Source organism: Lynx rufus, unplaced genomic scaffold, assembly GCF_022079265.1.
Source record: "Lynx rufus isolate CCGP_SWC_20201006 ecotype Redwood Valley unplaced genomic scaffold, mLynRuf1.p SCAF_2, whole genome shotgun sequence".
Classification (NCBI taxonomy): domain Eukaryota; kingdom Metazoa; phylum Chordata; class Mammalia; order Carnivora; family Felidae; genus Lynx; species Lynx rufus.
Window position 1 is genome coordinate 40,449,816 of NW_025814834.1, and position 72,089 is coordinate 40,521,904.

The 72,089-nt window shown below is 35.7% G+C and overlaps 1 pseudogene; it reads right to left on the bottom strand.

Moving 5' to 3' along the window:
• Positions 1-38,253: 38,253 nt before the first annotated feature.
• LOC124515042 (protein CEBPZOS-like) lies at positions 38,254-38,496 on the bottom strand (annotated as a pseudogene).
• Between the last annotated feature and the right edge of the window lie 33,593 nt (positions 38,497-72,089).

Here is a 72,089-nt window from a genome sequence, read left to right on the forward strand (position 1 = left end):
TTGCACTACTAGGCTTTTATCTCAGAAAAATGAAGACTCATGTTCACACAGAAATATGTACATTTGTAGTAGCTTTATTTGTAATAGCCAAAAAACTTGAAATTACCTAGATGTCTTTCAATGGGTGAATAGTAAATCAAGTGTAGTATAAGGGGAGTCATTTCTATATGCAGCAACTTAAATGAATCTCCCAAGAATTATGCCAAGTGCAAAAAGCAAATTCCAAAATGTTACATCTATATGGCTCTCTTTATACAACATTCTTGAAATGACAAGACTATAGAAATGGAGAACAGAATAGTGGTTTCTAGGGTTCAGAAGATTACAGGGATGGGCGTGACCTGTGTGGGGCTGTAAAAAAGGCAACATGAGAGATCTTTGTGTCAGTGGAAATGTTCTGTGTCTTTAAAACATCTCAATATCCTGGTTGTGACATGGTGCTATAGTTTGCAAGATACTACCATTGTGCAAAACTAGACAAAGTTACAGATGATCTGTCTGTATTATTTCTTATAACTGCATGTGAATCAACAGTTGTCTCAAAATAAAAAACTTCATTAAAAAACGTGGGAGAGAATTACAGTAGATAAAACTGAAAATGTACATGAAGCCAGATTATGAACCATTTTGGATGTGGTGCCTAAAAAAAGCCTAGACTTTAGATTTTTTCTTAAAGATGAGGAGGAATCATCAAAGTATTCTAAATACAGAGTATTTATAGTTTAGAAATGTACTACCTTTCTGGGTAGTGATACAATGCAGTAATAATGTAGTAATTTTAGGAAATTGTTTACGTTTATTTAGAGTGGATAAAATATCAATAGAAAGAGAAACACTTGTCTCCTGAGTATAAGAGGAAAAGTGTTTAGACTGATTGGAGGAGTAATTGGTGAGGAAGGGTATTGAGAATGTAAAATCAAAGCCGACTTTATAATTTCTAGCCTGAGTGGCTGGCTGAATAGTAATGTCATTAACTGAAATGGTTAGAACGGGCAAAGCAGCAGGTTTGTGAAGAGGAGTGTGAGCGATGAAGGTAATAGAGGTTTGGTGATAGATGTTAATTTCAGGTTTGCTAAGTTTAAGGTATGTGTGGGATATCCAAGTGAGATGTATGGTAGGCATGGAGGAGTATGGGTCTGGACTTCTGGAGAGACATTTAGTCTATAAAGGTCTTTAGCAAACATTGACATACAGGTATGCATTAAAACGATGGAGTGGAAAAATTAAAATTATAAAAAATAAAAATAAAATAAACCATGGAGTGGAAGAAAAAAGCCTTAAGAAATAAAGGAAACTTAGATGTCAGCAATATTCACAGAGTAAGTGAAGAAAGGGAAACAACGTGAGAAAATGAGGAAAATTATTAGGGATGTAAGACAGCCAAAACTGTATAGTTTCCTGGAAGACAAAGAAGGAATTGTTAAAGAAGAGAATAATCTGTAAAACCATATACTGCTTAGTTTTCAAAGTCTACCATTCAGTTTGCTATGAGGAGACAATTTGTGAGCTTTTGAGGGCAATTTGAATTTAGCCGTATGAATGAAAATCATATTACAGTGACCATGAAAGCAAGGAGTTGGAAATAAGCAAAGAGAGGAGAAGAGGAGGAAAGATAGTTGTTAGAACTGGAAGCAAGAACTAGGAAAGAATGGGAGTATAGTCGGCAGGAGAGAAGATAGGAGATATTAGGTAATCAAAGTGATTTAAAGGTATAAGAAAGGGTTTTGTTAGAGGAAACAGACACAAGATTGGGGACTAGGATGATCATCAATCACCCAGCATATTTAGCCCTGAGCTTTCAAATGACTTTTTCTGCTGAGGATTTAAATATAAAAGCAATAGACTTACAAGGTGTGGCAGGCTGTTGATGAAAGTTTTCATTGAAACTGGCAGACACATTGGGAACCAGCTGTTGGTTGTAGGTAGATCATTTTAAAGTACTTTAAAAATCTAAGGGATAATTCTAAGTTTCTGTGCTTCAGATGAGAAGAATTCCCTAAGTGTTTGATCCAAGAATACTACACATATTTCAGGTACAGAATTACCAGCTGCTGTGTAGTTTTTCTTGATGATGTATTTTGTCAGTGGATTAAAAAAGAACAGAAAAATTGGGGTGCCTGAGTGGCTTAGTTGGTTGAGTGTCCAACTCTTGATTTCAGCTCAGGTCATGATCCCAGGGTCCTGGGATCAAGCCCCATGTCTAGCACCATGCTGAGCATGAAGCCTGCTTGGAATTCATTCTCTCTCTCTCTCTCTCTCTCTCTCTCTCTCTCTCCCTCCCTCCCTCCCTCCCTCCCTCCCTCTCTTCTTCTGCCCCTCTCCCACATTCTTGCTCTCTCTCTCTCTGAAAAAAGTGCATTTATGCAGTTAGTTATTGTAATGATTAGTCAATATGTGCAAGATGATAAAGGGGAGTCCTGACATTTTACTAGATATTTCACTTAGCAAATTGGTAGAAACTTTTTACTATAATTTCATGCTATATTGTTATTATAGAGCTGAAACTTAGAGGAAACTATATCCCTAGGTATGTCACCGAACAGTTGTCTGAAGACACTTGCAGAGCTCTTCAGTGAAAGCCCGCACCTTCGCAGTGTTTCCTCCAGGGGTTCTCACTTCTGTGAACAGTCTATTGGAGCTTTCGTCTTCCTTCCCAACAGGGGCTTTGCTTCAAGAATTCCAATGGCAGCACATTGTATATTAGGTGCATTTTGACCTTAACAGTTAGGTTCTGGAATCACTTATATCTGTTTTGATTAGAGATCTCCTCTTGTTCTTTCTTTTAGGATGGATTCTTCCGTCTTGGCATTTTGTCTAGGTGTCTGTCTTCTCTGTGTTAGGAAAGGCTGTTTTGTTTCCTGCTCCTGAGAGTAATGACTGTATTAAGAAGAGGCCATTTACTGTCCAGGGCCTGGCACTTCAGAAAGTATTTCTGGTGAATGTTGTGTGCCCTCTGCTGTTGTGTTTTGGCTGCTCTTTCCCTCAGGTCAGTCGTCTGCAGAATTTCTCCTTGCCTGCAGTGGGGAGTGTTTGGACCCTTTCCACAGTGTGGTGAGTTTTAACCATGTACTTTGGTCTGCTTGATAAAGGAGGCTAGATCCTATTTCCCCAGGAACTGAAGCTTTACAGCACTCTGTGGTCAGTAGACTTGGTGTGTGGTGGTTGATGGTGGGAGGTGTGTGTGTGCTGGTCTTCGGGGGGGGGGGCCCACTGCTCCTCTGACCCTCAGGCACACTTGCCCTAGTTCGGAAGCACCTGCAGAGCCCAGAGGGTGGGGCTTGGTGTAAGCTGTTCAAGCCTCCTCTGTGGGAGCTCTGCTGTAACTGACATCCCTCTGTGCTGATGGGTGGGGGTAAGAATGGTCTCATTCCCAGAGAGGGAAGTAAGCCCTCAGAGAAGAGCAGTTTCCCCTCACTTGTCCCAGGTTTCCCTCAGATCCCTGCCTTCACCTTATCTGTATCAGAGCCATCTGCCCACCCAGAGGTGTAGTGCTCCAGTGTTTTATCTCGGGCCCGCAGCTGGGTTTCAGAATTCCAGATTTTAGGGTCCTGGCCTGTGCAGATCTTCACTGATCCTCTGGGGGAGCCTCTCCACGTGCCATGGCCGGTACTGGTTTGTCCCAGAAGGGCAGTCGCAGGAATACACAGGGTCTTGGAGATTATGGTAAAGCACAGCAAAAAGTCTGTGCCCAGGCTAGCTGCCCTCACCAGGCATCTCTGCTCCTATGCTAAATGAACAGGGCATCTCAGTGCCACCCACTGGCTCTTTTGTCCCTGGAGAGGCAGTGCCACTTCTCCCAAATTCACTCCAAGCAAGAGAACTATCTCTGCCAGGGTGACCCAGAAGATCCTCAGGCCACACTGTCCGCTCCTGGGCCTCTGCCCTCCTTCTCCACAGGAGCACCTCTGTGCCCACCAGGGGACACCCAGAGGTGGCCTGGATTTCAAAAACTTCAGACTTTGAGCTCTGCTGTTTGTACAGGCTTGCAATAATCCACCCCCTTTGTCTCCCCCATCATTGGTTTGGGGAAGTTTTTTCTTGTGCAATACCCTGTGCTCTGTTCTCTGTCTGTCTCTATCTCTCTCTCCTCTCTTCCTGGTCAGGGCTCCCTTTCCTCTGCAGTTTGTTCTCTCAGTCCTCAGATACATTTTCTGTGTGTTCAGAATGACTTGATATTTCTCTAGCTATGTACAAGGGCTGAATGAAGCAAGCATAGGGTCCTCCTCCTACTCCACCATCTTAACTTTTCTCTCTTGCATTCAAGTCCTGGTTCCATTAATTAAGTGATTTGGGGCAAATCACTGAAGCTGTCTGTGTCTTAAATTCACAATAGCTGCTACTACACATAAAAAGATACTTTGAGACTTAAATTGGGAGAGCCTCAAGTAACATTTAAGGCACTTAAAATGACATAAAAGATGTACTCCATAAATTATAGTCCTTATTTAATGTGTATACTTCTTGCTATAGTTGATAAAACTTTCTAATGTCCTAGCAAGATATTAAATAATACCAAAAAGTATCTCAAAATATAAGTATTAGCATTCAAACACCATCTACGTGTATGAAATGGAAAAAAAAATGTAAACTGTTGTGATGCTTTGTCAAGAGATCTAAATAAGCTCTCAGTAAGAGAAGAAGGTATTGTCAGCTGATATTTTTATCGATTTGAACATTTTTTTCCTTAAATTACATGGAATAATTACAACAACTGGTAACTAGAATGTCATCATTTTTTTCATCATATATTTAAAATTTGAAAATATAGAATTATTTAAAGCCCCTTGTCTTTGCATATGATTTTTTAAGCTGATCAAATCCTAAAATAAGGTGAAGTTTTTTGGTTCCCATTTCAAACCATTTCATGTGTTCCTAGGAACTCACACAGAATATCCCTACAGTACTTTGCAGCAGGAAGACAGAATTTCTAGTGTCAGGAATGACAGAATGCCATTCGGACTAGGAAACCCTTTGGGTAATTTCATTTTCATTTACTACTGAAGCAGAAAAATCAACATGTTGTGTGTCAGAGTACAATGAGAGCTACTCCTTGGCAGTTTGAATTTTAGCCATTGGTGATGGGAGAAATGTCTGAAGCTGGCTGTCAAGGTGTAACTTCACATAGATAACTCTAGTTTAAAGTAGGCAGGTAGTCTGCATTTTGATATTACCAAAAATAGAAAGGGCCCTTTAGCTTGAACCAAATGCTGTAGGGAATTATAACTCCTGTGAAATCTGATGCTCTGATGGTTGATCGTCAAGTCTGAAATGAAATAAATCTTAAAGCCTTCCCTTTGAACATCTCTACCTTCCTTTGGCTTTATAAAGATTGAAAAAAAGGAAACTGGCGAGGGAAAAGGATAGCCATACTAAAATTTCACACTAAAAGAGAGAAGTTTTCAATTAAAATTATAATTTACTGTAACATGGCAATTCTAAAACCTAGGTTGACTTTTTTTTTTAAATTTAAATGTTTATTTATTTTTGAGAGAGGGAGTCAGAGTGTGAGCAGGGGAGGGGAAGAGAGAGAGAGGCAGACACAGAATCCAAAGCAGGCTCCAGGCCGTGAACTGTCAGCAGAGCCCAACATGGGGCTCAAACCTACAGACTGTGAGATCATGACCTGAGCTGAAGTCAGACATTTAACCGACTGAGCCACCCAGGTGCCCCAGTTGACTCTTTTTTGATCTGTGAATATGGTTTTGCATATGTATTTTACTGAATGAGAAGACAATTAGGACAACTTAAAATAGATTTTCTGGATGGTAAAGTCAAACACCTTATTATTTCTATACTATTGTACATTGTGCACATTTTTTCAAATTAGGATTCATTACAAAATGACAGATGCCAACTGTAAATAAAATACTTCACAGTGGAAAATGTCATAATGTTAAAGTATTTCTCCACCATCACTGCAAATCCCTCTCCCCAGAGCTCACTGCGGTAAACATTTTGATATGTATCCTAAATAAACAAAAATTTAATAATATATGTACAGATACACATATAAACATGCAAAACATAGACTTTGTGTTGACAAAAATGCTATAAATCTGTACAGACTGTTATGTGAATTGCTATACCAGACTTAAAATTAAATTCTCTATGAATATGTGTGAAATGACGTAGTTATGTCAGGGAGTATTCCATTAATTAAACAATACTTTTAATTGTCTTTACATATTGTAACAACTTTTCTAGGGGAGAGAAACTATTGTAAATATTGCTACAGTGGACGTGGATAGTTGCTTATGTTTTTACTTAAGATAAATTGCTAGCGTTGAAATTGTTGAACACCAGGCTGCATGTTTTTTCAGGGTTTTCTTTAAATTTAAATTTCAGCTAGTGAACATACAGTAATATTAGTCTCAGATGTACAACATAGGGACTCAACACTTCATACAACACCTGGTGCTCATCACAACAAGTGTACTCATTCCCTATCACCTATTTAACCCACACCCATATGTCCTTTCTGGTAACCAGTTTGTTTTCTATAGTTAAGAGGCTGTTTCTTGATTTGCTTCTCTCTCTCTTTTCCTCCGTGAGCATTTGTTTTGTTTCTTAAATTCTACGTATGAGTGCCATCATATGATATTTGTCTTTGACTTATTTTGCTTAGCATAATAATCTCTAGCTCCATTCACGTTGTTGCAAATGGCAAGATTTCATTCTTTTTGATAGCTGAGTAATATTCCATTGATAGATATTCCATTGATGGATATTCCATTCTATCCATAGGTATAGATAGATATAGATACACAGATATATAGATGACATAGATATGGATATAAATATAGATACTCATCTTCTTTATCCATTCATCAAGTGATGGACACTTGGGCTCTCTCCATAGTTTGGCCATTGTTGATAATGCTGCTATAAACATCAGAGTGCATGTACTCCTTCAAATCTGTATTTTGGGATCCTTTGAGTAAATACCTAGTAGTGCAACTGATGGATCGTATGGGGTTCTATTTACAACTTTTCGAAGAACATCTACATGGTTTTCCAGAGTGGCAAAAGGCAGCATATTTAAATTGGAGATTTATAGTCCAAAATTATCTTGAAAAGAAATTGTGCTAGATTACTTTCTTATCAATACTTTTGTCAATGCTGTATAGTATTATCTTAACTACATTTGAACTAAAGAAAACTTTGACGTTAACTAATACATCGGCCTTTATTTATTTAAATCCGCATTTATGAAACCTATATTCTACATTTTTAGCAAGTTATGCTTGTAAAACTACATAGGTTTTATTTTAGACATTTCTTTTATCGTATAAATATATATATTAAATATTCACTATTTAGAGAGTACTCTTTGGAATAAGTGAATATATATCATAATCTCTGCTCTCAAAGGAAGAAGCCAAGAAAGTACTAAAACTTTTTATAAATTTAATAAGACTTGAAACTATTATATACACTGTATCTTTTGTTTTGCATAAAAACCCACTGCAGTATTTTTTGTCCCAATTTTCTAGGTGTGGAAACTAAGATTTGGAATGGTTAAATTATTCACGTAAAGTCACATAAATAGTTCTTTGGGAACGAGGATTCTAGCTCTGGTTGGCCTTGTGAAACCCCACAATCTAAAAGTGTATATGAATGACACACAAATAATGAGAGTGCAAAATGATATCATGTTGGAAATAATGTCAGACAGCATCGAAGAAGATAGTAACTAGAATTTAACTTCCTGAGGTTAAGTACTCTTTTTACTCAGGTTTGTCCCTTCTATCAATAGCATATACTTGATCACACAGCAGACATTTCACCATTGTTGTATGTGGAATTAATGATTAGAGGGGTGGATTCACCATAAAAAAAAAAGTGATATGTAGTTTGAATATCAAGAAAGACTTCATCAAGTAGAATGCAGAAAGCATTTGATGTGGGTCCTAGTCAAGAAGACAACATTTTTGATACTTTACTGTTGCTGGGGAAGGATCACTTATAGTAGAGAGAAAAGAATGTGTGAATGAATGTCAGCTGTTTAGTCTGAGGGTATCTGAGGAATAAGTAGTAATCTAGATTGTTTTGTGCTTAGAACACCAGCCCAGTAGAAGCATCCTCCCAAAATGAAAATTTACTTTTGAAATAAGTGATATTTTAAAAAATAAAAATATTCTGGGAAAATGGAAATCTTCTGGGGTGCCTGGGTGGCTCAGTCAGTTGAGCGTCCGACTTCAGCTCAGGTCGTGGTCTCACGGTCTGTGAGTTGAACGCCGCATTGGGCTCTGGGCTGACGGCTCAGAGCCTGGAGCCTGCTTCCGATTCTGTGTCTCCCTCTCTCTCTGCCCCTCCCCCGCTCATGCTCTGTCTCTGGGTCAAAAATAAATAAACACTAAAAAAAAATTTTTTTTAAATGGAAATCTTCTGTGCACCCTCAATTCTTCTTACCCTGGTGTTTCTCTATACATGTCTTTTCTTTTCCATTACATTTAATCATTTTGAATATACCATATTCTTTCTTATTTCATCCATATTTACTTTATTTCTCACATCAGAGTATAAGCTCCATGAGGGCTGTATTTGTCACTTGTGTTTATAAGATATTTACCAAGTGACCAGAGCAGCACCTAACCCACGGTAGAGATAGAGAAATTATTTTGGTGAATCCCCATTTAACAGATGAGGAAATTGAGACTGATAATAAATTCCTTTCGTAAGTTCTCATACGTAATACTGGCTCAGCCCCGATTTTTGTCTTGCTCCAGAAACTGAGTTCCTTAATGCTGTTTGGTACTGTTTCCTTTTCAGAAAAACTCTGAGCTGTCTTTATTCATAAGCCATAGATTGAATCCACTACCCTGCTCTAGTTGTTTAGCTTAGAATCAACGACCCATCAAAAGGATGTCATCTATGGCTTAACTGGTGCCCAGTGAGGTGTATGGCTTAAGAAATAGATCACTGTTTACTGGATAATGACTTGCCAACCAATCAGATATATTCTTTAGTGAAATTTGCAGAAAAACCTAAGTTGGAGTTGTGTTAGTGATGCAACAGAAGAAATTGAAAAAGGAAAAGGATACCTGAATTGTCACTACAATGGTCAGTTTGAATAAAGAGCAAAGCAGGAGCAGTGTGCTTGCCTCTACTGTTGTGAAGATGGGACAAGATTACTTGTTATGTGTGTCGAAGAACCATCTACTTCACTCAGAAGCCAGGCTGATCCTCTCCCGGAATGCTTTTTATTCTTCTTTACATTTATATTTGTTCTTACAATAACCTGCAATTGGCTTAGTAAAGTGTCACATATATTTGTTTTTTGTATTTCAAATGAGCTAAACAACACAAAATTCTTCTCAGATGTCAGAGATTTAAGAATATGCAAGGTTACCTTTTCCTACTATGTCTTTCGTCTTGTTCAGCGATTTAGTGAAATTAGTCCTTTACAAAAGTCTTAGAGGAGATATAAAACAGTTATGATATGTTCTCTTTATCTTGTAAATAAACTTCACTTTTCAAATTCAAATAATAATGCATTTTTGTTTTTACTTTCTGAAGTCAATTCTACCACATAAAACTTACCATTTTATGTCCATTATGCCACAAAATCCAATTCTTATTCCTCTGCCTTAAGTGGCTGAGAAAAACACAAATGGATAAGCATGTAAAAATAGATTGGTATTGCCATTGGTTTTTATTTTTGTTGAAAAAAATCTATTCTGTAATTTTTCATCATTGAAGTCATTGTGCTTGCTTTCATTTATTATTTGATTAAATCTATCAGGATTTGATTTTATACCCCTTAATCTTCATTTGAAGCACTTATCTGTTTTCTGCATTGATTTAAGAACTTTCACATTTGAGATCCTTATACATCATTAAATTGCTTACTGTTCTTCATTATGGATCCCAATACAATGATACCAATATATTTCTTCATTTGCATATCATTTTACCAGCTCCAAATAGATTCTTAACACTTTCTTCTCAAACGATCATGTAAATTTTATCTGTTAGTGTATAAATTAGGATAATTTTTATACTAAAAGATAATTTTCAAAAGCCATTATGTTCCTTTGTTTTCTTTAAGGTTAAAAGTGGTTTCAGTCTATTGTATTAAGGAAGAACTACTAAATGCATGAGGAGTTGGAAAAGGAAAAAAAATCATTGCAGCTTGTGCCTTTACTAGTATTAACAGGACGACATTCATGCATACATACCATACAAAATTATTTTCTTGATTGCCTTCTCTTTAGGCACAATGCAGGAAAACTTAATCATGTTAAAACCTGGACCAGACACTAGAGATGTGATTGCAATTGCTTTTTCCCCACCCACACTATTAAGAGTAAACAGTTGGAAGACCTTCCACTTGCAAGCCTGTCTCATGTATGGTGATTTGCATTTACATTAATGCATTGTTGATGTTCCTATGATGCTTTTCCATTATTTCTATGAGGACTTTACTAGGAATAATACACATGTACTATTGTCATTCTTTCTAAAAAAAAAAAAAAAGTTCTTCATTCTAGGGAGGCCTTGAAAACCAAGGAAGGTGCAACAAAAAAAGCATCTTTTGTTTTTCCTTGTGGAAAAATATTTACTGAGATATTTATTTGCACTTATTCTTGTATTTTTCCCTCTGTTTCAGCAGGTAATTAATGTGAGTGCCGTGTTATCTTGTGGAAGGTCTGTAGAGGCAAGCATGGAAGCTGGATTTACATGAAGTTCTTTCTCAGCCCTCCTTCCTTCTCCCTTTCTTTCTTGTTTTTTCCCCCCTCTTTCTTCCTTCTTCCAATTTAAAAATTTTTTTTTCAACGTTTATTTATTTTTTGGGACAGAGAGAGACAGAGCATGAACGGGGGAGGGGCAGAGAGAGAGGGAGACACAGAATCGGAAACATGCTCCAGGCTCTGAGCCATCAGCCCAGAGCCCGACGCGGGGCTCGAACTCACGGACCGCGAGATCGTGACCTGGCTGAAGTCGGACGCTTAACCGACTGCGCCACCCAGGCGCCCCTCTTCCAATTTTAAAGTAATTGAAGAGATAACATTAAGTGTCCATCCAGAGGGGCAAAGATAGGAGAGGAGTGACTGAGAGTTAAAAAACAAGACAGGAAGGATTTTCTGCTGTTCTGTATAAGGAAGATGAAATTTTGTCACTCTTTAATGCCACATATTGCTGATGCATCTGTTACTACCTAGAGGAGTATGGCATTGGTCCTTATTCTTCTCATAGGAAAGAATTCAGGCAAGAGATCAGAAAGCAGGAGCAAGCAGACTTTATTGAGTACAATCACAAGAAGGGTGAGTGGACAGCTTGAGAGAGGCTCGAGTGCCCAGAACAGAATTGGTCCCAGCGTTTTGCTAACTAGGGAGTGGAATATTCCTTTCTTGGGGTGGGAATCAGACTCTTTTCTTCTACATTTGGCATCCGTAAAAAAGAACTGTTAAGATGTTACTTAAATTTGTAAGTGAACTGATTCTAATATACCTGGGTTTCCTCGTATCTCTCCCATCACTATTAAAAGAATAAAACGAGAAACATGAATACTTTATTCTGAAAAACTGTATTTTTTTCTTAAAAAAAAGCATACTTAGAATACATTGTTTAATATTTAATAATAATATTTATCATGTCTACTTGAAAATAATAGTAAATTACTGGCCTTTATATTGCACATGAAATACAACCCTGTAGAGTAAGCATAAGTTACGAGTTGCAGTATTGTGTCAATGCATTTCATTTGCATGTGCTAATTAATTACTATTTTATGCCATCAACATTTGGGACTGAAGGCTTTATTAGCTAAAAGGAGTTCTTTTATAATCTGAAACTAAATAATGAACAAATTCAATGAAGGTCACATATTTTTCTTCATGTTATTATAGGTTAATTGTAAAATTAATTAGATCCATTTGTAACTTTGATATGAATAATATACATTCATTTAGAGTTGACATAAAATTTTGAAATTTTGAATGGTACTGTATATAGTAAATATTTAATAAAACTTTTTTCTAGAATATTTCAATAAATATAAATATAAAGTTCTGAAAACTCAATTTGACAATCTCTGGAGAAAGTAATATTTTCGTTACATATGTAATGATACCATTTCTCTTAGTTTTAAAACTTCCTTGTTCTTTTTTTAATACTATGTTTTTTTATAAAATATACCGCATGAATGATAATAAGAAATTCAAGCTTAGATACAAAATGGTATTTCCACTTCAATCAGGAATAAAGTACTTTTCAGAGAGAGATATATATAGTCCACGTATATTAATAAAATTGAACAATTATTAGCATTTTTTAACCTCAAAATATGTACATAAATTGAAATTAAATTGTGTTTCAATGGGGAAAGCTTCTTCCCCACTCCTGATGTTTCCTTCCCAGGAAAGTTTATTAGTCAACATTATCCCAGGCCTCTGGGGTTTCTCCTCCCCCTGAAAGAATAATCACTTATTGAGAGGCAAATTTGCAGAGAAAAACAAGACTTCCTATGCCCTCTCTGCTGTTCTCCTTTTTCTTTGCAGCTGCCTGAATACAAAGTACTCCCTCTTCAATGGGCTTGTTCACAGTAGGATCTTGCCCTCCTTTGGTATTTCCTGGGTGTGGGTGAACAAGTCTGCTTATTAGTGGCATTCACTAATACATTAGTTTTCTCTTGCTGGTGTCACAAATTATTACAAATTTAGTGGCTTAAAACCAACAAAATTTTTCAGTTTCTTTAGGGTAGAAGGTTCTCTGGTTTGGCTTGGCTGGTTTCCCTGCTCCTTGTTTCCCAAGGCCAATATGAAGGTAGTGGGCCAGTGGGCTCTTACCTGGCAGCTTGGGGAAAAAGCCTCTAGTAACCTCATTGGGGTTGTTGCCAGAATCTAGTTCCTGTAGGCCTGAGACCCCTGCTTCCTTGCTGTCAGTAAGGGACAGTCTTTGTTCAGAGGTTCCTTGTATTCCTTCTCATGCATTCTCTCTGGTCCCCATCAGTGGGTTGAATTCCTCTTAGGCTTCCAATCTTCCCAACTGTTTATTCTGCCTCATTTCTTTATTTTTATTTTTATTTTTATTTACTTATTTATTTTTAATTTACACCCAAATTAGTTAGCATATAGAGCAACAATGATTTCAGGAGTAGATTCCTTAGTGCCCCTTACCCATTTAGCCCATCCCCCCTCCCACAACCCCTCCAGTAACCCTCAGTTTGTTCTCCATATTTATGAGTCTCTTCTGTTTTGTCCCCCTCCCTGTTTTTATATTATTTTTGTTTCCCTTCCCTTATGTTCATCTGTTCTGTGTCTTAAAGCCCTCATATGAGTGAAGTCATATGATATTTATCTTTCTCTAATTTCACTTAGCATAATACCCTCCAGTTGCATCCACGTAGTTGCAAATTGCAAGATTTCAGTCTTTTTGATTGCCGAATAATACTCTATTGTAATATATATATATACACCCCATCTTCTTTATCCATTCGTCCGTCGATGGACATTGGGCTCTTTCCATACTTTGGCTATTGTTGATAGCACTGCTACAAACATTGGGGTGCATGTGTCCCTTTGAAACAGCACACCTGTATCCTGTGGATAAATGCCTAGTAGTGCAATTGCTGGGTCGTAGGGTAGTTCTATTTTTAGTTTTTGAGGAACCTCCATACTGTTTTCCAGAGTGGCTGCACGAGCTTGCATTCCCATATTCTGCCTCATTTCTAACTGGAACTGGAAAACAGTTCTCTGCTTTTTTTATGAACCCATGGGATTTAATTGAGCCCATATGGAAAATTCAGGATAATCTCTATGTTTTAAGATATATAGCTTTAACCATACCTGCAGTGTCCCTTTTGTCACAGGTTCTAGGAATGAGGGTGTGGACATTACTGTGCTCTCAGAATAGTGAACAGGAGATACATCAGGATGTCTCCATATCAATGTAAAACACATTTGAAGTTTTTGGTAATGTCAAAATTTTAAGGAAATTTGAGTGTTTTATTGGAGATCCTTTGTCATTCCATTTCCTGAGACATAAACAAGAGAAAAGAGCATGAATGCTTAAAGGTCCATTGATAGATGCATACAATCAACTTAGAAATACTGAAAAGCTATGACATGATTTAGGAGGAAAAGTCTGAGGAATATATTAATGTAAAGGAAATTTTCCTTTGTTGAGTAAGATTCTTCATTCACGTGTCAACTTCATGTGCATTTTGTTGTGCTTATCCTTTTTCTTTGTTATCTTAGAAGGTTCCCAGTTTGTTATTGAAAAGGAAAAGTCTCATAGAGTTTTAAAAATTATTGAGCATTTTATTGCATTAGGGAAGATAATCATAAAAAGTGTTTGAGGCTAACACACATTAGAAAATTATTGAAGTTATCATCCTCTCTCTTTCCCAATGGCATTTTTACTATTTTGATGATTTTATTAATTCCTTAAAATTTATGGCTAAATCAGGAGATCTAACTGAATACAAGTCATATTTATAATCCACAGGAATAAGGAAAGAGAATCTGATTCTAAATATGGGAGCATGTGCATGCACATGTGTGATCCATATATATATATGTTACTCTATTCCTTTGTGCTCTATTACTGTGTGTGTGTGTGTGTGTGTGTGTGTGTGTGTGTGTATATATATATATATAAAATTCTCTATAAAATATACCTACCACCAGAATGTGAGATGAGTTGATTGAATCCCTCCCATTGGAACAGAAATCATTCTGAAATCAATCAGAAATCAATCATTTTTCTAGAGAGAATTCATACTCACAGTTATACAAAAGTAGAAGCATATTTTGAAAAAAGACATCAGAGAATGCACTTGTACTTTTAGAACTTAGGACAGTCATTGTAACAATTTGAGTATAGCAAACAGGTACAGGAATAATTAAAATAAGTGACAGGTCATGAATTCGGTAAGTAGAGCTAAGATCAAATACACACTGTGCACAAATAATTTCTATAGATCTTTTGTTGTTTATGAATGAGTCAACATTAGGACAAATAGATCCATCAAATAATACTGAAGAACAAGAGAAGGGAGCAGTGAGAAAGGAAACATCATCTCAATAATATTCAGAAAAAAACAGAAAAATCTTGACATTTAGTCAAAAGATGAATAGAAAATTTTAGAAGACATGCTTGACATTCCTCGGGCACGCATATAGTTTATCATATCAAGTGGGATACTTTTGAGAATGAAGAGGGGCACTATTAATGATTATAGCAGAACAACATCCAGAAACTAGGCCTGTACTGGGAAAACTGAGATGTATGGTCATCCTAGCAAATAGAATATCAGAAAATGTGTGCATATGTCACATGGACAGCCAAGATGACAGAGTAAGACAAGGAGAGTAAGCAGAAAAGACAAGAAGCTGAGATTTTTCAAAAGGATGGGCTTAGGTAAGAAATAACGGCAGAGAACATTTAGTGATAACTGAGGTGTAGGAGAAGAGCACACCTTCCTCGAACCATCTTAGGGTTCCTGGCTGGCTCTGAAAATTAAACCGGCAAAGACAGATTAGCAGGAGAAAAACATACACCTTTGTTTAATATAGGATATACATGGCTTAGGAGCCTTTGTAAGGAAATGAAGACCCAAAGGAGCACTTGTGTATTTTATGTATTTTATGTATGTTTGATGAGACATGGACATCTGTGGAGGAGTATGATAGGTTGAGGAGTAGGAAGTAATTTAATTTTAGTAAACTAGGGGAAACCTAGCAAGTCCTGTTTGTTAGGATTCTTCCTTATGTCCCTTTGCTTTCAGAGATAAGGATGCTTCTTTCCCTTCGATGTAGGGAGGGCACCTCTCACAAGAGGAATTTATGGCCTGTTTTAGAAAAAAAGGCTGAGGGGAAGAAGGTCAGAGTGACCTTTCTGCATCTGTCATTTTCTCAAACTCTTTCAGCTTAAAATATTCAATATACCAAAATGCTATATTTTGGGGTAGCATGTCCTGATCCCAATCAGTAGAATTGAAATTTCTGTAGGAGAGGTTAAAAGCAAAAGTGACATAGATGAAAATTGAATCAGTGTTGTGGAGTAAAACTTGAATAACATTCCCAGAATGCTGACCAAAGGGAGCAAGTAATGAGCATGATGTGTGTTATCTGAGGAATGTGGAGATTAAACCTTAGAAGAAGATTAAACCTTAGAATTACAGGTATTCATGAGAATGAAACGGGAATGATTTGGACAAAAACTTTAAAGTACTTGAAAACTTTCTGCAACAAAGAAACAGACTTCAGTACAAAAAGTGAAAGGGCTTCTCTGGGATACAAGGAAATCAAAGAAAAGATTTTCACATCTATTCAGATTTTGTCTTTATTTGATTATTAAATGAATGGAAGAAGTGTATGGTTGTTTTTTTTTTTTTGGTGGAATTTCAAAACCAAAACACAAAACAAATTAAAAAAAAATTTAAAGTCTTGCCCAAGAAGTAAGAATACTAAGCTGGACTTCAACTTCTCAGCAATGTTCATCATCAGGTAAGAATGAAAGGAATAAAGAATAACTTTGAAGAATGAAAGTTGTATCCAGATATTAATAAAAAGATACTTTATTATTCAAACACTTAGAAAATATACTTCTGTATGACTCTTAAAATATCACTTTGATATATATCCTGGCCTCTTTAAGATGAGTCAAAAATCAGAGCTAGAGATAGGGCAAGTTTCATATTCACCATGTACAAAACACTGTGGCAGAAGCAAAAATGAAGATGAAGACATTGCTTTCAAAGAATTCTATACTTTGTCCAGGCCAAGCTGTATGCAATCAATTCAAAACAAAAATAGAACTATAATAAGTAACATAATTGTGTGACTTAGACTGAGGCAATCAATGCTTAATGTGTGCTATGAGTGGTAGGAAAGTCTGCCAAGTTAGTGGCATTTATGCTGGACCTTAAAAGAGATTGCAAGTTTAAAAATTTGGAAACTTATTCTGAAGAAAAAATATAAGAAAATGTGCGAGAAGTTTTGGGAGACTGAAGAAAAGCCCTGAAATTTTATTACGTTTGTTTGTTTGTTTGTTTGTTTGTTTAGAGAGAGAGAGAGCACAAACGGGAGGGGCAGAGAGAGGGAGAGAGAGAGAGAATCCCAAGCAGGTTCTGCACCCTCAGCACAGAGGCCAATGCAGGGCTCCAAGTCAAGTAAGATCCTACCCTGAGCTGAAACCAAGAGTCCTGAATGCTTAACTGCTTAACTGAGCCACCCAGGCACCAAACCCTGAAATTTTAAATCTCGAAGAACTAAGAGTCAGATTATGGAGGCATTGAGGGTCACAATGGGGAGCCATTGGGAAATTTCTGAAGCAGAGTGACTATTATTCATGACTTCAGAAGGTAAATCTGTTGAAAGTGTTAATGATATAACTGTCAGAAAACTGGGAGGTCCGTTAACTAGTTATCATAGATTTCTAGAGAAGAGATCGCAAGAAACTGAACTCAGTCATTCCCAATGATTTTTTTTTTTTAACTAGAATATATTGGAGAAAGATGATAAATGCAGAATTGACAAGACTTGGTGATTGGTTGTAGAGATGCAGGAGATGGATGGCTATGATATTTATATTGGGAGCAGGCTATCAATAAGATACAGAGCTAACACTTAAGCCGTCACAATACTAAGGACTTTATGAGTATCACAATTAATCATAGAGGAATTAATGATAAAGGCATTATTATTATTAGAACTATTTCACACATGAGGAAATTGAGTCAGAGAGGTTAAGAAGTTTGGCCAAGGTCAAATAGAGGTGATAGACCCGGTCTTTGAACCTAGGCATTCTAATTCCAGAGCCTGTATTTGTCACTACTTTCAATCAACAAACTATAAATTGAAAGAATTTTGAATGGCCAAGCTAATTTCGAATCAAAGTAATATCCAGAGGGATATGTGAGTTGGGTATACGTCAGGATTCATTAATGGTCTCAGAGCTCATGATGTAATATGGATGAAATTAGTATACATGTGGTATTTGGAATTATGTAAATAGATAATGCTATCTAGTAGACAACACTTTTTAGACAGAGAGTGGATATAGCATAGAAATTATGAAAATCTCTTCAGTTAATTTCCAGAGTACCTCAAGAATGGTGATTTTAGATTGCTGTTTGAATTTTCCAACTTTGTAAAATTTTTATTTTTAGAAAGGAATATGTAATAAATAGCTGTTTGCAGGAAGTTTTTCTTGTAAAGTAAATTATTTAGCATCTTACTATTGAGGATTTCTTCAGAGAGATGTGAAGAAAGAATTTATAATTTATAAGAAATATCCTACTGGTCTTTCTGTTTACTACAACTAGGAGTTATAGGTCATAATAGTTTATAAAATGTAACCTATCTGGTACATAAGCATGCCAAATTGACTACATAATCTATCATCTATCTATCTGTCTGTGTATCTATCTATCTATCTATCTATCTATCAATCAATCAACTGGAGGATCAAATTCTTGCCTCCCTGGCAGTGGTGGAAAATCATAGTATTCATACAGATGTGTGGCAAACACTCGCTGGTAATTTTCACTGGTTGAACCCCTCCACTTGGTCCTGCACTACTGAGTGGGGTTTCTTGGGTGTTGCAATTGTTGCTATAATTATTCTTTTTATTATAGTCCGCCAAACTGGAATGAAAGCACTATCTATGGCTAGGGACATCAAGCACGCCCACACTGCTCAATTATCTCAAAGCCTGATAGCTGCTCCCCTACAAAAAACAAAAAGGGGGAAATGTTGGGATTATTACTCAGGATGGTGAGATTATACACAATGCTTGGCTAGCTGAAATGTAACATGGAGATTTCTGGTAGGCTGCAGTTAAGCTTGGGAAGAGGTGGGTCTCTTGGAATGCCAGGGCTTGCATAACCTCCTTGACTGCCAAATGCTGGGCGGGCTGGGGTGGGGTAGCGGACTGTCCTTCCCAGGTGTGGGAAACTCTGTTATGTATATGTTTATACATTGTGTACAAAGTTTGGGAAAACAGTAGGACACATAGACTCTTGTGGTATATCTCTGATTGGATTATTCTCTTGTGATTGTTCACCTTTAAGTCATGCACCCTTTGTTTTTGCATGCCTGAAATGTTATACGCCCTCTGTACACAACAAGCCAACTGAGATTTGTGATTGGCCTGACACTGCAATGAATGAGAATGTGAGTGAGGCAAACTGGGGTCTTTGTCTGCAAACTTTGGCCCCCATGCCTTCTCCTCTCTTTCTTAGCCAAGTGTGGAGTAATGTTTCATCCCTCAGCACAGGGTTTGCTGGCCATTTCAGGCATCTATCTACCTCTCTTACATGCTTTCATTAGTGCCTATAATTAATAGTTTACAAAGTCACACTCATTAAATGCATTTTTATATTGATATTCATGAAAAGACACTTGCACTATTAACATGGAGTAAAGTGAGGGTGTCTGAAAAAGGAGCAGAAACATAGCACTAGATTCTTGGTTACTGGCCTGCACTTTGAGATCCATGTCTGGGAATGTTTGACTACAGTGGTGAGCTGCCTGGGGGATGGGGAATAGGAGAAAGGAAGCAACTTAGCACAGCTTTTCTTTTCCTTCCTTTACAACACTCTACTTTTTAATCCACTCTCCACCGCTATTTTAGTTCAATTAATATTAATTAGAGTTCAGCTTTAAAGTGTTAAGATATCAATTCACTTGCTCCTTAAATTAAAAAAGATTGAAGTTCTTTTGAATTTTTAAATGATAACTGTAATATTTTGTATGCATTGATGGTTTCTCCATTTCACCTATCATATTAAGGTAATTCTTCAGAGATTCTGAGTAGGGAGAATATGTCATGCAGAAGATAAAATGGGGCATGTTAACAAAAGAAAGAAAGAAAGAAAGAAAGAAAGAAAGAAAGAAAGAAAGAAAGAAAGAAAGAAAGAGAAAAAGAACATTTTAAGGCACTTCACAATATTTCTTTGTTGATAAAATATATAGTATTTTAGCAGTACAAAATATAAAAATAGAATTAAATATTTAATTAAATAGAGGAAATAAATTATACCTGAATCCAAAATAAAGGAAACTTTGTTCTGATTTAATGAAATATACGTTTAGTGGGGATTTTACTTGATCATATGTTGCAAGAAAGAATAGAATTCTCATTTTTATTATCTGATAAAATGTGTCCAGAAATTGTATGCTCTACTAGAGAATTGGGAAGCTAATGTAGGCAGTACTTTCTGCTCTAAATTTATACTTCAAATTACATTGCATTTGTAATTATAAAACTTTTTTTTTTCTCATTTAAGTTGACTTTAATTTGTGGCTATGTTGAATTAGGTAAGGACTTTCAGTGTTATTGTCCACAGAAGAGATATTTGGATGGGAGGACCAAATGTATCACAGTTGGTGAGATACTACCTGTTAAACAAAACCTATCTAAAGCAAATGATCTCTCTGATAACTGAAGCCTCTTAAAGGCAGGTGCCAGAAAATTAGCAGATCATTTTCTCCTTCTAGTAAAATCTGATGATAGATGTCCTTTGTATAGAGGTATGGAGGCTAAAATAACCTTGAACCTTAAAGCATCAAGGTGAATAAATGTTTGTGTTACAAAAGTTAAAATAGCCCTATAGTACAGCAGGTAATGTAGACAGCAACTAGGCTGATTTTGTAAGTTAGTATGAAAGGAATTCAGTTCACCACTCTTATACGCTCTCTAGTACTTTTTGTTTCCTTACAACTGACTCCTTGACCCTTTGGTAACTGGTGTCTCATTGCTGTGAGGTTCTAGGTCACTGTTAAATGTTAACTGACAAAGACTTAAAATTTAATCTTTCCATTAGAGTTTACATGCTTAACAGTCATTTTTGTAAACCAAACTCTTACGGTCCAAAGAATTGCTCATGCTGGGATTTAAATTCTGTGGGAGAAGGAGGAAGTATAAAGTCCTATAGGCCTCTGACCCTGCATTGTGTGTTAAATTAAGTTAAAGAAATAATTTTTATTTATGCCAACAACTTTATTTAACCATCAGAGTGCCAGCTTAATGTAATCTTGTGAATTAATGTCATTACATTATAGAATAAATTTTTGTTGAATACTTTTTTCTCCTGCTGTTAACTCTGCCCTTTTGTCAGTAACTTATAGTGGGTGACTATTTGTACAGAGGACTTCGCACATGAAGTGTAATTGCAGTTATTAAATAATAGATTTCCCTTGTATACTCTTCTCAGTCATTTGGAAAGGCAAAAGATTTGTTCAGAACTTTACAATACCAAGGACATATTTTAAATGCAAGAAAGGAATAAAGTCATATATATATGTATATGTATGTATATGCATATATATATATATATATATATGACTAGATTTATGCATTATAGATAAAAGGACAAAGATTATTTTGCATTCGGACATAAAACTCAATGAAAGTTTAGATTCAAGTACAGAATTTTAAGATTTATTGAAAGTGAACCTTCTCCTTACAGCTAAAATGAATATGGATTGAATTTAACCTCCTACCTAAAACATATGAGCAGCAACCACAAAAATAAGACTAATGACATGATTCCTATGATACTACAGCTTATGGCCTTGAGAGAATTTTGAGTCAGTGATACAAGAAGGGAGAACCCAGATGGAAACCGGTGAACTCCCTGAAGTGAGGAGACAGAATTGGGAGTCCAGGGAAACCAAAGCAGCTATATAGTTCACAGGAAAGAATATTAGAAAGGAGAGTGGTACACAAAGCTGTGATTCTGGAGATGGGCAAAAAGTCCATCTGGACAACTCAGTTGAGTACTGATCAGCATAATATACATGTGGGTCACTACTCGAGGATAGGGAAGATCAACCCAACAAGTTTAGAGGTAACATGCCTAGTGCCCAAAAAGGGTGAATACGGTTGGTTTCCACAGGCAAACTGGAAACGGGGCATTGTGTAGAGTATGCAGAAGTATCTTGGCTAAGTCTTTGAGAAAAATGAGCTTTAGACGGAGTGCTGTTCCAGTTTTATCCAACAAAATTTCAGAACAAGATCTCCCCACTCCCATTCAAATTGTTTCCAATCACATCCTAGAAAAAATCTCAAGTTTATAGGGAAACATAAATATTCTGCACCCAGGAAGCTAAAATTCATAATGTCTGATGTTCAATAAAAAAATTGGCAATCTGGCAAAGAAGCAAGAAAATACAACCCATGATGAGAAAAAAAAAATTAATCAACTGAAACTGACTCAGAACTGACACACGTATTAGACTTACCAGCCAAGATCATTAAAGTGTATTAACTGGATTCCATATGTTCACAAAGTTAGATAAAAACAGGGGGAAAATGTGTATATATAAACCCTAGGCAGTAATTCATGGGAAATTGATAGCACTAAACACTTGTATTAAAAAAGAAAAAAGTCTCAAATCAGTGCTTTCAGCATCCACCTTCAGAAAATAGAAAAAGAAAAGCAAATTAAACCCAGGGTGAATAGAAGAAAGAATAATAATGATCAGTGTGAAAATGTGTTAAATAGAATCAACAGAAAAACAATAGAGAAAATCAATGAAAATGAAAGGTAGTTTTTTGAAAAGGTTAAAGAATGTGTTGACCACTAGCCAGAATAATTGGGGAAGAAAAACAAGAGGATTCAAATTAATATTATTAATAAACACGTGTTTTAAATTTTAAAATTTGTTGATAGAAGCAGGCAGAAAATAAGTTTCACCACACTAGAGGAACTATAGTAAAGAAGGTTAAAAGGACACTGGAAATAAACAATAACAGAAATATATGCTTTAGCTAACAGTAAAGATTAGGGAAAGATGAAAAAAACACAAACAAACGAACACACAAACACTTGCACCTGCGGCACTGGCTGTCAGTAGAATTTTAAAATAAATATAAGGGGTCTATCCTGAGACTAATCTTTTTATTATTATTTTTTTATTATGTTTGAGAATGTCTCATAGTTTCTTAGTAGCTAATTAACTATAAAAGGAAATAGTTGAATTAGCTAATTAAAACACTTGGAAGCATTTTATAGGAGAACAAAAGTAAAAGGTACACTATGACTAATTGTCTCCCCAAAGCCACATTGTAGGCAAGAAGGCAGTGGAATGATAGCTTGATAGTGTGCTGAGAAAATAGAATTGTCTACCCAGACAATCACTCTTTTGGGAATTAAGGTATGGTAAATACAATTTCACAAAAAGATATATGGAACATGTCACACAGAGACCTTCACCCAAAGAACTACATGAAGATACTCTTTATGACAAACGAAATCGAACCCTACAGGCTATAATGTGGTGCAAGAGGCAGTGGTAAAGAATCAGTCCATGAGCATAGACACTACATGAAAACTGACTGAGGGAAAAATAGTGAGTGTGCCAGGATGGGAATGGGGACTGGTATAGACTAAATGTGGTTTTTTAGTTTATGACTGCTGCTGTAACAAATTACCACACATTTAGGGGCTGGAAACAACACAAATTTATTATATTAAAGTCCTGAAGTTCAGAAATCTGAAATGGACATCATTAGGCTAAAATCCAGGGGTGATAGGGTTGCATTCCTTCTGGAGCTTCCAGATGAGCATCTGTTTCCTTCCCCTTTCCTTCTTCCAGAGGCTGCCTGCATCATTTTGGTTCTGCCCTCCTTCTAGCAATCTTATCATTTTGATCTGTTCTTCAGTTGCCAATCTCCTTCCTGTCACTCCGCTGCCTCCCTCTTTCACATATAAGCACTCCTGTGATACATTGAGCTCACCCAGATAATACAGGATAATTTTCCCATTTCAAGATTTTCAATCACATATGCAAAGTCAAACATATGCAAAATCCCTCTTGCCATGTAAGGTAACATATTCACAGGTTCTGGGAATTAAGATGTGAACATCTTTGGGGATGGGAGAAGCATTACTCTACCTACTGTAGGAAGTATTAAAATCCAAAAAAAACCATAAGGAAGATGGGGAGGGGGAGGATAGGAGCTAAAATATTTTGAAGACCTTGCTTGTATTTCTTGAAAAGAGAATGCTAATTCATTTCATACTTTAGTGAATCAATTTTCTTGAGAAGTACACATGTTAAAAATGCAGTGTATGTCATGAAAACCAGTGGAAGGAATAAAGGGGTTTTAAAAATGGATTTATCCAGTATGTAAGGAAATAAATAAGAACACAATAAAATATAGAAAAAGATGATGAGTTTGAAAAATGTCAGCAATACAAATGTAAAAGGACAAAACCACCAGTGTGTGGACAGGTATATTCAGATAAAATTAAAAATAAAATGGTCATACCTAAAACATAAGGGTATTGGAAGTTTAAAAATAAAATTATGGTAAAAGATAGGCTCTAAAAAAGAAAAAAGAAAAAAACTGGTGTAGGTGGATTAGTGGTTCTAAGCCAGGGTCAGTTTTGCACCCCAGGAGACAATTGGCAATGTCTTGAGATATCTTTGTCACAAATTTTGTGTGTGTATGTGGGGGGGGGGGCTGTTTTAAGTACTGTAGCTTTATAATAAATCTTTAAATCAAGTAGTTTTAAGTATTCCAATTTTCTTCTTCTTCAAAGTTATTTTGGCTGAATAAACAAAAAACAAAATACTTTTAGCCAACAACTGTGGAATATACGTTCTTTTAAAATTCATATGGAACATTCACAAATTAAATCTACATTCTAAGCCATAAAACAATTACTGTTAATAAATTGAAAATAATCGAAATTACGTATAGGACATATTAGCTTATGAAAATGAAATGAACAAAAAAAGCACAATAATTGAATGGTCATGAAAAAATATTCAAGTACTTGAAAATTAGACAACTTTCTTCTAAATAATCCATGAATAAAAACAAGGAAATTAGAAATTACTATAAAGTGAATAAAACCAATCCCACAACATATCCAAATTTGTAGATTGCACCTTAGTAATGCTTGGAGGAAAATTACAGCATTATATGCTTATCATTGCACCACTAAACTTCCAATAAAACTCCCTTTGCACAACTACCTTGTGAGATTGATCATGTAGGAAAAAATCTAGGAGGGGAAACTAAAAAGATATCATTTGGAAGAAAAATTTCAAGGGAGACTGGATATTAATTAGAGGTAGGAACAAGGAGGAAAAGGCTATTACTAGGGGTCATGTACAAAATTTTTCCTAAGAATCCCATTTCTTTTTTAATTTTTTTAAGTTTTTATTTATTTTTGACAAAGAGAAATAGAGAGAATGAGAGCTGGGGAGGGGCAGAGAGAGAGGGAGACACAGAATCTGAAGCAGACTCCAGGCTCTGAGTTGTCAGCACAGAGCCCAGCATGGGGCTCGAACTCACAAACTGTGAGATCATGACCTGGGCCGAAGTCAGACACCCAACCGACCGAGCCACCCAGGCACCCCAAGAATCCCATTTCTTGCACTACCTCCCTACCCCATTGTTTATGGCTTTTTCAACTGTAAATAAAAGACACAAATTAGCATAAAGCAAAAGGTAGGTTTGGTAGTTTATGCAAACTGCAGAAAGAGTGATACTCCTTATTCCTATGAAATCATGTCTTTTTATTGATTGCAACTCACTTCCCTATTTTTCTGACAACCATGGAAACGGCAAATATGCTCAGACTAAACATAATGCAATGATATCTCCTATAAATTTAAGTTCATTCAAAGGAAAGAGCAAACAAGCAAACCTGGTGTCATATTCATATATTACATTCAGTTCCACATCCAGATTTTCTCATAGGTTTCATAATTATTTTTAGGTGTGGTTCCCCTTATTATTGTATACCATCTAAATATTCATGCCTCAGTGTACTCTAGTTTTAATGGCAAATGCAAACAGGAACAGCATTATGAGCTCCCTCTGAAAAAATAAGAAAAGGGTAAGAACATACTGTGATCTCTGATCCACATACTGTATTTCCTGGACACTGATATTAAAGATTCATCTCTCTGGAGCTGGTGTAAATTTCCTGATTTACTAATGTAACTGAACACATTCTTATGCTGTATGTATTGGTTATTTCCGTTGCGCAATTTCTTCCAAGCCCAGAGCTGAGTGGGGTGACAAATCTCTTGTAAGGATCTGGACCACTTTAGCTTCCTACTTTCTGTTGATGTGATTATGGGGATCTTGGAATTGACTTGGAGACTGACCTGTGAAGCTTCCTGTTAGAGTCTGGATTTATCTTCAAAAAACAAAACAAAACAAAACAAAACACAACAACAACAACAACAACAAAACCAACAAAAAACAAAAATCTTTTTTTTTTAACCTTCATTGGTTTTCTGTTTATTTCATCCTAAATGACCATTAGGAATTAAAGAAAAAAATGAAATAAAGTTGGGTCAGGAATCTGAATTCAGAAGTGAATATTGAAGAATCTCTCTCTTCCTATCTCCTTTAACCTCTTTTTAATAGAGTTTCTCTAGACTTTTGCATTGGAAAAAAAAAGGTGGGGGGAAGCAATAGCCTCTTCTGATAAACATAGATAATCTGTCCACTTGGACACAGTCTCCTTACTAACAATTCCAAACCGTGGGAATAATTATCCTTGTGAGGAAAAGATACACAATGAAGTACTTAGGAAGAATCAGACGAATCAGCTTCTATGCTTCCTCTAGCGCTCCGGTCATTGTCCGTTTTTGTTCTAGAACTGTAATGTAGATTTGAAATTTAGGCATTTGCAGTTTGGCAGGGTGCCTGATTGACTTGTATGGTCTTGAGTTACTTGTCATGGATAGAGCACTTGTCTTTCTTTTTCCTTTCTAACAGACTAGCTTCGATAGAATCTTAACTCATTTGAAGTAATTCATTGAAGACTGCAAGAGGTAGCCAAAAATACCCCAAAAGTTGGGTAGATTTCTTCCAAGTCCTCCTAAACTGAAAACTGAAAAAGCACAAGGTCTGAGAAATAGGCAATGATTTTGTCGTATGTATCACTGCCAGATTTAGTGTAGGATTTGGAGTCAGTTTTACTGAGCGGTTATGTTTACGTGCCTCTATAGTTCTTTCACCAGAGAGTTCACTGTTTTTTTGTTTTGTTTTTGTTTTTGTTTTTAAATTTATTTATTTTTAAGAGGCAGAAACAGAGCATGAGCAGGGGAGGGGCAGAGAAAGAGGGAGACCCAGAATCTGAAGCAGTCTCCAGGCTCTGAGCTGTCAGCACAGAGCCCCACGCGGGGCTCCAACCCACGAACTGGGAGATCATGACCTGAGCCCAAGTCAGATGCTGACCTGACTGACCCATCCAGGCACGCCAGACAGCTCACTTTTTAAGTTACTTCTACATTTGGTTCCGTATGTTAACTTTAAATCTTCGTTGAATTAATTACAATCGCCTCCACAGTTCGAGTGCCACCCGCGTTATCTGTGGATATTGACGTTCTGGCTGCTGAGGGAACCCCAGCTAGCATTCATAGCCCGGGGCATTCTGCTTGTGCCCTCAGTTTCCGTGATGAACTGAGGAGGCAGGGAGGGGGGAAACAGACATGGGAGTAGTCAAGAGGAGAGAGAAATAGAGGGCAACCGCTGTGGGAATAAATTTAAAAGTGTTCCTGCTGGAATTATGGATGTTTGAAAGACAAGCAGCCAAATGTGTTCATAAAGACACTTACTGAGGGAGCTGGCAGCTGTGTTTTGTCAAGCAGTTAGAAGCCGGAATCTTAGGATAAAGGCTGTAGAGAATAAGGGATAGAATTAGGAACTTCTGATCCTGAGGGAGCAGATGAATTTCTGCTTCACAACTTCCCCTCACTGGGAAAGAAATGGGGAAAGAGTCTTTCATTTTGACTGAGACAGGAAGTTCATGGGGCTACTCACCTTCATATGCGGTGCTGTTCAGAGGCCTTGAAAGTGAGCATGTATTTCCTTGTAGGACATTTATCCTTGTAGACATTTCAGGTGGATTTTTATGCCAGAAAGATGATCATAACCACCAACAAGCAATCAAGACTCTAGGCTTGGCTGCACATCAGTGACATGTAATACTACTTCTTAAGTAACTACTTAAGAAAAACATAGAAAATGCTTCTCACTAATTAGCCCATCACTTAACTGATGCCTGCACAGGAACTGATGGCTTGTGGCTGATTCTGCATAGGGGCAAGTATGAAGGATGAGATGAGTGCTATGATCAGGGATCTTTCGCAACAAAAAGTTAAAAAATTCTGAACTACATGTGTTTTCCTCGATGATGATAGACAGTGTGAGCATTCCATAATTGGCAGCCTACATATTTAAGGGTCTCAAGAACTCAGCATTACTATCTTGTCAAAATAAAAAGAAGACTTTTGCAAAGTCTGCTGCAAAAGTAACCTAGTGAGAGACTGAATAGACAAATAGAGTAGACTGATCCAGTGATAGATGGGAGAATGGTCAGACCATCTATAGAAATAGGACTCTGACCCACAACCAGTCCAGAAAACCAATCTCTATTCTATAGTGACCAACCCAGGAAGCCATCCTGCTGTAAATTCAGAGTTACAGAAGGTCAGACTGCTGTCTCCACCAGCAATCCAAAATCCAAAACAGTAGCCCCTATAACATTTGAATTCACATAGACAGAACTTAGTTAATAACTGGCAGCTTCTTTAATTTTTGTCCCTGCTTCTAACTTCGGACCAACTAGAATAAGCCAAAGATGTACCCTTAACCTATCACATAAAATGTTCCACTTCTAGTTAAAGAAATCTACAATTTCTGTGTACCAACAGCCTTCAATGAGGGTAGGCCTGAAGCCTTCCTTTTTCCCCACTATAAAACTTTTCTACTTCTCTGCCTCCCTTTGAGTTTCTGCCAAAATGCAAATGGTTGTGGCTGACATCTACAGCAGTCTCTTAATAAATATCCTCCTCTTGTTTTCATTTGGTAGATCTTCATTTATTTTCCCACTGCTGTATCACAGACCCCTTTATAGCAGTTTTACAAAGTGAACAAAAAAAATTTTTTTTGAAGACAGTGATGAGGATTTTGCATTCTCTCTACTTCCTTGATCTGACAGACTTACTCTTGAATTCAGCATCAAGGAACATACTTTCTATTTTGTAAAGCTCCATTTATTAACCTTGTATTTCACATCAAAACTGTAGGTGTGCTCTAATATCTAAAACTTTCATTTATCTTTTGCATTTATAGAATCTACTGTTTATCTCCATTTATTTAGTGTTTCAAATGCTTATTTTAAGGATTGTAGTTTTCAGTTTTTGGATTTTCAGTTGGTTCTTTGTCATAATTACCTGTACTTGATTCTCAGGTAAAAGATCCCTGATCTGCTTTATAGATTTGGGGTTTTATTTTGTGTATGCTCATATCTACTCTACATATTTGGGAATTTAACATTCTAATTTTAAAGCAATTTCAGATTGCTGTATTATTTTTATTTCTATGGCATAGATTCTTCCATCTTTCAAGTTTATCAAAGAACTTTATTGGTATTAGTTTCTTTATACATGTGTGATCAGGTGTTGGGAGTTTATTATGTCTTGAGGGAGCTTCCATTCTCTCTCAACTTCTTTCTCCCTTTGCTGTTTTGTGATTCCATGATTATCTCAGACAATGACCTCCAGATTTCCAAGCCATTAGTCTAGTAGCTCGACTTTCACTCCATGATGCTATTGTCCTGTAAACCCGTCAAGCCCACACAGGCAACAATCCACTTCCTAGTTCCCAGTTACTGTCTCACAGCAAGAAAACTCTGTCAGCAGTTGCTCGTTTTTCTGTATTCATTGATGAGAGGGTGAGCGGGATTCTAATTATTGGCTTCACATAGAAAAGTTGGTTCTTGGTCTTCTTTCACATGAGGTGTAATCAGTTTCATTTTTACATAGGAGTAAACTTTGTGTGTCCACTGCTTGCTTTTGGGCTCTGGATCCTTCCGTCGCACCCTTACTACCTAAGTCACAGCTTCACTCTGAGTTTCTTTTTTTCTTTTTTTAAGTTTCTTTATTTATTTTGACACACACACGCACAGAGAAAGAGAGAGAGAGAATGAGCAGAGGAGGGCATGGAGAGAAGTGGACAGATAGAGAGAAGGGGATCTGAAGCAGGCTCTGGGCCAGTATCAGAGAGCTCAATGAGGGGCTCGAACTCACAAATCCCAAGATCATGATCTGAGCCAAAGTCGGATGCTTAACTAACTGAGCCACCTAGGCGCCCCTTCACTCTGTTTCTTGTTCTGTTTCTCATTAAGAGAGATGTTTTGCTTTGTGTTAGAATGTGGCTATATATTATTTATTTTTTAAAGTTTTATTATTTGAACAAGGGTATATACATTGATATTTTTAGGTGCACCACATAGTGGTTTGACAATTCTGTACATTGTGCAATGCTCACCATGATGAGTATAGTTACCATCTGTCACCATAGAATGCTATTACAATATTATTAACCATATTCCCTATCCTGTACTTTTCATCTCTGTGACTTATTTCATTTATTTATAATTGGAAGTTTGTACCCTTTAATCTCCTTTACCTATTTTTCCCATCCTCCAATCTCCCCTTCCTTTGGCAACTACCAGGCTGTTCTCTGCATTTGTGAGTCTATTTCTGTTTTTTGTTTACTTATTTGCTTATTTGCTTTGTTTTGCTTTGTTTCATTTTTTTAGATCCCACATATAAATGAAATCATATGGTATTTTTCTTTCTCTGATTATTTCACTTAGCATGATATCCTCTAGGCCCTTCTATGTTGTTTCAAAGACCAAGATCTCATTCCTTTTTCATGGCTAAGTGATATTCCATTGTATATATAGACTGCATCTCCTTTATCCATTCATCTATTGATGGACACTTATGTTACTTCAATATCTTGCCTGTTGTAAATAATGCTGCAATGAACATAGGGTTGCACATGTCTTTTTGAATCACTGTTTTCATTTTCTGTAGTGGAATTACTAGAACATATGGTACCTCTATTTCTAATTTTTTGAGGAACCCCCATACTCTCTTCCACAGTAGTTGTATCAATTTACATTCCTAAACTGTGCACAGGGCTTTTCTTTACTCCACACACTTGAAAACACTGGTTATTTCTTGTCTTTTAGATACTAGCCATTCTGACTGGTGTGACGTGATACTTCACTGTGGTTTTGATATGCATTCTCTGATGATTAGTGATGTTGAGCATCTTAGTATTTAAAATATTTTATTTGTAATTTATTTTTATTTGTACCAGATAAAAGTGCTTATAAATTATGTGCTGTATCGATAAACGATTCATCAGCTGTTTTATTGCCTGTATCAACTGAACTGTTTTTTTCCTTCAGCTTTACTGTGACGTTCTTGATAAATAACGATGGTATATCCTAAAGATGTATTTTGACTGGAGAGTTATTTCAAAATAATGGTAAACATACATTTTCTGTGTCTTTAGGTTTACTGCTTCCTGGCTGCCCAGTATAGCTTGGATAAGATGATAAGCTTTGAAGTCTGATATAGGTTCGAGTACCAGTGGTTCCACTTAGGAGTGATCTGACATTCAACGAATTAATTAGACTTTTTCAACCTTCAGTTCCCTCACATGTAAAGTGAGAATAACAAAGTTACCCATATCATAAGATTCATGGAGTTAAATAACAAATATATAGCGCTTACTATGGTGCCTCGTATGTAGCAAACACTAGATACTACTGCTATTGGTGTAGTTGTCGTTCTCAAACGGAGACCTAAATGCCTTCATTTCTTCTTTCTTTATTGACTTAGCTAGCTAGCTAGCTAGCCAGCTATCATCTATTTAAATCAACAATTGTGTTTTTCAATTTCCCATCTACTGTTTTGTGTTTTTTGGTTATTGGTTTGGTCATTTTAATCTGGTTGTGAAATTGGTATATGCAAAACTTCACTTTATAGTTCAAAGTTTTTTTTTTCCTTTTAAAGGAAGGACTACTAATTTAATGCACAATAATTTTTGAAAACAAGAAATGAATATTTATTTATAAACCAAATTATGCTTGGTCGTAGGGGACATGGATCTTAGAAATAAATATTGATGCATACATGTCATGCTCTTAGTATTACATAGAGAACCATAGTTTAGGGAAGAGTACATACCCAAGGCCATATTCACAATCAGACTTGGTAAATACTCATTTAATAAATACTATTGCTATAGTTTTCCATAAGACTTTTATTTTATTCTGGTGAGTAATAGATGAAACATACAATTAATGAAGATAAATTATATTCCCATCGATAGAATAATCCAAGTTTAAATCTCATTTTACAATTTTGAATCTATATAAAACATAAAAATTATAGAATTACAGAGATATTTGGTTAATCAAATGCAGAGTTAGTGCGGGATTTACATTTGCATTATGATTTTATTATAAAATAGTATACTTATAATTAAATGCCATAACACCATTTATGAAGGACAAATTTTAATGCCTAAGACTCTAATAATATCCTGTTATTATAGGATCATATGCAATGCAGTAGAATCATGTTGTTAAGCAAAAAGTCTGTAAAGTAAAACACACACACACACACACACACACACACAGTCTTTTACATTGAGTCAATTGTGTTTTGCAAATAAGGACTAGAAAGGGAATCTACTGATATTATATTTTATTTCCCATCTCAAAAGCATTCACCATTTGCTGAGTTTTTCCTCTTAAACTAAATTCTGTCATTATTCTGCACAAATAATGATATGCTTTTTTACTTCATGAGAGTTCATTCAGAGGGAAGATAATGCTTTTTTCTTAAAAACAGTAAAATTATATCACTCTATGCTTTATTTATAAATCATACAAACTATTTTTTGCACTTAGATTTGTAAAAGTGGACAGAAATTCTTTAAAATATATATATTTTGTAAGTTCTGCATGTTTTGATTGTGTATACTTGTGGCTATTTAAAACTTGATTTTAATAGCTGTGTTTTTTTTAATGGTAAGATAAAGTCAAATTAATCTTAGTTTTAGTGAAACTATGACCTTTGAGTTTACAGACAACATCTGGAGGAAACAGCTGGGTAACTGATCAGGTGTTTTTTCAAGTAGAAGTGCAATGTGGTGTTCCTGTGGTACTGTTTAGAGATTTTCAATTCTCACATCATGTAACACACAGTGGTGCTATTAATTAGAAACTGATGGAAAGCCAGAAATAAATCCTTATGTCAAGTAGAATGTCTTACATGGAGGAGATTCGAAAGTCATGCAACTTTCTGAAATTGAAATGTTCAGGGTAACAGCAAGGAGAACAGACTCCCTGCTACCAAGTCAATGTTTTCCAAAAGCTAAATGTTAATTTCTCTAATACCTAGTTTGTCTTTTAAATGCATAACATCAAAATGGACTTTCCTGTTTAAAAAAAAAAAGTGTTCCAAAGAGAAACTATTAAATTGCTCGAGTTCCATTGTATGTGCCTTATAAAATAAATTCAAATATTATGCATTTCCTACTACTGCAGACTTAATAGCTACAAAATTAATGTTGTCCCCTTTCACTACAGTGCATTTGCTTTTTCTCAATGTAGTATATTACTACATCATAATTCAGAAATAAGTCATAAACTTCAATATCATCTTTGGCTGGTAGACTGGACTTTTCCTAAAATGTCTAACAGGATCTGTGGTCTTAACGCCTGCCCTAACACATTGGATAGTTACTAGTGCCAGTTTCTTATCTACTTCATCTGTGACATATCTGGCTGTGTCAAGCTTGATTTACCATTAAAAATGTACAGGTCATTGCTACTCAGTGTGTAGTATGTGAAGCAGTAGCCTGGACACCACCCGAAAGCCTGTTAAGAATGCAGGATCTTAGGTCCTACCCCGGACTTACTGAATCAGAATCTGTATTATCTCAGGGTATCCGGATGATTTGCACATTAAAGCTTGGGAAGCCTTGGAGCATTGGTGATCTGCCATGGCTGTACATTAATGTGCTTATAGAGTTAGCGTAGATAGCATCACCTGAACCCCATCACTGAAAGAGAATACTTGGATGAGGTTTGGGGGGGTGGAGGATGGGGTAAGCATCTACATTTTTTAAAAGATCCCAGGGGATTTTGACGCAAAGAGAAATTTAATTCTGATAACATCAGCATTATCTAAGTATGCCTGTGTAAATGCACGTTCCTGGATCTTTCTCCAGAGATATGTTTGGAAGTCCCCAAACTATCATCCTACAGTCCACAATAAAACAATGGCCTTATTAAAGCTGTTATAAAATTTTCTGACCTTTCACACAATTACCTAAAACAATTACAATGTTTTCTAGATGTATATGGAATAGAAATAATATAGGTAGGTAAGAATGTCTTCAGACATATTTAATTAAGGTTAGGTGCCATTTTTTTTTTTTTTTTTTTTTTACAATTCTTTCAACTTTGACTTCGCCGGCATCAATTCACCCTTGGGTAGAAAAATGCCTTTAATAATTACAGAGGTCACTCATTTTCTCATATCACACTGACTAGAGGTTTTTGTTTGTTTGTTTTTGTAAGAAGAGTAAAGAAACTTTCCCAGAAAGTCTTAATGAATATATCCTTCATACTTGTTTGTAAGCTAACCGTTGCAACCAGGTCATTTGCTACTTAGCTTAAGCCCACAGGGGATTTCAGGACTGCTACAACACATGGGAAAGGTGAAATCTACCAAAGGAAAACCAGGGTACCTGGATGAAGAGAAAGGAACTCTATCCTGGAGAAGAAGCCAGCGGATATTTATTCTAGAGGTGTTTTGTTAAATGTACTTTGAAGAATTAGACTTGGTAAATAGCTATGTATTTTCAAAATACAATACTTTGGATTCAATAAAAAGTTTACGTAACAGAAATATGCACTCTGGAAAAAAATTACAAACTTTTTAATTTGTAATAATAAATCTTTTTCTCCAGTTTTTTGAGAAATAATTAAAATGCTTTACTATTTAAATTTAAGGCATACAGCAAGATGGTTTGACTTACATACATATATTATGAAATGTTTGATTACCACAGTAGGTTCAGCTAACATCCATCTTCTCATATAGATAAGATAAAAAGAAAAGAAAGAAGAAAAGAATAAAGGGAAAAAATTCTCCTTGTGATAAGAACTCTTAGGAATTACACTCTTAACAGCTTTTCTACATATCATACAGCACTATTAGCTATAGTCATCGTGCTGTACATTACATCCCTAGTACTTAATTGTCTTATAACTGGAAGTTTGTTCCTTTAAAAAAATTTTTTTAATCTTTATTTATTTTTGAGACAGAGACAGAATGCAAGCGGGGAAGGAACAGAGAGAGAGGGAGACACAGAATCCAAAGTAGGCTCCAGGCTCTGAGCTGTTAGCACAGAGCCCCACGTGGGGCTCAAACTCAGGAACTGAGAGATCATGACCTGAGCCAAAGTCAGAAGCTTAACTGACTGAGCCATCCAGGTGCCCCAGATCAGTTGGAAGTTTGTTCCTTTTGACCACCTTCCTCCAATTCCTTCTTCCCCTAACCCTGACCTCTAGTAAACAGAAGTCTGATATCTTTTTCTCTAGATTTTTTGTTTGGTTTGGTTTGATTTGATTTCACATGTAAGTGTTAAAGTATTTGTATTTAAATGTCTAATTTATTTCACTTAACTTTCAAGGTCCATCCATGTCATTACAAATGGCAGAAATTCCTCATTTTTTATGACTGAATAATATTCCATCACACACACACACACACACACACACACACACACACACACACACATCCCACACTTCTTTATTTATTCATCCATCGATGGACACTTAGGTTATTTCTGTCTTGGCTCTTGTACATAATACTGCTATAAACATGAGGGAACACACATCTTTTTGAGTTAGCATTTTCCATTATATGTGGACATATTCACAGAAGAGGAGTTGCTGGATCATTTGGAAGTTCTAATTTTGAATTTTTGAAGATCCTTTATACTGTTTTCTATAGGTGCGAATACCAATTTGCTTGCCCACCAGCAGTGTGTAAGGGTTCTTTTTCTCTGCATCCATGTATAAACATTGTTATCATTTGTCTTTTTTATCAAGGCCATTCTAACAGGCATGAGGTGATATCTCATTGTGCTTTTAATTTGCATTTTCTTAATGACTAATTACGCTCAGCATTGTTTCATGTGCTTGTTGGTCTTTTGTATATCTTCTTTTGAAGATATATCTGTTCAGGTCCTAGTCAACTTTTGTAAGTGGTGTAAGATATGGGCCCAGTTTCATTCCTCTACATGTGAATATTGAATTATCCCAGTGCTATGTATTGAAGAGATTGTCTTTTCTCCAGTGAGTATTTTGGCTCCCTGGTCAAATAGTGGTTGACCATATATGTTTAGGTTTCTTTTGGAATTCTTGATTCTATTTCATCGGTCTATCCCTATGTGTTTTTATGCTGGTACCATACCGTTTTCATGACCACAACTTTATATAATATAATTTGAAATCAGGAAGTGTGGTACCTCCTGTTGCTTTGTTCTCTCTCAGGATTTCTGTAACTATTCAGGGTCTTTGTGGTTTTATATAAAATTTAGGGTTTTTTTTCCATCCGTATAAAATATGCCATTAGAATCTTTTTTTTTAATTTTTTTTTTTTAATTTTTGAGAGAGAGAGACACACAGAGTATGAGCAGGGAAGGGGCAGAGACAAAGGGAGACACAGAATTTGAAGCAGGCTCCAGGCTCTGAGCTGTCATCACAGAGCCCCATGCAGGGTTTGAACCCACAAATGATGGGAATATGACCTGAGCTGAAGTCAGACACTCAACCGACTGAGCCACCCAGGTGCCCCTATGCTATTAGAATCTTGATAGAGACTGCAGTCAGTCTCTAGATGGCTTTTATAATATTGCTATTTTAACAATATTAATTCTTCCAATCCCAAATTGGGATGCCTTCCCATTTACTGGTGTGTCTTCTGTTTCTTTTACCAGTATCTTATAGTATTCAGAGTAGAGACCTTGAAGCTCCTTAGAAGCTCCTGTTGAATTTGGTTTGCTAGTATTTTGCTGAGAATTTTTGCATTCATATTCATCAGGGACACTGGCCTATAGTTTTCTAGTGTCCTTATTTGGTTTTGGTGTCAGAATGATGCTGGTATCATAAAATGAGTTTGGGAGTGTTCCCTCCTTTTCAGTTTTTTAAATAATTTTGGGAAGGATTGGTGCTAATTCTTCTTTAAATGTTTGGTAAAAATCATCAGTGAAGCTGTTTTGTTTTGGGCTTTTTTTTATTGTTGTTGAGAGGGTTTAATTACTAGTTATTGGTCTATATAGATTTTCTATTTCTTCCTGATTCAGGCTTAGTGAGTTGTATATTTCTAAGACATTTTTTTCATTTTTTTTAGCTTGTACAGTTTGTTTGCATATAGTTATTCATAGCAGCCTCATGATCCTTTGAATTTCTTTGGTGTCAGTTATAATGTCCTTTTTCATTTATAACTTTGTTGGTTTGGATTCTTTCTCTTTTTTCTTGGTTAGTTTAGCTAAAGGTTTGTCAATTTTATCTTTTCAAAAAACCAACTTTTAGTTTTGTTACTTTTTTCTATTTTTTTCTGTTTTCTGTATGTTATTTATTTAAAAAAAATTAATGTTTATTTATTTTTGAAAGACAGAGTGAAAGCTCATGGGGAAGGGCAGAGAGAGAGAGACAGAATCTAAAGCAGGCTCCAGGCTCCAACGTGTCAGGACAGAGCCTGACATGGGGCTCGAACACATGAACTGTAAGATCATAACCTGAAAGTTGGATGCTTAACCAACTGAGCCACCCAGGTACCCCTATATTATTTATTTCTGCTCTAACCTTTATTATTTCCTTTCTTTTGCTAACTTTGGACTCAGTTTGTGCTTTTTTTTTTTTTTTCTAATTTCTTAAGGCATAGAGTTAGGTTGTTTATTTGGGATCTTTTTTTGCTTATTGATGTTGGTATTTATTGCTATGAACGTCCCTCATAGACCTGCTTTTTCTCGCATCCCATAAATTCTGGTATGTTGTGTTTCCTGTTCCATCTCAGAAACCTTTTTTTTCCATCTTTAATTTCCTCTTAATCCATGGGCTGTTCAGAAGAGTGTTACTTTCCATTTTTCAACTCTAGAATTTTTGTTTCTTACATTTTCCTTGTCAAACTATTTTTTTTCCTTTCATGTCCTAGTCTTTTATTTGTTAAACGATAATCTTTTATAATAAATGCCGAAGAAAAGCAACAAGCAAAAGCAGGGGATTTGCATAGTATATGGGAAATGACTAAGCCATGGCAGACCAGAAGTTCCTGTTTTGTTTTGTGGGGCCAGGAGTCTACAATATGGTGTGCTCATCTTCTCCCCCCACAATGGTGTCAAACAGCTTAGATGGGAGGCTGAATGCAATGACTTGTCCTAATTTTTGCTATTCAGCCATTTTTCTTGATCTTCTCTCTGACTCCATGCATTCCAGACCGTTCAACGGATTTGTAATAAACTTCGAGGATGAAGGGAAATTTCTGGCTCATTGTTTGCCTAAAATCTTGGATTGTATTCATCTTATTAAACAAAAAAATATGCTCCAAAAACACCCACAAGTTCAACTACTAAAACTCCTTTAAAGATCTTCTTTTCCAGTGGTTCCATAGCACGGGCCATCATATAACCAACAGGCAGGTGCGTGGTGGGAATGGAGAATTGTTTATTGTTTACAATGTTGTACCTGAGGTGCTTACATGCGGGCAAACTATTTGTTTGATTCATGCATTGTTTTCCTAATTTTGTTAGTTGCCTATCTATGTTTCCTTATAGTTCACTGAACTTCCTTAAGAGGATTATCTAAATTCTTTGTCTGAAAGTTCATAGATTTTCATGTTTGTTAGGTCTGTTATTAGACCTCTATTAGTTTCTTTGGTGGTGTCATATTTACCTGATTTTTAGTGATCCTTGATTCTTTACATTGGTATTTGTGCATTGGAGTAGTTCAGCTCCTCTTCCAGACTTTACAGGTTTGCTATGGAGAGACAGTTCTTCTTCACCAGTCAGCTCAGTTCGGGTTTCTTGGTGTGACTGCTGGTATTGTCTTTGTACAAGTGGGAATGCTATTATGGTTTATTTTGGGGGGAGGCAACTGTTTGAGTTCTGAAGATAGTGATGAGGTGGGGGCATCCCACTGGTTGAGAACAGTGGCTAAGACTGCTGACTTGGTTCCCTACCCATGTGAGTCTGTAGGATGGCTCTGCAGTTCCTTGAATTCTTTGGTCAGACTTACTAGATGATTGACACTAAATACTGTGTTAGGTAATAGATAGGGCTATGAATTAGCTTCAGTGCCCTGGCCTGCTATCCTACAGGCCCAGGGCCTGTACAGCACAACATGTGGGAGCTTGAATCAGGTGTCAGTGTGTACTGAATTCCCTGGTCAGGTGAGACCCCTGGCTTTGCTCTGCAGACAAGGAAAGCCATGGTCTGTGGTCTCAGTTCAAGTGCCACTGTACTTTGGGCTATTGAATTGACTATCCAGTGTCCTGTGTTAGATTTCCTGGTCAGAAAAGCTGAATACTGTATTCTGTGATAAGAAGGGATTAAATTAGATTTCCTGCTTGGACACAGTGAGAGAAGCAGCTCTAAAACTTTACTAGCTCTTCTTAGTTTGTTGTCTTAAGTCAACCAGCACCTCAAGTGTTTTGGCTAAATAGGGCCACTGACTTTGCCCTGGGGGCGATCGGCTCTGTTTTGCTGACTCTTGGCTCAAGTGCCACTGAGCTGCTCAGCTTCCAGGAGTTGTCACAGGCCTTCTAATCAGATAGAGTGAGAAGACTTTCACCACACAGGGCGGGGCTATGTCTCAGCCCCCTTGCCTGGGAATCAGGGGGAGATAATACTTCAGGCTACTCTTAGTTTTCCAAACAGGCTCTCTGAGTGAGGAGGACTAGGAGCTACCCTCAGCCTAGGCACTGAATTAATCCCCCTGCCTGTGCATAGCCAGGAGCCTCCATGTCAAGTACTAGCTTTGCTTTGGAGCAAATCAGTTCTGTCTGCCCACCTCTTGGCTCAAGGGCCACTGAGTTGTATAACTTCCAGGAGTTGTCACCTGCTCACCAGGTGAAATGGGCGAAAGACACTTTCTACAATGAGTGGTGCCGTGACTTAGCACCTTGCCTGGATGTGAGCAAACCAGACTCTTGGGCTGGCACAACTCTGTATTTGAGAATACAAATGAGGCAGATCTGTACTCTGCCAAGTTCCCTGGTCAGAGTATGCCCCAAATTGGTCCTGTTGGTGGGTGAAGCCACTGTTGGAATTACTACTGAGGCCCTATAGGTATAAACTTGGTCTGCCAAGATCCTAGTGCTGGTTTTTGGAAGCACTCCTATCCCCCGCACCTACCAGTAGTCAGATTCCCAATGGGTGGGAACTGAAGATTTCCTGGCAGTCACCACGGTGTAAGATCAGAGTAAGAGCCCCCCAAAATGACCCACAAAGTGTATCCTAAGATGACCCACAAAAGACTGGTTGTCACTTATGTTCTCTTTTCCCAAGGGAAGAGCTGAAGGCTCAGGAGATCTGTGTGGGTGGAGTTCTGCTGGCCTGGAGGATGGGGAATGTACTCAATGTTTAGCTGATTCTTTTACCCTTCTAATGTGGTCTGTCATGTCTCTCAGATTGAGGGGGTACTTCAAGCTCAACCCCATATTCTAGGATTCTTTCAATGGTATCCTCTTTTGAATAGACGTTACTTGTTCTTCTTGTGAGGGGGAGCAAAGTTGGGAATGACCTATGTTGCCATTTTGGTGATGTCACTCCCTAAATAATACAGGAAAATAAAATGTCTTGACTAAAGTCCTGAATGTAGTATCTATCTTTAATTGGTACATAGCCAAGTAAAAAAAAATATTTGTTTCTCAAAATTTTTTTCATTTTTATGCAATGAAAAACTGTTTTTGCTTGTTTCAGTATATATTTAAATTCTAGTCACAGACTCAATTTCACCATATGAAATTTTATAGTACGAATTCCATGTTACATTTGAGATAATCAATCATGTTTCAATGTAATCCACATTGCATAGAAGACTTTTATTATGAACATTATCGTTGTAGTATAGTAAAGTGCATTGTTAATGAAGCATGGAAAAGGAATAATTTCAACTAATAGGCATATACGTCAAATTTCAATTAGGACTATGTTGGAATCCAAAAAGAGATATGAGCATGTAAATTTAAACCTTTGACCTTCACCATAAAGAACAAGGTCTGAGAGAGAAATTAAACTATTTTGATGTAGCATACAAATTTGAATAAATTAATGTGTCCTGAACTCTGTCATGACTCTTAGACTGCATATGATTTTTTAAAATTTTATATACTTGCAGCTTATGACTTTGAACTGTTTGCTTCTATTCCACATATTAAAATATTAAGGAATAAAACAATAATGACAACACTTAGCAAGAGTTTATTGTGTGACTACTTTATTAGGCGATATACTAATATTTAGATGACTTGTCCTGAATTAGTGACCAGTGAAACATGTCAGACTCACAGATTTTTCCCCCTAAGGAAACAACAATAATTCTATGGTATTATTAAATATTCAGTGAATTTTCAAGTTTCTGTTCAAGTTTCAGTGAATTTTCAAGTTTCATATATATATATATATATATATATATATATATATATATATATATGGGGGAGAGAGAGAGAAAGACTTGTGGTTGGTTTATTTGAATTGTAATCCAAATAAAATTCATACATTGAATTTAGTTGACTTCTCCTTTAGTCTATTGGTTGCCTTTTCCATGCCTTTTCTATGGATGAACTGAGCTTTTTCCCATTAAACTTCCCTACATTATAAATTGTTTTGATTGTATACTTGTAATACATTTTAAAAATTGGCACTCTGCCCATGCATTTTTACTAATTAATCTGGAAGCTTCTTCTGACTCAAGTTTGATTGTTTTTAAGAACATTTTATGAGTATTTCAAGGTTATAGATGATTTCCAAAATGAGTGTTTTACTCAACATCTAAAGTGAATCGCTTTAAAATGTGACAATATATTCACACAATCATATATATACACACATATTTGGGGAATCATCTTCCTTAATGAAGACGCACACGTATTATTTGATAGCTCAGTGACCTCTTTCAGTGATAGTCTTCCATTTAAAAAAGCCTTGAAAATTTTCACTTTATACGCTTTCTATATTCTGCTTTATCAAAAGCATCTTCACCACACCCCCTTATGTTTAGGAAGACATTTACTTTTTGCTTAAAAGTAGATTTTCTGCCCCCATCCTTGGTCTTAAAACCTAATCTTTCTCTTCTCGAGTCATTTTTCAGACTTATACATATAAAAGGCAATTTATTACATACGAAATGAGATAAAGGGCACAAAATTTAGGAATTGAGATGGATGACATGTTGTATATTGCTCCGAGCTGAGGTCACCAAGGTCAAACAGAAGTAAGATTAAATGGTTCTGCCCTGGATTCTCAAAGCGTTTCCCAAAAAATATGTAGGAATGAGACACAGAGAAATTTTAATTCAAATGTCAACTGAGACTTAGTAATTTATCTGAAATGCTGAGATACAGAAAAAGATCAACAAAGTTAAAGTAATGCAGCATACTACAGGCAATTGATAGAACTATGTCATACCTAAACAGCACTTACCTATTAATGGTGACAGCTGTATTTGCCTGGTTAGAATTAAAAACAATATGTTATTTACAGTGTGTAGTTTTATCTAGAAGTGTGATACAGAGCAGGCTTGTGCAACATTTTAAAAACACAGAAAAATAAGAGCTATTGTATATTACAATAATATTTTGGAAGCTGTATCTTTATAATTGCTGTGAATAAACAGTGAAATGTATTGTTAAAGGACGAAAGATTTATTATTTTACCATGACCTTAGGGTCCTTTCACTAAATTTCTTCTATTTTAAAGATAAAGACAAAGCCCAAAGAACCTATGGTTTGCGTAAGCTCAGTAAACAAGTTAAATGAAGGACTGAAACTTGAAACTTGAACCTAGGTTTAATGGTGCACTGCTATTGTATGTGGGTTTATTGTTGTTTGTTTTTTTTTATTTTTTTTATTTATTTATTTTTTTTTCAACGTTTATTTATTTTTGGGACAGAGAGAGACAGAGCATGAACGGGGGAGGGGCAGAGAGAGAGGGAGACACAGAATCGGAAACAGGCTCCAGGCTCCGAGCCATCAGCCCAGAGCCTGATGCGGGGCTCGAACTCACGGACCGCAAGATCGTGACCTGGCTGAAGTCGGACGCTTAACCGACTGCGCCACCCAGGCGCCCCTGTTGTTTGTTTTTTGATAGCACTTCAGTCACTGATTTGATTTTCATTTTCTGGAAAGGTTCTTCTCTCTATATAATATTTCCATTAATTTAGTGTATAGTCTAGTTTTATAAACACCAATTAATACATCAAGTTTATGATATATACGTAAAACCAAACTTTTTAAAGGACAATTTTTGTGCTTTTCATTCTTTAAATACAGCCATTTATTTCACATACTAAAACAAATTGATGTTTTATTCTCACTTTTAGGTGAAAATCTCCCTACATACTTTACTTAGGTTTTCACACTTGGGAATGACAGGGATAATACAGTACAGATCTTCCTGTACTTACTATGGAGTTACATCATGACAAACTCATCATGAATTGAAAATATCCTAAGTTAAAAATGCATTTAATTTGCCTAACCTACCAAATGTCACAGCTTAGCCTAGACTACCTCATTAGCCTACAGTTGGACAAAATCATCTTACACAAGGTCTGTTTTATAGTGTTAAATATCTTATGATATAATTTACTGAATACTGTATTTAAAGTGAAAACAAAAAAGGGGCTCCTGGGTGACTCAGTAAGTCGAGTGACCGACTTCGGCTCAGGACATGATCTCACAGTTTGTGGGTTCAAGCCCCTTGTCGGGCTCTGTGCTGACAGCTCAGAGCCTGGAGCCTGCTTCGGATTCTGTGTCTCCCTCTCTCTCTGTTCCTCTCAACTTGTGCTCTCTCTCTCTCTCTCTTTCTCTCTCTCAAAAATAAATAAACATTAAAAAATGTTTTAAGTGAAAACAAAATGGTTATACGGTTATAGAATAGTTTCAAGTGTGTTGGTTGCTTGCCTTTGTGATGGTGTGGCTGCTCATATCACTAGCCCAGGAAAAATCAAAATTCAAAATTCGAAGCATAATTTCCACTGAACGTGTTGCTTTCACACCATCGTAAAGTCAAAAAATCATTAAGTTGGGGACTGTCTGTAATTGCCATGCTAGTAACAGGTTATTTATCTGCCCTGAGAAATTATTAATACTTGGTATTTCAACCTTAACATTTTCAAATAAGTTTTCTAGTAACTACATTCCATATTGCTTACTGAGTGATAGTATGAATTTGCACACCAGGGTCCTTGTCTGTTTCTGATTGGTTTATGTAAAAATTTTATGTTTACATGCAAAAAAAAAAGAAAGACAAGGAAAAATAGAATGATAAATTGTGTAGTATTTGTCTGGTTTCTTTGATTTTATAGTTTATTCTATTGTCTTATGTCTTACAAAGACATCTTACTGATTTACTTTAGCAATACAGAAAATATTGACATCATAATTCACTGAAAGGGCAATTTGATTTTAAATCATGCAGGCATAGGTTTCAAAATGCATGGAGTAGGTGAACTTAAGGGAATCCGATCATCAATATGGTGATTTTGTTTAAACTATTATATAACTTGAACCGATGTCTCATTTTAACTTTAGAATATGATGACTATTTCATCAAATTAATGATTTTCAGTGACTGGAAATGCATATCATAAATCCAAGGTAATTGATAACTTCTATAGAAAGGAAACTTTTAATGATGCAGGTCATTATGGGAATTTCCTGCACTCCATTATGTGACCTTTAGGACTATTAAATGTTTGTATCTTTCGGTTGTTTCTCTAATCTTACATACCATTTAAGTTGATTTCAGGAAAGGCATGTCCAATAATAAGTGAAATTTAAATTCCAAAATTAAAAGCTATGTTTCAAAATGGGAACTAAATTTATAAGGTAAGTTCATTGGTATAAAAAAAGAGATACCATATTCCATTATTCAGATGATTATGCTTATTAGTGCAAAAGTCACTTGATGTGTGTGATAAGAAGGTTTCTAGCAGATGTCTCTTTGATGTAAGATATAAAACAGCACATACCTCATTAAACAACACATCAAAAGCATAAAAATGCAACCATTAATCTATATTTCATAATTTCCCCATAATAACTCTAAGTAAAACTCATTGAACACAAATGAAAGAGCTGTAGAAGAAGGTGATATTAAAATTCACGTATGGTTCAGTCCTTGTTCTTTTGAATTCTATCAAACATCTGTTGGTCCAAATTGAATATAAAGAGTGAAAAACAATTTAATATATGAGTTATAACTTAGGAACTTTTCCAGTAGGAAAGATGACCACTTTCATGAGTTCATCAAAAATGTACATGTTATCAAAGAATGTTAGACTTGGTTAAGGTACTAAGTACCATCAAACTCAATTCTTATACTTTTAGGTCAGCAAATTGAGGCACATAGGGATTACCTAACTTGCTTTAGCTCACCCAATTAATCATACTAGAATCTTGATTAGAACTGAAGTTTTTAGACAAACATTTCAGAGTTTTTTGTAGTACTCTACCATGTTCTTAGAAGTATACTTTTTATCTCAGAGAATCTTAATTTCTTAGATTGCAAAATGACTTACTTAGAGTTGTGTGTTATTTGGCAGCATAAACAGAGGCCCAAGGCAGGTGTAATATATGACGTATAGAAGGAAGGGTCATTAATGTGGAGAGCCTCTTTATTCACTTAATGTCTACTTATTATTCCTCAGTTATGTCAGATACAATTTCCATAAACACATAAATACATCAATCTATCAATCAATCTATCTATAGCTCACTTCAACATTTACCTGATTCTAAGTCCTGTTTCCTGAAATCCTGAGACCCATTTTTGTCCCTTTCATGGCCACAGTGACCCTTCTTAAGTCATTCACCCAACAATTATCACACCAATGTAAGCTTGACAGCCTATTTTCTTGCCTCATCCAGTGTCTGTGCCTTGAGTGTGGGAATTGTATCCAATTCATTGTTGTATTTCCAACATCTAGAATTGTGTCTGCCTTATTGTAGACACACACACACACACACACACACACACACACACAAACACAAAAGAAATAATTGACCAAAAAGAAATAATTAAGCCAAGTTTTAGAAAGAAATCCCTGATTACTTCTTTTCTTTTACCAATTTTCTGTGAAGTGTGTCTCGTTTTCTAGAAAGGATAACAAGTTCCAAGATTTTAATAGGGGTTAGCCTATTTATTGTGTTATAGTGGAATAGATTGCTTTTATGTACTATGGAGATGAGCTCATTCTCTAGAAAACCCTACTTGATCATGAATAATTGTCCCATCTTTCACTGTAAACTGTAATGTAGTTTTTGGTTTCTTTTGTCCTGCTAGATCATTAATGACTATTTGGAATTTATTTGTGGCAAACTTCAGTGAAGAAATAACCAATGAACTGTAGTTTTGTTTGCTAAAAGAGTGCCCAAAGAAATATCTTTATTTTATTGAAAATGTGCAGGCTTCAATTATCTATAAATATAGTTGCTATCATGAAATTTAAATATTCATATAATATCAACATCTAACCAAAAAATTACAAGAAAGAAAGATATCAACAAAATAAATTATCTACGTTTTACATTTACCTTCAGGGTCTTGAAATCATGCTAACATATATAAACTGTAATATAACTTTACATGAAATAGAAACTCAAATACTTTTTAAAAAGTTTATCAAAAGCTCTTATGCTAATTCTTATAAAGAACTGTTTTATTGCAAACATATTGTTATGTATTATATTATATAGTGTCTTTGTCATATAACATCCTCATACAATTTATTTCTATAGGGAATACTCTGAAAAATGCAATTTTACTTACTTTTCTCCTCCCCAGCTTTATTACCTGAATTAAAGCCATTGCCAGCCTTCTATATTTGGCTGAGATGAGTAGGAACTATTACTCAACATTTAATTGCAGATATTTAGATTTTCAAATAGCCATTATAATTTTGGATACATTTTAATATAACTATCATAAAGTGAATGTGTTATCTAGAAAATAAACACAATTAGAACAAATAAATTATTAATAATTTTATTTACATTTGAGTAGATTCTTCCTCTGTTGCATTTTGTCCATTGTTCCATACTACACGGAAGTAGTTGTAAAAAACCGAAACTTCACAGAGACTTTAGGGGTATTTTGCATACATTACTCATCAAATTCTGTGTCCAAGGAGTTTGGTACTACTTTTATCTTCCTTTTACAGATGTTAAAATTGAAGCACAGAGGGATGACTGGGTGGCTCAGTGGGTTGAGCGTCCCATGATCTTGTGGTTTTTGAGTTTGAGCCCCATGTCGGGCTCTGTGCTGACAGCTCAGAGCCTGGATCCCGCTTCGGATTCTGTGTCTCCCCCTCTCTCTGCCCCTCCCATACTCATGCTCTGTTTCTCTGTCTCTTGATAATAAATAAACGTTAAGAAATTTTAATTAAAAAAAGTGAAGCACAGAGAGGTTAAATAACCAACCCAAGGTTACACAGTTTATAAATAGAGGATCCAGATTTCAAACCCAGGCTATTTCTCTTGACACTTTTGACCACATAACTAGTCTGCTTTTCTGAAGAAAAAAATATTTTCAGCTCTACCCATACAGATAGAACTTTAGTTGTTCTGAAATAGTTTCATGGTTATTGTTGTTTTGGTCCTTTTAAATGTGCTTTGAAACCAAAATCAAATAAGTAAATCTGACTTTCTTACAGCAAAAATGGAATCATAATTATGCTTCTAATACTCCTCTAATATAAGAGTACCATGTTTACTAAGTTAAAGTAACTCTTTCCAGAAGAAATGATTTAGATTCTCGGGTTCACTGAGGCAAATAACCCCTCTGAAATTTTAATCCACAGCCAGTGGCATTTTTTAATTCCCTTTTGACCAATTTAAGTGTGGAAAGAAATTTTGATAGTTTTAGTTTTTTAAAGTGGTTCATTTTAACATCCAACAGGATAATCTGCCTCACAGAGTCATCTTTATTTATTTGTTTTTTAATGTTTATTTATTTTTGAGAGAGAGAGACAGAGATAGAGACAGAGCATGAGCAGGGAAGGGGCAGAGAGGGAGACACAGAATCTAAAGCAGACTCCAGGCTTTGAGCTATCAGCATAGAGTCTGACACAGGGCTAGAACTCACAGACCACGAGATCATGACCTGAGCAGAAGTCAGACACTTAACTGACTGAGCCACCCAGGCGCCCCTAACCTTAATTTATAGTTTACTTATCTTTATCAAAAGGTAGAGTCTTGTTATCAAGATTTGGGGCCATTGCCTAAAGGTGTTGAAATTCAAAACACAAATCATCCACCTTAAAACTTCATTTAATAAAATAACAAATTTTTTTAAAGTTATAGTTTTCCTTGGATTTGTCTGCAGTTTAATGGTGAAGCCAAGAGTAGACATATACTGGAGTATATGTGATATGTTTGTATTTGGGATGGAGTAATATTTGGGGAGGTAAACAATAAAAAAAGAGAAGGTGTGGTCCAAGGATTATAAATTCAAATACCTACAAGGGACAGGCAGGAACAGAAAAGAGGGAAAAGGAATCAGATAGGGGCTGTAGCAAACCAATGAAATGTACCCATTTGAATGAAGTAGCTCCAACAAATTGTTGACCTGTAGGGAAGTGGATTCATTGTAGCCAAATCTCACAGTTCCAGAGAGATACACATCCAGATTTGTATGAAAACGTCTCCCTGTTCACACCCCAGTAACTAATCCAAACATTTTCATATTCTTCTTAAACCAATCGAAATATAACAGCTGAACAGACCTAGCCCCCAGAATAGTTTTTGCTTTCTTGAGAGATTCATGATAACACATTGCAGAAGGAAGATGATGACTTATAAAATGTGAGCACCATTAGATGTGAATTCTAAATAAAGGAGTCACCAAGATTTTTGAGCAAGGAGAGGACTGCATATTGAAAGCTGAAAGGAAATGAGAGTTTGCACCTCCATGTGAATGTTTTATTCCGAAGTAGTCCTCCTGACTAGTAGTTTGTTTTCAATGATATTTACAAATTTTTCTTAAAATCTTTTGGTATATGTTTTTTCAAATTCTTTAGGAAAAGCTTACTTATTACACATTAAAATGCACCTTATTACTTTATAATAAATAACTTGATTTGTTATCATTTTCAGTACAGTGAAAATACGAGTTATCGAACACATACCATTTAGCAAACTCTACTTGAAACTGAGATCATAATGATGAAAAATTACACTGTTTTGTTGGATCTAAGTATAGAGTAGGAAACTGAAAGGAGATAATAATTTTTAAAATGTATGTCCTCTGGTAAGTGTGGTATTAGTATGATATGCAAGGGATACAAATGATTGAAAGAAGAGAGTGAATTGTTCTGGAGAAGTGATTAAGGCTCACAGAAGCAACAATGTAATCATATTGTTTGAGTAAGACTGTATAGGATGAATAGGAGTTTTCTAAATAGACAATAGAGATAACATTCAGGAATTCCGAATATCATCATTGTAATTATAGTTCATACTCCCTAATTTGAGTTTAGTATTCTTAGTTGCTTATCATCCCTATTAAATTAAAAATTCCTTCTGTGAAGATAAACATTTTAATTTCAGAACTAATGGATAAACCCCTGAATATTGTTGAACAAAGGAAAAGAGCAAACTCAAACTAGCTCAAGGATTCAACCAACCAGTTTTTTTTCAGAGTTGTTTTAAGTTATTACTCTTTACTTGCTTGTACTGACTATTTGCATGTATAATACAAAGAGCCTTGGTCCCATATGCTTATTTGTATGCTAGGCCCAAGGCCTCTTGATACACTTTACCATCTTCTTTGAGCATTATGGATTTTAGAAGTCTTACATTATCTGCGTTTAGCCCTATACCGGGTCCTGCTCCTTGACATCCTCAGTTGTTTTGATCAAAGAATCCTCTACCTACCAACCTTATCTCCAAGAAATCAGTACTCACATATTAGAGATGGTTTCTCATGAGATAGGTATTCAGAAGGGACAAAAAAAAAACTGGTTTACAAAAGGTTTATAAGTTGATAGCATGAATATAGTTATGTTGGAGCCATACATCCCAAATTAAATCACGTTATTACAGCCTTGCTTACAATTACTACATTTCTTAGTAACAAGACCAAATGATTTTCAAGATTAAAGGTTTATGTCTTTCTTTTTCATTTTCACCTTACTCTGTTTAAGAAATTTCTTTGTTCATGTAATTAAATACAGTATTTCTCTATTCTAGGGGAATATAATTAAAGATTTCCTTTTGAAGGATTATACCAGCTATACAACAAACATAAGAAAAACAAAAAGATACCCTCTTTCAGAATGAGATACAGTATTATTTATTTCTAATATGAAATTTGGGTTTAGAAAAGAATTAAGAGGTAGACTGAAGTTTATAGGATTGCTACCTTTCTAATACTACTGACATCTTCAACATGATTTCACTATCTTAAGATAGTCTAGAATTAATTAAATTGTGTTTTGTAAGATAGGTGAGCAAAATAGTGAATGTAAAATATCAGTCTAATATGAGAACATTATGGGGCGCCTGGGTGGCTCAGTCGGTCAAGTGTCCGACTTCGGCTCAGGTCATGATCTCATGGTTTGTGAGTTTGAGCCCCACATCAGGCTCTGTGCTGACAGCTCAGAGCCTGGAACCTGCTTCAGATTCTCTATCTCCTTCTCTCCCTGCCCCTCCTCTACTTGCTGTCTGCCTCTCTCTCTCTCTCTCTCTCTCAAAAATAAATAAATGTAAAAAAATTTTTTTTCAATATGAGAACATCAGTATTTCAATTATTACCAAGACTTTCCCAACAAGGTTATGTAGAAGTCACTCCACTAGGCACTCCTTGGGTACTTAAGAGGTGGAAGGAAACCTATATGTATTGGTAACTTTCTACAAGCCACAAATGGGCTGTACAATTTACATGAGTTACTTTATCTCACCATGGGTGGGTTTCATTGTTTGCATTTTGCCTGTGGGAAAACTGAAGCTAAGAGAATTTAATTGCTGTCTATCTCAACCATTAAGCAGCAGAGCCAGGTTTAAATCCAAGTGTCTTCCGACTCAGGAGTTTATTTGTTGAAGACATGATGTCCACTTCTAATGCATATTCAAATAAATTCTGTAGAGATTAGCATGTTCACAAAAAGAAGGAGAAAAATGCAAAGTAGTATGTTAAATAAATGACCTGTGGGAATTCAGTAATTAACGCTGGATATATCAGTAGAATGGTAAGAAAGTTAGACTTGTGTGACATCTTGAAGGAAAGAAAAACAAAAGTGAATTAAATAGTGATCAGAGTAGAACAAGGGTGATAGAACTGCTAGTGAATAGAATGTGAAAATGGACAAAAGAAGTAGTATGCATGGGTTTTCATAAAACTTTGAGAGAGACATTAACCTGGAATGGGAAGAAGTTACTTTGGGGAGTAAAGGGAGAAAAGGTGGAATAACAAAGTGTAGATGTGCAATAGTGATTAGACTGTACTTGAGCTTCAGCAATCCATTTGAATTGTGAACGGAGAGAAAATAACATGAATGGTAATACTTCTGTAGAAGACATGCATTTGATTACTTTTCTAATTTCTAAACATAAGCTAACAAAATACAAACACACACAGACACACACACACACAGACACACACACACACACACACACAAACACACACAAGAGCTAGTTGATTTTCCCGAAGTGGAAAGAAAGGAAGACACATGTACATTCATCACCCTTTATACCTGTAATAGAGATTGGATGGGAGGGTATGGTGTAAACCAACAAGATATATGTGTATATATCTAGAAAAATATAAACATATACATTATATAATTATATATAAGTAAATATTTGAGAGACTGAGGAAGGAAATGGTGGTCATTTGTGGTCTCCTCTTGCTTTCCAAAAACACTACTACCACTGCAAAATAATCATAAAACAACAATAAAGATGCATTTTCACTTTTGAGTGCACTAGCCCAAGAAAAACAGTGCCTTCCTACCACTCCATGAAATTAAGGACTCTCTTCTTTAGTATTTTACGGTAAGAGTCACCACTTTGAATCATGTACTCAAGATACTTTTTTATATAATGCTAGTTAGTTTTGAAATGATTCATTCTAATTTACTGCATACATCTAAAGTTTTAAGGAAAAAATATACTTGAAACTTGTATCAGATTTATGTATACACCTGTAATTGTAGCCAACTTATGAAAGCATGATATCAATGCCCTGAAATTTTGAGAATTCCTTCATTTTCTAAGCCCAAATGGCATAAAGAAGTGAAACATTCATTTTTGAGCAAAATCTCCAACTGCAAATATTCTCAGTTTTGACATATTTTTGAGAATCACTGACTCCTCCACTCTTTCCAGCATGCAAACATTTAGTACATTTTACCCCACTTGCTTCAATCTGTTAAAAATAAAACAATTTCAACAATGCAGCTAAGAATGACCAAGCCATGATTATATAGCCATATTCTAGGAAAGCCATTATTTCTTTTTTTTTTCTTTTTAATGATTTCAGGGATAGCATTTAGTGATTCATCACTCACATGTAACACCCAGTGCTCTCCCAACAAGTGCCCTCCTTAATGCCCATCACCTATTTAGCCCCACCCACCCAACACCCCCCCCCCCACCCAACACCCTTCCAGCAACCCTCAGTTTGTTCTCTGTATTTAAGAGTCTCTTATGGTTTGTCTCCTTCTCTGTTTTTATCTTATTTTTTCTTCCCTTTCCTTACGTTCATCAGTTTTGTTTCTTAAATTCTGCATATGAGTGAAATCATATGATATTTGTCTTTCTCTGGCTTATTTCACTTAGCATAATACCCTCTAGTTCCATCCACGTTGTTGCAAATGGCAGGATTTCATTCTTTTTGATATCTGAGTAATATTCCATTGTTTATATTTATGACATCTTCATCCATTCATCAATTGATGAATAGTTGGGCTCTTTCCATACTTTGACTATTGTATATAGTGCTTCTGTAAACATTGGAGTGCATGTGCCCCTTCGAATTAGCATTTTTGTATCCTTTGGAAAAATACTTAGTAGTGTATGCTGGGCCATAGGGTAGTTCTATTTTTAATTTTTTGAGGAACCTCCATACTGTTCCAGAGTGGCTACACAAGTTTTCTTTCCTACCAGAAATGCAAAAAGGTTCCTCTTTCTCTGCATTCTTGCCGATATTTGTTGTTGCCAGAGTTGTTAATTTTAGCCATCCTTACAGGTGTGAGGTGGTAGTTCATCATGTTTGATTTGTATTTCCGTTATGTTGAGTGATGTTGAGTATCTTTTCATGAGTCTCTTAGCCATCTGGATGTCTTCTTTGGAAAACGGTCTATTCGTGTCTTTTGCCCATTTCTTCAGTGGATTATTTTGTTCTTGGGTGTTGAGTTTGATAAGTTCTTTATAGATCTTGGATACTAACCCTTTATCTGATATGACATTTGTAAATATCTTTTCCCACTCCATCAATTGCCTTTTAGTTTTGCTGATTGTTTCCTTCTCTATGCAGAAGCTTTTTATCTTGATGAGGTCCCAATAGTTCATTTTTGCTTTTGTTTCCCTGTGTCTGGAGATGTGTCAAGTAAGAAGTCAAAGAGGTTGTTGTCTGTTTTCTCCTCTAGGATTTTGATGGCTTCCTGTTTCATGTTTAGGTCTTTCATCCATTTTGAGTTCTTTTTGTATATTATGTAAGAAAGTGATCCAGGTTCATTTTTCTGCATGTCGCTGTCCAGTTTTCCCAACACCATTAACCATTGTTTCTTAAATCTGATTATTTTTCCATAATCTTATCTAGAATTGTGACTGTTCCAAATAACATTTTAAACCTGAGATTGGGTAGAATTTAAAAAGCCTGTATATCTAGTATTCTTTTTTTTTTTTTATGTTGAGTACATTTGTGTTTACTTCCCTTGATTTAAGACTAAACCAGAGGAAGAAAGTAGGATCATATACATATTAGGTTCATTTATTTGAGTAAAAAACAAAACAAAACACATGGTGATAGGCTACCAGTCGTCTGTAGGTGACAATAACAGTTTGTGTGGAAAATGATTCTACGGTAAGTAATATTTATTCTTAAAATAAACTACAAAAATGAGGCATACGTGCCCATAGGGAACTATTTTCTACATACTAAACCAAGCATTATTACCTCATTAATCTTAATTTCTTTCTTACTTAAGAAATCTCTGTGTTTCTTTTAAAGGCTGTAATGTTTTCTACCTCAATATGTTGTGTATACTTTGAGATTGAAAGGCAATAAGTGCATAGCTAACTTTGACACTTAGTAGGGAACATGCTGTCATTTTCTTTTACCTCAAACACAGGAGAGAAACAGAAATATTTATCCCATCTGGATAATAAGCAAGATTGCCACTATAAAAAGGTAATACTATAAAATTCATTGTTAGAAGGACATGGTAATAATAAGAAGTCATATTATGGTCCACTTTATGGCCATAATGTGATCATGGTAATAATATTGGAAACATCACAGCTACTAATATGGTTTCTGCTCATATGCTTATTCTGAAATTTTATGGAATCATATTTTCTTATATATACATTTATCTTACCCACTAATTTTAATCTGCTTTCCTACTCTGAGAATGGATTTAGCATAGTATTTTCCTACATTAATTTGCCTTGTTTCGTGGCTTTATTTCCTACTTTTTTTGGTAAACATCTCCAAATCCCTTACATTTGATCCTTGCTATGAGCTAATGGACAAGTGATTACAAGGCATTCAAATAGGACATTCAGTGCAGGACCTCTTTTCTTTATCACATTGTCTCTGTTTCCTCTCTATACTAGATGGCAGAACCATTCAGCATTTATCATTCCCACTCTATTCCCCAGACAGGGGCATTAGGAGGATGAATGTATCTTCCCCTTTGGATCAAATATGCAAAAGCAGTAAAGCTATAAATTAAAAGGAAAAGAAAATCCCACTCGTAAATACATCTTTTGGGCTCATACAAATAGCCAGCCAGCATTTCAAGGCTCACAAACCTGAGCACATGGTTCCCTTTGTTCCTAGCAGGACAGACTTGCTCAAATGAGAAGGAAAGTGTTAGGTGACTTGGATTTGATTAAACTAAAATTGCCAAGTAACTTTCAATGAGTCTCTGTTTTCCAGTACATGTTGGTAGGGCTGTCTGAAAGACTGACACAGATTTGTCATAAGCAGTGAAGAAACCAGAGACAAGAAATTCAACTTTTAAGCTTCTATTCCATATCAAAGAATTTAGGGAGAAGGAGGAAGAAAGCCATTTTTTGAGGTCAATTTTTTAAAGGTGCAAGAAGCTATACGAAGACTAATTTTAGATGGAGAGCACAGCCACATCCCGTGATATAGCTCTTGTAGGAGGAAATGAACAGTTTTGTTGTGGCTATTTTACTTTTTCTTAAACCACAGGCTTTGCTTCTTCTAACTTTGAGTCTGTGGCCTATTTCAAAAGCCAGGAGAGGATTTAGAGAGGTGTGAATTGTGTGTTAGTTCTATTCACTTATTTTAACCAAAGTACCTTCCATGGTCTGCCAGGGGAGGGAATGGGCTGCTTTTTCACTGGAACCTGGTCAGCATGGGAATCAGATTCAAAAGAACACATATCAAAATCTGACATGATCAAGTAAAAAAGAAAAGCCGGGCACACAATAAACATTATTCATCTGTCCAACAGTGCTGTAAGGTAGACAGATCTTTTGTCTCTGTTTTTTTTTTTTTTTTCATCTGATAAGTGATGAAAATGAGGATCAAATGATGTGCTTAATGTTATATAACTTGAAAGTGTATAGCGGGAATTCAGACTTCTGTCTGTAGGATTCTAAAATATGTTCACTCCAATACACCTAAAAATCAAGGATCTGCTTGGAAAAACTTTATTCATATAGAAAGGAAATGGTATTTATCAATTATTTTGTACTATGCACCAGCTCTGGGCTAGGTGCTGGGAATAGATAGGCAAAGAGGGTGGAGTGCCTGCCCTCAAAGATTCAAGTAATAAGCTCAAAGAGTTGATCCTTGTGACCAGCCTTCAGAATGGACTTATTATTTCTTCTTTACCTTATTCTAGACTTACAGAAAATGTGGTTTGGAGATGCTCAAAAACTGAACCAAAGTCACATGGCATAAAACCAAAAATGATGATTGAATTTTTTTCATTTAATTTTAACACCATGACAAATGAGAAACTCACTTGAACAGACATGTGAGGCATAAAAATGGTAATTAGCCATTTCTATATGATTTATCATACAATTTACACCCTCCATGTATTTTTTTTAATTTTTTAACGTTTATTCATTTTCAAGAGACAGAGACAGAGCATGAGCAGGTAAGGGACAGAGAGAGGGAGACACAGAATCCGAAGCAGGCTCCAGGCTCTATGCTGTCAACACAGAGCCCGAAGCGGGTCTCAAACTCACAACTGGGAGATCATGACCTTAGCTGAAGTCAGATGCTCAACTGACTGAGCCACCCAGGCACCCCAACACCCTCCATGTATTTTTCATATACTATTTTGCAATATCCTGTAACCCTCTTATGAGATCTTCTTTATTTTCTCCCACTCCCTTATTCCTCCATTTTCTTATTGTTGGTGTGATTTTAAGTAAAAACAAGAAAAAAGCTATTTATCTCCACATGACTAAATATTTTCTTGGTCAAGGAATTTTGTGAACTGATTTTAAAAGCATCTGAAGTTGGAAAGGTTCTAAATAGAAATTACAATCATGTGATGAGTTGTTTTCATTTGGGAAATAGTTTTTTGTTTGTTTTAATCTATTCCAATTTTCAAGTATCTAGCTGCTAATGAATTATAGAAAAAAAATAAAGAGAGAGGAGAGGGGTGGGGGGATGGGTGAAACAGGTAAAGGGGATTAAGGAGTGCATTTGTTGTGGTGAGCACGGAGTAATGTATGGAACTGTTGAATCACTATATTGTACACCCGAAACCAAGATAACTCTGCATTTTAACTATACTGGAATTAAAAAGACATAAGTATATAATAAAAAATGTATGTCATAGAAGTTTAAGAAAGCATTTTGGAATGAACTATGCTTTGACACTTTATTTTTTATGTTTATTTTTATTTTTATTTTTTTTCCAATATATGAAATTTATTGTCAAATTGGCTTCCATGACACTTTATATTTAGAGTTTGATAAACTAAACACTACAAATTGAAACCTAGATACTTATAAATAATCCTTTACTGTTTTTTCTATTATTCTGAAAAATACATATATAAAATATACCATTAGCTATTAGCACACTTTACTTTTGAAAAATATATGAATTAAATTTACTTTCATAAAGAAATATTTAAATATGCTTCGAAACATGGGTTCATTTTTTAATATTTTTTTGTTTTTAAAAGGTTTCACTAGGTAAACATGTTTATTGTAGAAAAATTAGAAAATATAGATAAGTTTAAGTAAAAAACGAAAAGGAGCTTAAAACCACACATTTTCTTTTAATAAACATTTAACCATTTCATTAACATATTTCTATTTCCTATTTTCTGTATACCTTTGGTATCTATCTATATAAAAATTATACTTTAAATTTTTAATGTACTTTATATACATTTTATGTACTTGTACATGTCTGTGTGTGCACTTAATGTTTTAAATCTTTGTGTAATAAATGTGGTCATTGAAGGGCCCTTGGATGGCTCAGTCATTTAGGCTTCTGACTTCTGTCTTGATTCTGGCTCTGGTCAAAATCTCATGGTTCCTGGGTTTGAGCCATGCATCAGGCTCTGCACTGACACCACAGAGACTGCATCACGTTCTCTCTCTCCCTCTCTTTGCCTCTCTCTCTCTCTCTTTCTTCTCAAAATAAGTAAATAAACTTAAAATAATTTTTTTAATAAAAAAATGTCACTTTCCTACTTGAGGGGTCTAGGATGATGCCAACTAGTGACATAGGCAATAATTGTCTTTCCTTTTTATGTGCCGCATTAGAAAACCATCAAGAAACAAAATTATATTTTCTACGTAAGTCATAAATAGAAATTCTTTGTGGTTATTTAAAAATTCTAGTGGAGTGTGCACCTTTATAAGCTAGAATATTCATCCGTCAGATGGCATATAGATATATATCTCTTTTGATGTCATTCAAAGATAGCTTGTGTAGATAATGTGATTCTAATTCTGCTAATAGCTAACTTTGTTGCACTGAACTTATTTTCTTCTGTACAAAGAGGAATTTATATGAACACTGGAATCTTTCTTACAGCTCCAAAATAGTACAAATTTGTGACTTAATACATTCTTTAATATGCCATCAGATTAAAATAGAATCTAGTTAAAAGTGAAAAAATTCGCTATGTATGTGGTAGTAAAAGGAATTGTAAGATGTTTGTAGAAAACCACAGTTCTTTTAAGTGTGTTCAATAACAAAAATGTTCACTTCAAGACAATTTTTGTAGTTATTTCTGTTAGTCAATTATTGCAAATTTTAATGTAACTATAATGAAGAAATTTCTCATATATAAAAATGTCTGACATATTTCTGTCTAAATTTTAATTTACTTAATTTCTTAAACTATTCTCAGTCATAAGTTCTACTTGAAATGCTAAATGTAGTCAATATCAATAAAAAGTGGTATATGTGAAAAAGATTGGGGCAATTTAAGTTGGCCAAGTGACAGTATTTATATGCTTTTTGAAATATGCACAAATGAATAATTTGCTTTCAAAAATTTCCATTATTCACTCTTAACTGTATTTTTATATTAACAAATATCACATTCATTTTAAAATATTATTACATAAAATATTTAGTTCTTTCTCTCACCCAAACAAATGCTATATTACATGATGAAGAAAAGGGTAAAAGAATTCTAAGTTAATGAATTATTAAAGTACTTAGATATATAACAGATACCCTGATTCCCATTTGCCTTTTTTAGACCTTTGCCTCTGGGGGTATAATGACTTGAAAGCATTTGCTGAGAAAAGGGGTATATTGACGGTAAGCTCAGAAAGAGATGTACATATTTCATAAAAGTTTGGCCTTTCTACAAGTTTATTAGAACATGTTGAAGATAGTATAGAAGAAACATAAAGACCAAAAGAAAGCATTTCTGAAAAGTAAATCAAATTATACAAAATGATAAAGACGTCTCTGAATATTTTTAATTATAAGACCATGCAGAAATGTGTGTGAACTGATACATACTCATTTAGAATATTATTTAGAATAAATAAAGATAGGTATACCTTTAATGTTTCTAGTTAATTATCTTCAAGATGGTATATAACATCTGTGATTGAAAAAGATACATGGTCTTCTACTTTTTTATATAGTATTATTTTCAAGAAATGCCAAATCTAAACTTTTAAATATATATTCACACATTAAGGTTCTTATTCTTTCCTTTCCTTTTTCAAGTTTACTTTTAATTTTAACAGCACAAGCAAATGCATAAATTCTTTGGACACACAACCCTTGTTACCATTCAACTTTATCTGAGGTATAAATGCATAGGACTTTGGAAAGGTTAGCTCATTTCTAGAGATTTAAGAACAGGCATAAACAAAAAGGCAGAGAGAAAAATATAAAGACAGTCCTTTGTTCTAGGGTTCTTACCCAGGGTGGTGTTTATATCCACATAATCCATATCCACATAATGCATAATCCACAGCAATCTTCTTACATAGAGGATATTACTGGAAAATGGTTTGTTTCTACATGGATTGTTTCGCTTCTCCATTCATCCAACCCTCTCTTTCATTTAATTTCTGTTTCTCCTTAAGTATAGCCTCTACCTCATTAAGCTTTAGCTTCCCGCTTCTGAGCTTCCCACATAGGTCTTGTCTCTCTAGAGTTTCTATTATTTTCTTGCTTTTATCTTGTAGCTTTTTATTTTCAAGCGTTTCCCTCATACTTTACATAGGTCAATTACTTCTTTACTCATTCTTAATATCTTGTGTTATCCCTCATTATTCTGAAATTTTACCTTATCTTTAATGGATTTTTAATTATCTTATTTATATAATATATTCTAGTATGTACCTTTTAATCTTTGAACTAAGATGCTTAATTTTTAATACTGTTTATTTTGGAATAGTTTTGGATTTAGAGGATTGTGAAACTAGTACAAAGAATTTGCAAAGACTTTGTGCCTTATTTTCCCTGTTTTTTTTAAATTTTTTTTTTAATTTTTTTTTTCCAACGTTTATTTATTTTTGGGACAGAGAGAGACAGAGCATGAACGGGGGAGGGGCAGAGAGAGAGGGAGACACAGAATCGGAAACAGGCTCCAGGCTCTGAGCCATCAGCCCAGAGCCTGACGCGGGGCTCGAACTCACGGACCGCGAGATCATGACCTGGCTGAAGTCGGACGCTTAACCGACTGCGCCACCCAGGCGCCCCTGTTTTTTTTAAATTTTTAAAAAATATTTTTATTTATTTTTGAAGGAGAGAGAGACAGAGCATGAGTGGGGGAGGAGCAGAGAGAAGGGGAGACGTAGACTTTGAAGTAGGCTCCAGGCTCTAAAGTGTCAGCACGGAGCCCGATGGGGGGCTCAAACTCACGAACTATGAGATCATGACCTGAGCCAAAGTCAGACACTTAACCAACTGAGCCACCCATGCGCCCCTGTTTACCCTATTATTGACAGCTTCCACTAGAATGGTACGGTTGTCACAATTAATGAAGTAGTATTGACACATAGTTATTAACTAAAGTCCTTTCTTTATTCAGAATTCATTAGTTTTTATCTAATATCCTTTTTCTATTCCAAGAGCACATTCAGGATAATACTTTGTCGTGTCTCCTTAGGCTCCTCTTGACTGTGACACTTAGACGATGCTTGATTTTGATAACCTTAACAGTTGTGAGTATTACTGGTGGGATAGTTTGTAGAACATCCTTCAACTAGGATTTATCTGATATTCTACTTATTATTAGACTTTGTTAAATGTTTTTGGGAGGAAGCCACGCAGGTAAATTGCTATCCTTATCACGTCATATCAAGGGTACATGATGTCAACACTGTTTATCACTACTGATGTTGACCTTGATCACCTGGCTGAGGTAGTGGTTTTTAAGTTTCTTCACTGTACAGCTACTCTTCCCCTAGCCCCATCCTGTACTGTGCACTTCAGAAGGAAGTCGTTATGCCAGTCCACACCTAAGACATGGAGAGTTTTTCTTTCCGTTCTTGAATATCTACATAAATTATTTGAAATTTAACTACATAGGATATTTATCTTTTTTCTTAAACATGTTTTTATTCAATAATTTGCATTAATATGGAAATTTATTTTTATTAATATGGATAGCAATATTGGATATTTATTATTTTATCCTTTGTATTATAATCCAATGCCACTTTTCTGTTGCTCAAATTGTTTCAGATATGGGCATTAGTAGTTCTTTCAGTTGGTTCCCGTGTCCCTTATGATACACTTCCAATACTGTTTTTTTGTTGGTGTTTCTGTTTGTTTTATTACTTGGCTCCTTTCTGGCACTGTTCGATGCTTCAAGAACATCTTGCATGTTTCCTGCCAGAGCCCTATAAAAGGTCATTTTCCCAAGGAACCTTGAATCCTTTTACTGAGAACATTAGAAACTAAAATCTAGATATTGGGTATAGTTGTTGCCAATGGTCTGCCATTACTTCTAGGTTGTCTGAGTTGAGAAAGTAAATATATATACTTGTGTGTGTGTGTGTGTGTGTGTGTGTGTGTGTATACATCTATATCTATCTATACACATATATATAGATGTATAGATCTATACATACAAATCTATTAGAGCATGATTGCTGGATCATATGGTAAGACTATGTTTAGCTTTGTAAAAAACTGTCAAGCTATCTTATTGCACTTAGGTTTGTCTACTGGTACAATGTTGAATAGTTGAATAGGAGGGGCGCAATAAGAGATCCTTGTCTTTTCCACTTTCCAAGGATCTTAGTGGGAAAGCATTAAATCTCTGCCCATTTAAGTATGCCCATTAAGTTTGTTTGTTAGCCTGGCTAGTGTTTTATGAATTTTATATGTCTCTGCGAAGGACCAGCTTTAGTGCTTGCTCTTACTTTCATTTTTCACAAACTTCTACTAGCTTTTTATTATCTTTAATTTTCTACCTTTCACTCTTTTCTTCTTGTGTCTTTTGATTATATAATGAAAGCTAAGGGATGTTTCACAAGATTATTGTTACTGACGATAATCCATATTTTACAAAGCAGATCCATGAAATGTGTTCCATCAACCCAGCAGTAAAATTCAATTTCTATATTTTTCAGCACAGCAAACTTCACATTGTGATTTTATGCATAAAATTTTATTCCTGGCCTTTACTTTTGGCTATTTTTTTTCTTTTACGCTATGTTCTACATTTCATTCAAATTATATTTTATTTGGCTGTATTTTATGTAAGAAAAAAACATATGCACAATAAATCAATGCATACATAGATAAATGCTAGAACAATGCATACATAGATAAATGCTAACTGTCGCTGACCCACTCCATATCCTTTTGGTCTTCTGAGCGCATATACAGTTGTAGTAGACAGTTCTGCATATCAAGTTTTTGTATATTACTTTTTCTTTTCTGTTCAGGCTATATGACCCAGTAGATACAATGCTTTGAAGTCTCTTGAAATCTTTCAATAAAATAGTCACATGCACTACTTAGACCCCCTGAGACATAATAGATCCTTCATGTTCTGGAGGAAGGCAGTGTCTTCTGCAGCAGAAAATCACTCTTTGTCAAAAGTAACTTCTAAACCTACATTGGACTTTAGTAGAGCTTATTTGACCAATCATGGGACAATAAGACTAGGTAAGTGGTCCTAATTATCAAGGCATGGGTATTATTAGATCTACTAAGTCACAAAGTTGGGCAGGCATGGCACTGATCCCACATACCATGGCAATGGGTTATTCGGAAACTGATTGGATTAAGTCCAGAGATACAATTAAGTTTTATGAACAGGTCACCTTTTTTCTGTTCCAACAGAACAGAAAGGTTCATATCTATGTCTTTGTGAGTAAGGGAAAATATTTCTCATAGCTATGTTTTGGGAAAAGATTAGAATCTGGCTCACAGATGGGTCAGCTCTATATATTGATGCAAGTTGAAAATGGACTGCCAGTGAACCATAGCTACATTCATGTATAGCCATAAGGATAGTTGGGGAATCTTCCCAACAGGCTAAACTGTGAGTAGTACACGTGTTTGTCCCCTTAATATCACGAGAGAAGTTATTAGACATAAGGGTATACTCAGATCTTGAGAAGTGGTAAATTGGTTTGTTGGTCAGAAGTCTGGAAGGAGTAGGAAAGATCAGAAACTAAGACATCTGGAGGTGTATTGATGGACAGATAGTGGTTAGTGGGCACACATGCAGATTCTTTTTGTTGTTGTTTTAATATATTAAAAACTTAATCAAAAGAGACACTTCATGACTAGGTTAACAAGATGACTCAGATAGGTCAGACAAACTCTGTCCTCAGCCATCCCAGTACTTGTACAATGGGGCCATGAATGGAATAGACATGGTGATAGCCAAGTAGAGTCTAAGCATGATCCCAACAACATGCCAGCCCCTTTTACTGAGAATGGTTTATCTACTGCCATTGCTCAATGCCTGATGGAAGTTGAGTTTTTAATATGGTATCACTCAGTAGCAAGTTGATTGCCTAAGTTCCTCTCACATGGAGGGAACAATGATATGTCACCCCCAGGATTTGAATTGTATTCTAGCTGTGTGTTTGTTATCTGTGCGCTTGGTGCCTTTTTGGCATCTCTATCCTAGGACTTTCAGAGTTTCTGATTTACTTACGTGGGTTCCTGCTAGAATTGTATTGGATCAAGGGATGCTTCTATTTTTTTATATTAAATATAATTTAGTGTCAAATTGGTTTCCATACAACACCCAGTGCTCATCCCAATAGGTGCCCTCCTCAATGCCCATCACCCACTTTCCTGTCTCCCCCACCCCCCCATCAACCCTCAGTTTGTTCTCCGTATCCAAGAGTCTCTTATGGTTTGCCTCCCTCCCTCTCTGTAACTTTTTTTTTCCGCCTTCCCCTCCCCCATGGTTCTCTGTTAAGTTTCTCAGGATCCACATGTGAATGAAAACATATGGTATCTGTCTTTCTCTGCCTGACTTACTTCAGTTAGCATAATACCCTCCAGTTCCATCCACATTGCTACAAATGGCCACATTTCATTCTTTCTCGTTGCCAAGTAGTATTCCATTGTATATATAAACCACATCGTCTTTATCCATTTGTCAGTTGATGGACATTTAGGCTCTTTCCATAATTTGGCTATTGTCAAAAGTGCTGCTATAAACGTTGGGGTACAAGTGCCCCTATGCATCAGCACTCCTGTATCCCTTAGGTAAATTCCTAGCAGTGCTATTGCTGGGTCATAGGGTAGACCTATTTTTTTTTTTTTTTTTGAGGAACCTCCACACTGTTTTCCAGAGAGGCTGCACCATTTTGCATTCCCACCAACAATGCAAGAGGGTTCCATTTCTCCACGTCTTCTCCAGCATCTATAGTCTCCTGATTTGTTCATTTTAGCCACTCTGACCGGCGTGAGGTGGTATCTCAATGTGGTTTTGATTTGTATTTCCCTGATGAAGTGTGACGTTGAGCATCATTTCATGTGTCTGTTGGCCATCTGAATGTCTTCTTTAGAAAGAAGACATGTCTTCTGCCCATTTCTTCACTGGATCATTTATTTTTTTCAGGTGTGGAGTTTGGTGAGTTCTTTACAGATTTTGGATACTAGCCCTTTATCTGATATGCCATTTGCAAATATCTTTTCCCATTCCATCGGTTGCCTTTTAGTTTTGTTGATTGTTTCCTTTGCAGTGCAGAAGGCTTTTATCTTGATGAGGTCCCAATAGTTCATTTTTGCTTTTAATCTCTTGCTTTTGGGGATGTGTCAAGTAAGAAATTGCTGCAGCTGAGGTCAGAGAGGTCTTTTCCTGCTTTCTCCTCTAGGGTTTTGATGGTTTCCTGTCTCACATTCAGGTCCTTCATCCATTTTGAGTTTATTTTTGTGAATGGTGTAAGAAAGTGTTCCAGGTTCATTCTTCTGCATGTTGCTGTCCAGTTCTCCCAGCACCATTTGTTAAAGAGATTGTCTTGGATAGAAGGAACATACTTAAACATCATAAAAGGCATTTACAAAAAGCCCACAGCTAATATCATCCTCAATGGGGAAAAAATGAGAAATTTCCCCCTGAGATCATGAACACGACAGGGATATCCACTCTCACTGCTGTTGTTTAACATAGTGTTGGATGTCCTAGCTTCAGCAATCAGCAGATGAAATCAAAGGCATCAAAATTGGCAAAGATGAAGTCAAACTTTCCCTTTTTGCAGATGACATGATACTCTATGTGGAAAACTCGACAGACTCCACCAAAAGTCTGCTAGAATTGATACATGAATTCAGCATAGTCGCAGCATACAAAATTAATGTACAGAAATCAGTTGCATTTTTACATACCAAGAATAAAGCAACAGAAAGAGAAATAAAGAAGCTGATCCCATTCACAATTACATCAAAAGCATAAAATACCTAGGAATAAACCTAGCCAAAGAAAGTTTATGAAGGAAATTGAAGGAAATACAAAGAAATGGAAAAACATTCCATGCTTATGGATTGGAAGAATATTGTTAAAATGTCAATACTACCCAAAGCAATCTACACATTCAATGCAATCCCAATCAAAATTGCACCAGCATTCTTCTCAAAGCTAGAAAAAGCGATCCTAAAATTTGTATGGAACCAGAAAAGATCCTGCATAGCCAAAGTAATATTGAAAAAAAAAATAAACAAAGTGGGAGGCATCACAATCCTGGACTTTAGCCTCTACTACAAAGTTGTAGTCATCAAGACAGTATGGGATTGGCACAAAACAGACACATAGACCAATAGAATAGAATAGAGACCCCAGAATTGGACCCACAAAGGTGTGGCCAACTAATCTTTGACAAAGCAGGTAAGAGTATCTGGTAGAGACAAGGGATGCTTTTAAATCAAAGAGAGTTTGAAAATGAGCACATGACTGTAGGATCTTTGGATTCTATCATGTATCACTGAGTAGCTGCTCTCCTGAAAGAATGGAAATTTCTTTTTTAAAACACACCTAAGGCACTATCTTGAGAATGACACTTTGCAAGGTCGGTGTCCTATTATTTAAGATATCTTATATACTTTGAACCATTAACTGTTGTATATGCTATGTTTCTGACAGATTAGGTGAGTCTAGGAACAAGAGGTAGAAAGAGAAGTAGAACTTCTCCTTGCTTAGCCAAGTCACCCTCTTGGGAACTATGTAATTTGTGTAGTTCTTATCCCCAGAATTTGGGGTTTAAAGGATTAAAATTCTGGTCTTCAAGGGGGCACGATTCCATCAGGGCCTCAGTAAAATTCTGATGAACTTAGAGCTATAATTTTCACCTTGTAATTTTGGGTTCTTCATTCTAATAGACAAACAGGCAAAAAAGGAGTTACTATAGTAGGGTGGGAAAATAATCATCCTGAGAAGCTAGAGTTCTTGTGACATAATGGGGTCCAAAAAGAATATGCCTGAAACTCAAGAGATTTATGAAGGGAATTATTGGTGCTCCCATATGTGTTAATAAAGATACATAAGTTATCGCATCAGCTATATCCTAGTAAGGGTAAAGTATTTAGGGACTCACACCTCCCTGATAATTTTTTTTTAAATGTTTATTTTTGAAAGAGAGAGAGAGAGGGAGAGAGAGAGAGAGAGAGCATGAGTGGTGTAGGGGCAGAGAGAGAGGGAGACCCAGAATCTGAAGCAGACTCCAGGCTCTGAGCTGTCAGCACAGAGCCCAATACAGGCTCCAACCCACTGACCGCGAGATCGTGGCCTGAGCTGAAGTTGGACGCTTAACCAGATGAGCCATCCAGGAGCCCCTCACTGATAATGTTTTGATGACACTCCCCAGAAAGAGATGTAGATCTGTGGAAATGTTAGCTGAAGGTAAGGGGAAATCTAGAAAGGGCGGTGGAAAAGAAAAGTAATGAATATTAACTGTGGCTTTGAGATTGTGGCTTTTAACACTAAATCCCCCCATTTTAAGGCTTTTTTACATACTGTGCTTGGTCACTACCCTTAAGTGTAAGTAACAGAACTGACTCATTGTGGGGCACAGCAAGTTTTGACTAGTATATAAAGAGTTGACAGTGACACATTTATGATTCATTAGACTAGGGATGCATATATATGGTTCCTTCTACAATGTAATTTTCATCTTCAGAATTTCTCAGTATTCTCCAATAAATAGGATGCAAGCATATGAAACTGTAGCATTTGCCTGTCAAAAAGGAATCATTTATTAGCCAAGACAGGAAAAAGGTATAATTTTGTACATGTTTCTTTGCAAATACCCATAAATATACCTTCTGTAATTTTCATTTGGGAAATATTTTTGAATGAATATTCTAGAAATCCCATGGCAGAATACTTTTGCACAAAGTAATGGCCTCTGTTATGTATCATGAATAGTATTACATAATGAGCTAAATAAATAATGGAAAAAAAAAAAGCTGATGGTGACTCAAATAGAATGATTTATGACCCAAACCAGTGAATGCTTTTTAGCTTGAAATTGAGTGATTCCCTGTTAAATAAGCATAATAAGTTTCTGCTATATACTATATCTGACTAGTCAAAATATAAATCTGATTATTGCTTATGATTTGCTTGGCTTACCTTTAATCTATTAATTAAACATTGTCTAATCTGTGAAATATAGGACACTTTTGGCAGCTGTGTCCCACAGGATTTAATTCCTGAAATGACTAAATTCCAATCTACTAGCCATCCAATTAATTGTGTTAAGCACTAATCAGACGCTCTGCAGATTTCTCTGGTTTCATCCCATTTCTGGAAACTGAAATAGTAATGCAGGTATTTATGTATGTATACAGAAACTATGCACTTAATTTCTGCAAAGGCTGATCAAGTGAGGAAAAATACTCAAATTTTTGAAGATTACACCTGGATTTATTTTAAATTCTTAGTCTGTTTCAAACTTTAACTCTAAGTGTACTTACTGTACATGTCTCTGGCAGTATGAATCCTTTAGCAATTATGACTTTTTAAATTATTTTGATATTATTCCATTTAGCATATTATTTTTGACTAAGAACCTGATGTTTGTTTATATGTTAAATATTAGCAAATCTACATTTCTTTATTCACTTTTTGGTGAAAATAAATGTAAATATAAGTTTTAGTATCCTATTTAGTACTCTACTTCGTTTATATAGAAATTGCTTATAAAATAGAAGATAATTATATTATTTCCATAAATAAAACTTGAAAAATAAAAACTGTAAGTGAAAGGTTCCATTACAAAACTTATATTTATTATTAAATGGTTCAATACAAGAAAATGTCTAAAGCCATAATATATATGAATGTGCCAAGAAGAAGCCTGGGCCTTTTAATAAACAATTTCTTGCTCCTAGAACTCAGTTTTGCTATTTTTCAGTAATTTTGACTGACATTATCTGCACAAGTTGACAAATTAGTCACCCTACATAAATACTAAGCTGACCTGAATTCTGCAGTTAGAAGTGATAAGATTTGGAGATAGCTTAGAAGATATGGGAAAAACTTTTAGCATTTAAGGAGATTTGTACTCATGGAATCTGCATAGGAGAAAGAGGTTTATATTGACATAAAAGTAAATTCTCTTGGATTAAATATATTAATAAAAATGAAAAATACCTGAACAGAATTTTCTTTTTATTTTCAGTTTATTAAAGACTATACTTTCAGGGATCATTTCTATTGTTTATTTTGAGTTTATTATAATCTGAATCGAGTGGAGAAGAGTGTGGCAAAACATCCATCTCTTATGTGCTATAAATTAGAAAACTAAGAAAAATAAGTAAGCCTAAGGTTTTGACATTTATTCAATTTTATACCTACGTTGAGGTTTTAGTTGGAGTGTCCAGACGTATGTGGGTCAGAAGGTAGAAGTCAAAAGAATTGGTACATGGATGACCCTAGAGGCATCTAGCATAAAGAGGAAGATCTAAAACCCAACTAAAGTTTTGTATGCCATCAGTATTTATATACAAGAGGAAGGAAGACGTGATATATTCTGTGATTCAGAGTCATAATTCTTGAGATGGAGCCCCCTGATGGTGCCTAATGTTAAACTCAGAGTACCTCCGATTCAGCTGCCATTCTCTACTCCATTTTCTTATCCTCTCATCTGTTGCCTCTTAAGAATTATCCTACAAGGGAAAAGTAGTGTTGGACCTACCTAAAAGAGCTTCTTTCTCCTCAGGATACAGGCTCATCAAGTCCTGCCTTCCTTGGTATCTCTCTGATGGCTTCAAATAAATTTGCTTATTTGTTGGTCTATATTTTGCTCAGATTTTGTTTTTGCTTGATATTGTGAAAAGGATAATTTGCAAAACTTTCTCTATAATTCCCTGATATTTAATCTGAAATCCCTCTATCACACTTTTACATTTGTTTCTAAATAGATTCTGAAATGGGCAGAGAAGTATCATTTTTAGGATCCCCTCAAATGTAACTTGGAAAAGTAGAGATGGAAAGGCATGGAATGAGCTGAAGAAAGAAAATAGATTGAGAAAAAATAGACAGGTATGGGCAAGATGGAGCATTTAGTCAGGTGTGAAAAACTAAGTTCTTGACACTGTGGTGAGATATAAAAGCTTTACATAGTAGAATCACTTGTATTCATTTTCAGGTAAACTTCACAGTCTGAAATACCTGTAATATAATAGCTTTTGATGCTATGTTAAAAAATACACTTTCTATATAAATAAGATTAATTTTCTATGTAAAATTTGAATTTGTTATATACATTAAATATTTTAAATATTTAGAATATTTTGTGTTTGTATGGTACCAAAATCATGTTAGAGCTCAAACACCAAAGGAAGAGAAAAAAACTGGAAACTTCTTAAGAGCAATGACGTTCATCTCCCAACAAGGTTAGTGTTGAGATTCTTGATGTAGTTCTTACTTTGGTCTCTGTTGGCCTCACAAAAATCATAATGTCCTACACCCCTTGCATAAGATATGTCAAATGAATATTAATCCATGCTCTTAAATTTAGAATAGTTTTCTATTAATTTAATTGGCTATTCAAATAATACTTCTCATAGCATTTGTATTATTGATTCAATAATTTAGCAGAAATATTATCTGTGTGAGTCACTGGACATTTGTTATAGTTGTTGCTGCTGGAAATGCAGGAAAAAACCCATACACAATCCTAGGTGTGCATGTTCGGAGTCAAAATTTTGCATATGCCTGACCAAGGTTGTTGCAGGGAATATGGCCAGAGTCTCAAAAGATGAGTCCGCAAAGTGCAGTTAAGTGAAGGCCCTCATAATCCAGTTGGATGAGGCCTTGACTCCAGGATGAAGATTTTTTATTAGGATAAAATATTAGGATAATTGCTAAAGACTATGTGCATAAAGTCAGCTAAGCAAATGTGTTCATCAATCTGATTGTTTAGCTTTTCAAGGTTGAATTTTGAGTTAATTGGTTTCTGTAACACTAGGAAGGGTCAGGTGTGAAGGAGGATCGGCCCTGGACAGTGTTAATGGCTCTAGGGGTTCCTTACTGCCACAGCCATGTTCAGCTGTGTAAACATGTCCTAAGGCCTTGCACCTTCTCCAGCCCTTCCCTTTTGGAATCTTTTCCTTTGATGCTTCTCTCCTGCATCTCCCACACAAGGTGAACCTTAAGGAAGCTGTCATGAATGTGGTTTATTTAGTCTCCTAAAAAATATCTCAAAGTATTTAAAAAAACCATCAATTTATGGATCCTGAAAAACTTAAGCCTGAGAGAGAATAGTGTTACTTTCCAAGTAGTATACAATTTGGAGAAGAAAAGGACAAACACCCAGGTAAGTGATTTACTTACCTAAGGCCAACTAATGTATTAATATTGGGAGAAGAAAAGACTGCCTTGATCTGTTTCCTGTGCTGTATTCACTTGAGCTGATTCTATGGAAACAGCAGGACAGGAAAATGAAGAAAAAAAGCAAGTTTTCATTTCAAGGTCCAATGACACTTTTTCCAGAAGCGCCAGGCTGCCCTTTTTCAGACGTGTAGTTAAACCATTTAAAGTTAATCCAGAGCCTAGGAGTAGCCATTGCTTAAGAATATGGGCATCTAGCAGAAGTGATAGTAACCAGGAGAAAAGAGAAGAGAGGAGAGGAAGGGAGGGGAGGAGAGGGGAGAGGAGAGGAGAGGAGAGGAGAGGAGAGGAGAGGAGAGGAGAAGAGAGGAGAGAAGTTAACATTAATTAAGCAAAATGTTTTGCACATTTTTCAGCTCTGAATTGATATTCAATATTATTATAAGGTTATGTCACTTTAGAACTAGGTGTGTGATTAAACAGGGTCAAGATCAGCCTTCTTATTTTGTAAAATATTGCATCTGGTATTTCAAGAAAGGTTTATGAAACTTCCTTATTTACTTAGCATGTGGTATAGAAAGTTCTGTTTTTAAAAAGCTTTCCAAAAAACATATTGTTTTGGTACTGATATATAAAAATAGCAATATGTCTCATATTCCCTTGCTTATTGGCTGTATTATCTCTCTTGTGTCTGGTTATTTCCCTGCAAATCTGAGCATTTGAGAAATACTGTTCTATTTCCTTGTAGATATTATGTTGAAAAACTGACATCATGAAGCCCAGCAAAATTAATTGTATGATTGTAAATTCACATAGGATAGAGCTACCAGTTCTCACTACTCCAGATGCCTTCTCTGGGACACCAAGGACTTTTTTTGTCCCCAACTTCCAACTTAAAGTTAATACCATTTTAGAGGCTGAGGTTATTGAAGGCAATATCCAGATAATTGAGGATTTCACCATTGAACTAAATCACCAACATGGTTTGGAGACTATCTTGTTTAATGTTTATTTATTATTGAGAGAGAGGGAGATAGAGCATGAGTGGGGGAGGGGCAGAGACAGAGGGAGACACAGAATCCAAAGCAG